This window comes from Dipteris shenzhenensis, chromosome 28, assembly GCF_047967505.1.
Source record: "Dipteris shenzhenensis isolate YYH24624 ecotype China chromosome 28, Dip_SZ_1.0, whole genome shotgun sequence".
In the NCBI taxonomy this organism is placed as follows: Eukaryota; Viridiplantae; Streptophyta; class Polypodiopsida; order Gleicheniales; family Dipteridaceae; genus Dipteris; species Dipteris shenzhenensis.
In genome coordinates, this window is record NC_141623.1 from 2,492,753 (window position 1) to 2,553,700 (window position 60,948).

Sequence of the window (60,948 nt, forward strand, 5' to 3'; positions counted from 1 at the left end):
CTAGGTTTGAGGAGTGGAGAGCTAGTCTCCTTTGTGACTTTGAGGGGGAACTTTGAAGGAATGTACTAGATTTTCAAGATAAATTATGCTTTTTCTACACTCCTAGTGTTTTGTGAGGTAGCTTTGAAGCTAGATTTTAAAGCCAAATTATGTTTTTTCTACATGATTTTCAAGTTTAAGATCATCCTTATTTTGAACATTTTCTTTTGATTAAACAAAAATCCCAGAGTAATACATTCCTTTTTTTAATTTTGATCTCTCTCTCTCTCTCTCTCTCTCTCTATCTATTATAGTATTAAAATTCCAAATATTAAAATAATCTTTAGAGGAAAACTCTCTCTCTCTCTCTCTCTCTCTCTCTCTCTCTCTCTCTCTCTCTCTCTCTCTCTCTCTCTCTCTCTCTCCCCCCATCCCTCCATCCCTCCCCCCCCTCTCTCTCTCTCTCTCTCTCTCTCTACAGACATATATTCTTGCTTGTACAATACAAATGTTACAAAACCGCTAACACATCACTTCCTATAGAAAACACACTCCCACAATTCCATATATCGATCAAAAAGAATGGTGCCAAAGTTGTGAAAATTTCCCAAAATTCCTAAAGTTCTCTTTGTATATTATACATACATGTATGTATGGGGATGAGCATTTTCCGAGCGAAATCTTCCGAGCATCCGAGCGAAGGAAAAAAAAAGTTTTCAACTATGTAAAAATATGCCAAAAATAGATCAGAACAAAACCTAGTTTCACTTAGAAATATGCAAAGTATTATAGCAATACCTATTTTATACACAAATAATTACATGAATCTTTGGGAATGGTGAGTAACATAATGGGATGGCTTTTTAAGAAACCCACATGTGGAGTAGACTTCTCTATGAAAATTCCCTTATGATCCTTCTTACAAATTTTACTTAATAGGGGGTGACATTGAAAATCCTCTCTCAACCTAGCCTATGAAAGGCTTTATCCAAAGAAACCTCATTGAAGTAAGCCATCGAGGTAGTTTCGCCAGCGAAACCCCTTTGAAGTAGGTCTTCCAAGGTAGTTTTGCTAGCGAAATTACCATGGACAACACTTTTCAAAGTGGCATAACTTTCACATCCAATGTCCAAATATAGTCATTCAGCCACTCAAATTGATCGAAAAACACCATTTAAGGACATCTATGGAGTTATATTTTGAAAATTCTTGCATCCATAGTATTAAATATTATATATTTTTTATCATAGTGATACATAAGCCCAAGTTAATACTTATTTATAGTAATGTAAAATTCTTTAGAAACATATCCATAAATATCTTGTTTTATCTATGCTATTAAAATACTAGAAAGCTCTTTTCATATTGACATAAATGTGTTTAATAAGTAATTATATGTGTATAATATTATTACATTGAGAGTGATTATTATTTTTCAACACTTTTTGAAGGTAATAACAGGGGTACAAAGGAAGTCTATGAAGAAGAAAATTTGTGTTATATAAAATTGAATGAGTGACAATTCTGTATGTTTTTATGATAAAGGGATCTAGTTCTAGTGAAAATAAAAGTGTAAAAACCATGTTTCCTAAAGAAATACAATTTCTTAAATCTCTTGAAAAACACGCTCAGATAAATCTGCTCATAGGTTTTTGCTCATAAAATTGACGCATCCTGTATGTATGTATGCACACACACACACGCACACTTATTTTTTTGATTAGATATGCACACACAATCTGGTACAAGAATGAGTGTTATACATTACTATTTTCCTTGACTCATGCCCAATGCTGGATTAAATCCTTTTGGGCATGCTTCCCTACTAGTTCACTATCTACATTTAAGCACCACTCAAGTACCACATACATTTGACTTCTTCTATGATTTATGATGTATAAAAGTGTGAACACCATGTCCTCATGGTAATTAGGCCCATTTCTCCTAGGAGGTTCCTCCTACTATATGTCTATGAGCCTTTTTTCCTTCCTAAAGGACAAGCCCTCTTCCCTAAATTTTGGAATCTAATGAGACTACCTTTAAGAAACGTGAATATTTATACATATATTATGTGATGTTAAGGTACACCCACATAGGAGATCTTTTGTGAAGGATTGGTTGTACATAGGGTAAGCAACACGAGGCCAAAAGCATATTAAGTGTTCGTCACCAAAAAGCCTTTAATTATTTGCCTCTCTAACAAGCCATTAGTACTTGCTTCTGGGTACGATAACCCCCCTTGGTACCCTAGAGGCACTATTAAGTGGGAAACTAAATTCCAAATGGTACCCCTGGAACGACTATCATGTGGGGTCCATAGGACCAACATCAGGAATAGCATAGTCCCAAAGGCATTTATAAAGAGGATTGTGTGCTCAAAGCCCCCTAAATCTTGTGTTGCCACCGAATTATGGAAGGCTTCTATTGTCACTGTCTCTCACAAGTCTAGGTTCTGAGGGTGTTGGTCACCTACAATCATGTCGTTGCTCATTGTAGCATAGGTATTCACAAGTGTAGCATTGGTCCTTGGGTTGTTCGCTCATTTGGTGGGCTTGTGTTCATGTAAGTAAATTCTATAGTGTTGCTTATTAGAAGCAAAGACAAGGGCAAGTATACCATCATTGTGCATTGATGTGTTGCACATTTAAGATTGCATTTCCTATTTTATCGGTGTGCTTGTTGGTAGGGGTGTTGGTTTGTAAAGCATTCTTCAATACCTCACTTGTGTTGTTGTCAACTCTTGTCATGTATGAGGTGCAGTATGTTGTGGCATTGCAAGGGTTAAAGATGAATTTGATGGCTGGGTTGAATATTTGTGTTCAAATTCTTGGGTGCCTTTTAAGGAGAAATGCATGCTACCCTAAATTGCACAAAGGGGGAGCAGTGAGGTCAAGGGTTATGTGAGTGGTGAGGAGATATGCTTCAAGTGTGAATGTAACCAGTGTTTGGTCCAAGTGGAGAAAAAGTGTGGTTTTCTCACATTGGGGAATGCCAAAATCCAAATCAATTTGTTTCTCTTTGTTTGGAGGTCCTTGTTGGGCAAGTGAGATGTTTGTAGTATATCGATCAACATATATTCTATATCTTTGATGGACGAGACATCATAGATCGATGTGTCTTATATCCAAAGAAACCCATGAGTGTGGTGGCTACCTCCATTTTGGAACTCAATGATGAACAAAAATTCAACAATCTTGTCTTATCAAAAGGCATTTGATTGATTGAGATCTATGGACATAATATCAAGTAGCCGACATAGGGTTGGACAACTGAGCTAGCACATGTGAAAGGAAAAGGAGCTCGCTCTATTGGGATAGGGTTGTTTTGTAGCTTTTGTAAGAATGTAACCAATGGTTGCCATATATTCTCAACTACTTAAATGATAAGAAAAATGATGAGGTCCTAGTTATCTCACCAAGCAAAATTTTTTTTTAAAAAATTTGTGCCTATAATTAGATGATGTTCATGGATAAGTGAAGTCACAGAAGCCAATAGGAGATTGTAGTAGCTTCCCCATGTTTGTGTCTTCCAAGGCATCTTTCACTTGCAATGTGTGCTTGCGCAATTGTCCTTTTTGCATACCTACCCATGTAGAAGACAGCACTAGGCAAACCAAGATTTTCATAGTTTTCAAACAATTATTTTCTATTTGACAATGCAAAGCATCTATCTTAATTAGTGGTCTCCCAACGTGCCATGCCTTGATAAGACGTGCATTTGGGTATGTTGTAGCTGTGAGCATGGCCATAAAATAGTGTGGGGAAGGTTAGCTCTTCACAGTGTATGTCTTTGAAGATGCTCAAAGGCAAGAATCCTTGCGAAGGAGCTATACTTATTGGCCCATCTTCAAATTATATGACTTGTTGGATTGTATGTATTCCATGGGCAAGAGTGTCTATTTCAAGCTCTTCTAGAGAATTGATTTGAAGGTATGTTGCTTCGAGGTGATGTTTCTCTCATGATGCTTGCAAGTTGAGCTTCCCCCAAATTGGATTAAGTTCCACTTCATTTCTTTGTATAAAGAACTAAGGAGAAGTTCATTTAATGCTCTCATTATCAAAGTGGATTGCACAAGACCACTTATGTAGTTGTGAGCATACTTAAGTTTTATTTTCAACGCAACCATGACTGTGGCACTATCATTCAAAACATGTGGCAGGGCACATTGTGCTCTATCTACATCTATGAAAATTTTCACTACACTCCCACGCAAACCACATTGGCCATCATAGCTCAATTCACGAATCTTGCATGATGAGATTTGGTTTAGAGTGTACGTGAACTAGGTTTTGGGTGCAAGCATCATGTTTTTGCAATATAGCATCAAGAGCTTGTTCTTGTGTGTTTGATTCAAACACTGTGAACATATGCATCTTTGCTTCAAGGGCATGTCATGAGATTCATCATCATGTTGCTTCCAGAAAGCACTTTGTTGTTTTTGATATTGCCATGAGTTTGGATTGGAAGGTCAAACATCCATAGCAAATTTTAGGAAATCATGGGGTATGTTCTATCCTCCTTGCACACAAGGCATGTGCATGGTTTGCAAACCTTTTTCATTTTCTTGGTCTTTTGCTTAAGTCCATTGGATGGGTGTTGGAAGTATAACATTAGAAGGTCTAGTTAACGTTTCACTAGAGAGAGCGTTGATGCATGTTTTTATTCTATTAAAGCCTATGATTCTTTATATTTTCTTCGTACTTGTGGAACTATTTTTCACAAGCAGAGGAGTGTCTGTGCACTTAGACACTATGGCAAGAGCAAAACAAGGTGACCTTCTTTAGTTGGGAACTACGAAAATTGAGTTGCAAAGAGTTTGAAGCAATGAGTTATACATAGTGGAAGGGACAAATTTTAATAGACATCATAGAAGACATGTTAAGCTTTCAATTGTGTCCATCTTCCGAAAATGCAAATATGCTTGCTTTGTGCAATTATGAAGTTAGTGTTAGGAAGGACACTCCTAAGAACTTAGTCATGAAACAAACATATTTTTTCAAAGGTTGCAAGAAGGTGATCTTATGGCAGGAATTCAACAACGATATAAATATCACATCATGCATCTGCATCGAATGCTATTACAACCCCTGGGCTACTAATAGTAAAGCTCCCACTAGTTTTACTGTCCCAAGTAACATGGAGTGGACTCACAAAACACTTTCACTATGCAATTGCAAAAAATGAGCTTCTAAGTAAATGGCATTATCTACATGGTCCCTCAAATTTTGGATTGTGACCTTGGACCCCTCATGAAGAAGAATGCGGTTTGTCATCAGCGAAGGCACCTGCTCAATGAGCTAGACATTGTTGCAAGTATAGAAAAAGGGGTGGGATGGGTAGTGCGTATTTTGTGCACCTCCAAAACCACCACATTGGTACTCATCTAATTGCTGGTTCAAATTCGTAAAGAGGAATATGCTAGAAACCTGCATCAAGCCATGGTAATAACCATTACTAGTAAAATCACGTGAGAGCACAAAAGTCTCTTTATTGCCCTCTCAAACGTCACTAAGAATTGTCAAATTGAACTCCCGTCAAGTGTTTTTCGCATGCATGTATGATACATTCTTAAGGACATACATCGCAATACCATCCTCATTATATTCTTGCACAGGGTGTGTCACAAACGATAACTTCCACAAGAGCACATGTAATTGCTTGAAAGAAAGTTCACATGGTACAAGCACTATGGGAAACACACTTATAGTTGCATGGTCCTCGGTCCATGTTCCTCTACAACGATGACTTGGTCAGTTGCACTACCATAAGTTTATATGACAAAGGCTATCATCCCCATAATTATAAAGATTGTACCCTTTCCCGACTTAACGAGGGACGTTGCCCATGGAACGTCAGAAGCAATTGTTGAATCTCAGAGAAAATTTCCTTTAAATGGATCATCTTTCACTATGATAGTGGCTACATCGACAATCAACGAGTAGATTGAAATCCCACCCTCATCGATCACCTTCTTGGAGATCGATTTCACCTTCAATCCTATAAAAAAGTTTGGCTATAATGCGTCCTTGAATTGCTACACATATGCTGTGGGACGACCAAATTGATCGTGTCATAATTGTTGGTGTTAGTGAAATTGACCTTGGTGTAAGTAGGATAGCTAGGATCCCTTGCATTGTAAGTTATGTATTTCACTAACAATTTTCCCTCAGAGGCAATCAATGCCATATGCAATTTGTGACTTGGCTATGTGAAGCAAAGGTAAGGAGTTTCATTCACCAATGAATTTGTTTGCTACAGGGATTAATGCTCCTAGGTCTCATCATGTTTTTCTAAGGGCAGTTCTTTTACATGTTCATTTGTCCCCACACAGAGGAGTTAATGTAATCATCAAGCTCTTTTTTGATTCATGATGCTTTGTTCATTGCAAGGTTACACTCATGTTGAATGAGTAAAGTGTTGCAAACTGCCCTAATTATTGCTTTTGAAAATAAGAGACAACCATTCAAGAAATCCCACCTTTGTAATGCATTATCTTCTTAAAGAGTAAGTCAATTTTTCTTTATACTTTCATATGAATCTAAAAGAGAATTTATCTATTTCTTAACAATGTTTTTGAGGTGTTGAAGGAGCATCGTAATAGGAGTCTAATGTATTCATTTAAGTAATGCATGTTTTTATCATAAAACAACATAAGCAATAATTTTTTTCTTTAGGCATTCAAATTATTGTTTTGACCTTGTGGGGGTGTAACTGTCTACATTTTGCTATAATTTGGTTAGACAAAGCCTGGTGTAGTGCATGAGTTTAAATAATTACAAAAGGTTTCATCTTGCATGACATTGAAATGTATGCTATTATTCACAAATGCTTTTGTCCATCTCAAGTACTCTTCATGCACTTGTTACAAGGCTACTGTGCACACAAGCTATAGAGTGCGACAGTACACTGACAACCTACTATAGGTAGTACAAGTAGTATGCTTACCATTTACAAATGTCAAAGTTGAGAACAAGAGAATTATATGTTCACAGCAAGGCCGTTAGATTATGTTCGCTCTATTCAATAAACTTTGTAAAAAACACAGTTAAAATAATATATGAAAACAGGGCAAACCTTTCGCATAAACTTATTCATAACGACTTCTTTGCACTTTTGTTTACATAGAATGCTTAACAATTGGCCCTCTTTCAGTTATGAGAACTAGTGACACCAGAGGTGTACTCAAACATAGAGTCTGCTTTGGAACGTCGATTGCCTTGGGTGGCGTTGGTGTTGTCCAAGTGCAACTCTATGCAAACAATACGACTTATTTGTGCAATTACAAAACCAATTGAATTCAATTGATTGAAAGCATGAAACATTCAACTATGCTTGTACAATTGTAACCAGAGTTTCCTTGATCATCATATCCTCTCACGTCCTTCACACATCTCTAGCCCAGATGTTCGGATTGTTTAAACGACGAATTCCAAAAAGAACCAAAATTCATGAAGCATCAAGGTGAAGTTGGAAGTTAACGTATGAATACTAACACACCTCGCCTAAAGCTATTGCTCCCCATAACTAGAGGGCTTAGGTGAGCCATCCCTTGACACGATGCAATTGATGTAGATTGGACAACGATGAACTTGCCCCTAAGGCATATCCTCCTTGCAAGAACGAATTGTAAGATTAGAATGTGCACCATGAATGCAAGCTGAGAGATTGGCGGCAAGAGCCAAACTACGCGTATTAATTGTTATGAAAGCCCACATCAACGTCACATGCAGCACCAATGGTGCCTTAAACACGTCTCCAAAGAACTTTTTCATGATCTTGAACTCTACGTGATGATATTGCTTCAGCGTAGCCACAAGAAGTATTGAGTCGAAGGGTGACTGTCACTATAAAGTCCATACTCCTACAAAGCCCCTACGTTCAAGTTGGAAGAGATACTTCCAGCGTGAAGGAAGGCCTATGTGGTGTTCCACGCACTGACGCACCTCTTTAACGACACTATCATGGTTTCCCCAAGTCTTAGGCAACCAAGAAAACCTTTCAAAACAATCACCATTACTAAGGGTGTCTACACACCAAAGCTCAGGCTGCCCAAGCTCCAAGATCTGGAACATGAACAGGTCCCTAAGTCATCATGCTTGATACAACGTAGGTCAACGATGCCTAAAGCAATTATCAAGATAAAGCAGTTAGTTAAGATCTTAGCGAAGAGGAATACAAAGCTTACTAGGACTAAGATCAAGCCTACTCTCTATGTCTTTGGCCTTCCATAGGTAGGTCTAAGTGAAGGCAATTGAAAAAGAAGTGAAATGGCCATTTTTTATTTTCAAAAAATATAGATTTTTAAAAATCCACTTGCCTCTAGAATTCCTCAGCCCTCTCTCTCTCTCTCTCTCTCTCTCTCTCCCTCTCTCTCTGTGCTTTCAATTCATCATCGCCGCCCTCTGTCTCTCTCTCTGTCTCTCTGTCTCCCTCATTGCTTTTAATGCATCATCTTCGCCCTCTTTTGCTATTTGGATATCGGGCAAGCCTTATGAATGATTTTTTCATTGGCCAATCTCCAAGTGATCTCCACCTCCACCTACTATTTCACTCCCTAAGTATTGCCAACTTTACCATTTAGGGCAGGTCATTTGAATGACAAAAGTCATTCAAATTTGATTTTTTTTGGGGGTGGCAGTTCCCGGCCATTTTGAAATGAATGAAGCTGCGAGCTGTATTGTTGGAGGAATGGCACCGGAAGACAGCGCTCCAGCACACCACGGAACCCTAGCCCTCTCTCTCATCAAGGCCTCTGAGCCCGCTGCGTGGCTTGCCCCTCCCCCCGAACTCGTTCACAGCGTTAAAACCGCCTCCGAGTTCCTTTTCGCTCTCTCCTCCGCTTATTCTGTAAATTGCCCACTCAAACAACTCCTCACTCAGCAATTTGATGCGGAGCAGATTTGGCAGCAGATCGATTTGCAAACCTCTCCTCTTGTTTCCTCCGTTAAAAGAAGGCTCAAACATATAGAGCGAAGCGCCCTGTCTGCTGTTCTTATCGAAGGTCATGCAATCGCAGACCCTAAGCGTCCTGATCCTACGGGCAATGGCGATGCAGTTGCGGTTCCAGGTACCTCCCAAGAGGCCGAGGAAAACGAAACTGAACCTGACGAGGACGCAGGCGATGAAAGTGCCGAGTTTTCTAGGGATGAGGAGGATCTGGGAATGCCCAGAAATGATAGCGGAGGCGAGGGCGAAAATCACGCCATTGAGGATAGGTTTCTAAGACTACGCGATATGGAAAGGTTTCTAGACGAAGGGGAGGCTTCACAAGACGGCAAAGCTGCACCTTTAGGAGCCGAGAGTGACTTTTCGGAGTCTGAACATGGCAATATGCAGGTGATTTCTTTGATTTATTTTTGTGTTCGAATTAGCTCTTTGAAATACAGCTTACTAGTTGCCGTGTTTGGCGAAGAGCAGAAGAAAATGTTATTTCAGAGAGGGTTCTGCAAGAGAATCACAGGACTTGAAATGAAGAATCACACGCAATAGGTTGAAGTAGTCATTGTACAGGACTGATGCGGTGTCCCTTAAGCTCCATACTGATAGCCTGTGCAAGAGAGTTGGCGAATTTATTATACGTTTGGTTTAAGCTTTAAAATTCTAATTTCAGAGGTTGAAAAGCAAATAGTCGTCCCATTTTTATTACGAAATATTGTGTGCATTAATCCAGCTGCTTTGATAATGCGTTAAAGATTTTGGTAGCTTTTTGCCCCATACCCCATAGACATCAGAGAACGGGAATATTTTTGGAAGGAGGTTAATTGAGCCGGAACGGGAGCGCGTCAGCTAACGCGTCATGATACAAGACATCATATGACATAATATACCAAAGTAAACAGAAATGTTAATCTAGAACCCATATTTGTAACATTGAAAAACATTGTAAAATGGAACGCCATGTTCCAAGATTCCCGGTCATTTTTAGAACGTGTCGCCTGGGATAACCTGGCATTCTAGCCCTTCCAAGGCATTCTAGTTTTGGATAAATGCTTCCACAAGAGGTTGCCAGGGTCTTGTAATTGAGTTTAGTCTCGGAAGTCTGGAAGTCTAGAGTCACCAAAAAGGTTTTGTCCCAAAATCTGTATCAAAGTTTTGATTGGATTAAGCAACAATACAATAAATAAAGCTGACTTGCCAGTTGGGGGGTGCACCTTATTCACACCCAATCGGTTGTTGCGCACTCTCTTACTTTATTTCTTGTTTATCGTGTGTGCACATGGATCTATGTAAGGTTGATGTTATAATTGAAATTGTAGAATTTGTTTAAATCTTTAGTCACTACGTTGTTCAACTGGAATCTGCACTTATGTATAAGCTTGACTCTTGACACCAAATTTTATTCTTATCATATGTTAAATTGTGGCCTTTAATTGAATATATTTTATGAGAGCATAATCAATGATAAAAAGTTCAAACCAATGACAAATCATATGACATAGAGAATACCCATGTGCATTGCTCTCATTCATTCATCAAGCGTGACAAGACAAGTGAAGTACAAGCCTTATGTAGGCTACTCACTCACACATTAGCACCTAGTGCATATGGGATAAGTCCCATGATGACATGTGGCACTCACACATGACACACACATAGACTAGTACTAGATCACTTAGTACTACACACCAACACTTCACACCAACACACTCTTTGACTATGATATCTCCAACACCCCCCTTTAGAGCAAAGAGGTGTGAGACCCCGTGTGATAGTGACTTCTCAGTTAGCTTCCGACCGACAAGGGCAAACCATCACTCATCATCCCCCCTTACTCTGAACTGGGTGGTCAATACCATCAACCAAAGTAAAACACAATACAATCATTTTTGGGGGATAACCCAGGGCAGAAGACTCTTATCGACTCCAAATACATTCAATTTAGAGGGACAACTCAAGGCTAAGAACCTTTATGTGACTCAACGTAGAAATAATTGCATTCATTTTATGCATAGCAAGGGCAGAGAACCCATGATCCCGAAGTAGCTATCACACAAGAGTGTGCACATCCTGATGCGAAGAGGTATGTCGGTGAAGAACCATGCCCTTGAATGATGTGTCGATGAAGGCCATAGGAGCAGCTACCAAGGGACATAATGCTATGACTCTCAATGTGCCGATCGGAGAGTCACCGAATGCGAAGAAGAGCCTCGGAGGCTTCAAAATGTAAACCCTGATCAAAACGCAGCAAGAGGGTGTCGGAAAGGCAAACCCTAATAAAAAAGCAACAAGATTACACCTTGAAATGACGCAAGACAGCTCCAAAGTGAAAAGCGGCTCCTTGGAACAGCTCAGAATGCTTCAGAGCTCTTGTAGATGTTTGTAGAAGATAGGCGGTGGCTGTAAATGCTCTAAAGTACACATAGTAGGGCCCAAAGTTCAAAGGTGGTTGCTGTAGGTGCTCCAAAGTGCACACAGCCCTTAAGAAAATGCTCCGAAATGCAGAGGCTGATGAATTCACAGCACTTTGAGGGACTGAAACTGCACGTAGGTAACGGCTATGGCGGAATTGCTTCGAGAAGGTCTGGTATGCAGCAGCAACTCAGGAGGATTTCGAAACAGCCCTCAAAGGTTCCCACGTGCAGGCGCAATGAGCCGACCAGCAAGTAATAGGCTGTCAAGGGTGCCTAAAGTTCCAAAAACTCCCGAATGGAGGCGGCAATGAAGGCAGGCTGTGGAGAGACTCTCGTCGGGTGCAAACAGCTAGAAAATGGAGGTAAAACAGGGCGAAATGGAGCAGGGCTAAGGTGACCGCAGCTTTCAGGAAGAAGTGCTGAAGCAAAATTAGGGTTAGGGCAAGGGTGACATGGCAGCAGCTATGGAAGGTGGCTCTGATACCATGTTGAAAACATGGTGAAGGGGGAGAGAGAGAGAGTTAGGGTGTGAGGAAATAATGCTCCAATGAAGACATAATGAAAGGCTCTCATTCATTCATCAAGTGTGACAAGACAAGTGAAGTACAAGCCTTATGTAGGCTCCTCACTCACACATTAGCACCTAGTGCATATGGGATAAGTCCCATGATGACACGTGGCACTCACATATGACTCACACACAGAGACTAGTACTAGATCACTTAGTACTACACACTAACACTTCACACCAACACACTCTTTGACTATGATATCTCCAACACCTCTGGCAAGATCATGGAAGAGATTGGCCATGATCAAAACTTCTTGCCTGTAACTGAAGCAAAGACACATATCCTGTTAGAAAAACATTCAATTACCCATAGACAATGATGAGGCCAATTAGAGATCAAAATAAAGATCCTAAGACCTCACTTTTTAAACCATTTTATGTAGAAAAATGGAACTGAAAATAGAGCAGCTATGGACTGAATCAAGATAGACCTTGGCTAGATCTATCACCTAGCACTCGGGTTTGTGGTTTTGAAGGTCACATTCACCTTGTTGTGTCCTATTTAATCTTAATCTGTCCTTTCTAACTAAGCATCATCATTTCTAACATACCAAGGGCCACTGACGGTGCTAGAAACGCCGTCATCATTCTCGTATGGCATGATGTGAAATATGGTGGTGATCCGGTAAGAAATCATGCACTAGCTGCAGACACCCTATCACTGGGTGTGACTATTATGGACATTGAAGGTCCAACACCATGTTGAAGATGGTAGAGTAAATGAGTCATCCTGAAGATGACTAATCACATTGAAGGTGATACGTGGCCACTGTGTAGGTGATAAGGAGACACTGAATGTGCCAATAAATAATAGTCACATTGAAGGTGACATGAACACGTTGAAGGTGTCAATGTATAATGGATACATTGAAGGTGCCGTAGCTATACTGAAGATAGCCTCATGGTGATTAGCCATGGAAAGGAAGAGTAATCTGTAATGCATATGAACATGTGCACATGGTAGAAGAGAATGCATGTCCGGCCGGAATATGGAGTCCTGCAAATGGAACTCACACACGTGTGATTAGTAGAATAAAATTAAGAATAATATGCCAGTGATGTAGCAAAAAGAATCAGTGTTACATTCCATCTGTTGCTAAAACAGTTGTCCTCAACTAACAACAACCTAGGCAGGAGTATTGAGTTGTAAAGCGTCCTCATATAGCTGGATGAGATGAGGATAATCAGTGAGGTATTGTTGATCAACCCACTTTGCATCAGTAGTGGGGTAATGTAAAAACTTGAGGAGGTACTTGCTGTTAGAAATCGATCAACAGAGGGTACGCATAACGGAAGACTGATAGAATTGCCCAGGAGCTCACACGGTGTGGTGTGGGGTGTGGAATCACTAACTTCTTTAACTTATGTGCATGATATAGAAATCACTGAAATAATATATTTCCGTCCAAAGCTATGGACACAATAGAGAAGAGATAGATCCAGAGTCCCACCAATGGTGTGGTCCTTTGATCTTACCACAAGGTACTTCTCCTATCTGCCAGCTATCTCTAGACTCGAGCCCGCGTGCTCCACCTAGATCGTCTGTAGACTTTCTGTCCAGAATGATCCTCTCCACCTTGCTGTCTGGAAACCGGCCTAGGTGTGTAGCCTCTTGTGAGCTAGATCTACAGCACAAGGTACTTCTTTCTCCTCCTGAATGTAGGCCCATAGGTAGCCCTGCTGCTGCTCCTTTTGCTAGTGGACTGGCTGCTCCAGAAGATGCGAAATGAGGCCTGAGGCCTCTCCTTTTATAGCCCCCAAGGGCTGCTGACTAGAACCGACCAGCCTGCCAAATCTGGCCGACTAAACTGGCCGACCTGGTCTGTAAGAGCCCTATGGCAGGCCCTTTTGGGCTGCTGCCTTTGCCCCTTCCTGCGCCTCTTGCAGGCCCATGTGCTGTCCATGTCAGGTCCCCTCTGCAAGCACCTATTGGCCCTGCTCATGCTGCTACTTGTGTTCCTCTGCCAGCCCCATGTGCTGTTCTCTGAAGGCGCCTTTTCCAACACGTACATGCCTGCTTTGCTACGCCTCTGCCAGGCTGTTGTGCTGCCCATGTGGCAGCCCCTTTACCCTTCTTTTCTTTGTTGTGAGGTGTTGTCCATGTGGCAACCCCCTCTCCAGGCTTTTCCCTTTGGGCACATGCCCTAGGTCTCCCTCCCCCACGCTCTCCTCATATGGGGGATTACAGATGGGGAGGTGACCTTTCCAACACTTTCATGTATAGCGTCCACCTCTTGTACGCTTATCTTGGTGATAAATAACTTGCTCTGGAAGGATAATTTCATCTTCATCTTCGACTTCAGGCTGCGGCTCATCAGAGAGAGTACATGGAAGTGATCCCTCATAAGGCTTGAGCATGCATTATGAATCTTCCAATGCGGAGGAAGATGTAACCAAAGTGAAACATCATTGATTTGGCTTGCAATTTGAAATGGACAATAGTATTGCAAAGCAAGCTTAACATAAACTGGTTTGGGGCCAGCTTGAGACTTAAGCGGAGCTTTGTTGAATCAGAGCAACACTCAATCTCCCTCTTTGATGTAAGTGGCCCTCCGTCGCCGATTAGCGGAGTTCCTATGTCTTTCTTGAGCTTGGAGAATATGATTGCTCACGTACTTATAGGCTGATTTCTGATCTTCAATGAATTGATCTGCAGCAAAAACTTCATCTTTGGTGTGCGGTACAGGCAATGGTAAAGGTTTCCCATAGATTATTTTAGTAGGAGCCTTCCCGGTGGAAGAATGAATAGTGTTGTTGTAGGCAAATTCCACCATAGGAAGATACTTTTCCCAGAGATGCAGATTATCATGGACATAACATCGTAAAAATTCTGGCAACACCTTGTTGGCTGCCTCACTTTGCCCATCTGTTTCTGGATGATATGAGGAAGAGAAATCCAGCTTTGTACCAAGATTGACGAAGAGGGCTTTTCAGAAACTGGTGATTATGTTGTTTCGGTCGGGCACAATAGACTTGGGAATGTCATGATGTGGAAAGATGCGTTTAACAAATAGTGTAGCAGCTTTGGTTGCCTTAAGAGTCTTCTTGCAAGGAATGAAATGAGCGTGCTTAATGAATCTGTCAATCCCCGTCCATATCATGTCATGTCCCTGGGGAGTTCCCATGGACCCTAAGACACGGGTAGAGGTTGAAGTAGTCCTTGTGGCTTTCGTTTGTCATATTTGGACTTTTGACAAATTATACAGGAAGTGACATATTGATATACATCTTTATGCATTTGAGGCCAATAGAAATACCTCTCAAGCTGTCCCAAAGTCGGTAAAGGCCTCTGTGTCCAGCTAAGGCAGGACTGTGACATTCTTCGATTACTTTGGACCTCACATTTCTCTTCTCACACACACGATATTGATTCCATAGATATGTATCGCGGAGATAAGAATCCTTATGGCCGCCTCCTTGATCCAATTCAGCCCATATCTTGGAGAAGTTTGGATCATCCTTGTATTGTTCCTTCATGGTTGAAAGTGCATCATGATGGGCTGTAGTAATGGAATTTACCTAAGGTCTCCGTGAAAGTGCATCGGCAACCACATTTTCTTTCCCAGGTGTATGCTGAATTTGAAAGTTGAAGGCAGCTAGAAAGTTTGCCCAGCGTATATGCTTTCCTCGCACCGTGGGTTGGGTGAGGAAGTACCTGACACTCTTAATTCAGCATCTGGAAGTCTCCGACTCTCGTAGGCAATGGCATGACCTTCTTGTAGTAGATTGGCTTCAATACATCCCCCTCTAGCATCTGCGTGGACCACAAAAGACTTTTGCAAATTTTGCATGTGTGTGTGTGCGTGTGTGTTACGGGGGCTGTCGTAAGAGCTACTTTTAGCAACTGGAAGGTTGACTTCTCCTTGTCACCCCAAGTGAGTATGATGCCTTCCTTTGTCAAATCATGTAAGGAAGAAGCTTTATGAGCGAAGTGATGGATGAACCTTCTATAGTAGGAGCACAACCCAAGGAAGGATCGCACCTCGTGGACCGACTTCAAGTTAGGCCACTCCTGAATGACTTTTAATTTGTTTGGATCCATCGTGATCTCCCCTTTAGTGACAATGTGTCCTAAAAATCTGATTTCTGGAAGAAAGAACTCGCTCTTTTTGGCATTGATAAACATTTGATGTTCTTTGAGGAGGCTGAAGACAATTTTTAGATGTTCACGATGCTCTTTCTTGTCCTTGTTGAAAGCGAAGATGTCGTGGAAGAAGGTAACCAGCAAGTGACTTATGTTTTTGGATTAAAAATAGCCGTAGAGGCCTTGAGCCAGTTCTGAATGCAGTCTTATGGACTCCTGAGAAGCAATTCGCACTTATGGTAACCACTCTTAAGATCAATCTTGTTGAAAATTTTCCCCTCTCAAATTATCCAGGATGTCATCTATCTTTGGAATGGGGAAGCGAATTTTGATAGTTATCTTGTTCAATGCTCTGTTGTCAACACACATCCTCCAAGACCCATGGAGAGCAGAAAGGTGAGTTACTGGGTCTAATCAAGCCATGATCAAGAAGCTCCTGTACTTGTCTTTGGATTTCCTCTTGCTGTGTCTTGCTCACCCTAAACGGCGATCTATTTGGCGGCGAACTACCCGGAATCAAACCTATGTGGAGGTCTTCTAGTCTCTCTGGTGGAAGAGTCTTTGGTAGGTCTTGAAGGAAGCTGTCCTTGAATTCTTCTAGGAATTTTCTTCGCTCAACAGTTAAGTCATCTTCATTCCTAGGCTTATACAACTCACGAGCAAAGATCAAATAAGAATGGATAGAATTTGTAAATACCTTCCAAGCTTGTATGTGGTTGACTAGTGGAATTAGGTGACCCGAAACTCTAGCAGAGATGATGATCTTGTGCTCTTTATGCTGAATTGTGACGTTTTGTCGTCAATAACTGGCTGCATCTTAAAATGCCATGTGAAACCTTTATTGAAACCAACATTATAAACAACTCTCTCTCTCACCCTCTTTCTCACGGCACACTAGGGCCCATGACAAATTGTTGGGCTGGATCCCTCGAAGGTCTTTATTACTTGAAAAATTTTGAGTACAGAGAGTTCAGCGTAGAGGAGATTTTACAAAAATTCCAAACATGAATGCTTTTACAAAGAGCTCAAGGCTCATTCATTTGGCAATTTGCCAAGTGTCAAATTTTTAATCTACTTTCCTAATTACATGCCACTAGGGGCAACTCTGGAGTCTTCGAAGCACTTGGTCACGCGAGTGATCTCCGAAGCGCTCGCCTAGCTCCATATTGCTTGGTTCTTCTATCCTTCTTAGTACTTGCAACTATTAACTAAAGCGCACAACCATGGCACTCATTAATGGTCAGCGCATTGCATGCAAATAATAATCCGTAGACTAATCCTAGTCATTGTGGGTGTCTCCACCAAGCAAACATGTGAACAAAACATAGAACACAATTCTTGGTTGACCGAGGTCAACCCTCTTAGTCGTAATTAAGGGGTGTGACCATCAGTCAAAGCGCCTTAATTATGGCCAAGTCTCTCCTACCGAAGTTGGCGCACCTTGGTTAATGAGGTTAACCCTCTTGGCGTAAGCCAAGTCATGTTGACCGAAGTCAACACTCTTTGATTGAAGTCAGCGGCTTGGTTCTTTGGCTAACCGTAGTTAACCATCTTGGTCGAAGCCAGATCTTTCTAATCGAGGTTAGACTTACTTAACCAAGGGTAAGTATCTTTGACCGAAGTCAAGACTTTGAACAAATGAAAAAATAACTCTTTGAACATAATTAAATAAATGAAGAACTCATTAATTATGATCGATAAATGGTCAACTTATGCTTTGACTTCGGAATATTTACAGCTTGGTGACATCCCCTCCGCTTCTATTCAGTTGACCTCAACTGAAAAGCATCCTGGTAAACATCCAAAAGCTGTGGATGATCAGACAACATGTTTTCATCCATCCACTTGGCATCCAATGCTGAGTAATTCTTGAACGTTACAAGATATCTTTAAAATTCCTTGCCTTGAGGGCCTTTGCGTACAGTATGGCACACAATCTGAAGACTCACATGAAAGGCATTGTGAATCCTCCAATGCTCTGGCAATGCCAACCTGTATGCAACCTCATTAATCTCTTCTGTAACCCTGAAATGGCCATAGTATATGGGAGATAACTTTGCATACACCTTTTGCTTGCCCTTTAGCTTGGAGCCTAGCACTCTGGAACTTCAAAAGCACCCAATCCCCTTCCTTGAGATCTAACTGTCTCCTATGCTTATTTGCTGCCCTTTTTATGCTTTTCTTGAGACCTTTCAATTGCTGTCCGGATATGATCTCAAAGGGGGCTTTCCGTGTGGTGCTTTGAACTATATTATTGTAAGCAAATTGCACCAATGGTAGGTACTTTTCGCGGTCACCCATGTAGCATTTCAGCATATCCAACACTATAGAATATGCTACCTCACAGTGTCCATCTGTCTGGGGATGGAAAGAAGAAGAAAAATTCGTCCCCATATTATCGAATAAAGCTCTCCAGAATAGATTGGTCATTCTGGGATCTCGATCACTGACAATAGCCGGACTTAGGCATACCATGGTGATTAAAGATCTGTGCCATGAAAAGCTTAGCCATATGATTTGCCTTTATGGTTTTGCGAACTGGAATGAAATGAGCTTGCTTGCTGAATCTATCAATGATAGTCCATCATTCCCTGACTTTGATCATGGCAAATAAAAAATGAAGTCCATTGCAATACTTTCCCATGGTGCCTCAGGCACAGGAAGAGTCATAAGTAGGCTAGGTGCCTTCTTTCTATCCTATTTCACTTTTTGACAGGTTAGGCATTGTGTGACAAATTGATGTGTATCTTTTCGCATCCCTGGCCAAAAGAAATACCACTCTAGTGCTTGAGTTGTTGCTGTAGTTCCTCTATGCCCAGCATAGGGAGGTGCATGGCATTCCTCCAAAATCTTTTTTCTCATCTCTTGGGTGATGCATAGGCAATCATCTTTCATTAGATACCCATCTTTCAAGGAATAGTGACTGGTAGACTGCCCTCTTGCACTTGCTGTAAAATCTCACCAAAATCTGCATTATTAGCATATTGCTCCCTCATGTCTTCCAAATGTTGATGATAAGCGATAGTCACATTGTTCACTTGGGGTCTTCGAGACAAGGCATCTGCCACTCTGTGCCATAACTCCCGGAGTATGGACAATCTGAAAATGATACATTGACAGCATGTCTGCCCATTTCATATGCTTCTTGGACAGTTTTGTCTGATTCAAAAAGTATCTCAGACTTTGGTGATCTATTTTTATCTGCACCCAAAAGATAATGCTTTGAGCCAACAACTTTTTCTCATAGATTCCAAGAGATCTCTCTTTATCTCGGAGTCTCCTTCCCTCATAGGCCACTACATGACCATTCTAATGCAATGCAGCCCCAACACATTCTGCACAATCAAATGGTTGATACAAATCTAAAACTATCAAGATTGGCTCTGTGGTCAGCCTCTCTTTTAGTGTGGTGAATGCTGTCTGTTGTGGAATTCCCATATGAAAGCTGCATTTTTCTTAGTAAGGTCATGAAGTGGAGTGGCTATGTCCACAAAATGCTTGATAAATCTTCTGTAGTAAGAACACAAGCCTAGGAAACTACGGACTTCATGCACAGTCTTCAACTCTGGCCATTTTTGTGGCTTGGAGCTTTGCCGGATCCATCCGTATCCCATCTTTGGATATTATATGTCCCAAGTAAGGGATCTCCCAGGAAGAATTCACTCTTCTTGCTGTTTGCATAGAGCTGGTGATTTAGCAGCTCTTGACATACTTAGCAAGATGTTCCTTGTGCTCTTCTTCAGACTTAGAAAGCTGTGAGGTGCTGCCAATGTGGCAGCCCCATCTTTCTCTCTCCTCTCTGTGCAGATCTTGCCCTAGGTCTCCCTCCCCAGTGCTCTCCTCATTTGGGGCTTACAGATGGGGAGGTGACCTTTCCAATTCACAGCAAGCTAGTGAGCAAGGAAGATTGGGGTGTACCAAGATGCAGCAGCAGCAGCAGCCAGCAGTAGGAGAGGAATAGGCGCACCAGGGTGGAGGAGTAGCAGATCAAGAGGAAGAGGATAGGTGGGCGCCTACAGCTTCTGTGTGTGGGAGAGTGAGGCTAGTCCCTTGAATTTATAGGCGTAGGTTGGACGAAAAGCTAGAGCCAGAATAGGAAAAGCAAGCTCTAGAAAGCTTTTCTAGAACCTTCTAGTAGGTCGGAAGCAATTATAGCTGAAAAGCAGGGTCATTAATTTAGATTCCTAAAAGTAGGGCAAAAAGCTCAAATTCAAAATTTTAATTCTAATTAAAGCGTTTCTTTAAAGATTTTTATTCTAAGATCACTTTGCCCCTACACTTTTATTTATTTATTAATTGCCCATGCACATTTGTTCATATTTGGTCTTAGACTACTCGGATTTCATTCAAAGTGAAACCAACGGATAGCTTGGCTAGACCTATCACCTAGCACTCGGGTTTGTGGTTTTGAAGATCACGTCCACCTCGCAGGGTCCGTTGAGAAACTTATGCCCTTGTAACCCTTGGTGGTGGTGTAGAATGTGTTTAAGATGTAGTGTAGATGAACGTGGAAATTGAAGCTATGTTCCATGTTCAAACAAAACATGCATGTTGATGTCTTTACCGTATTTGGCTAGATGTTAGTGGTGTACTCCATATCTATCTCTTGTGGTGCTCCTAGGTGTGTATCATTGTAGCCTAGTAGCTATTGAGGTGCATGATATTTTTGTTTCTTCCTTCGAAACCTAGCTTTGCATGGTCTTAGTGATTTATGTAAGAGGGGATAGCATGGCTTCCAGTCTACACATGTTGGGCAACATTTTTATTTGAAGGTTGTGGTTGAACTTTTATGAAGTAAAGGCGGCATGCTACACTTGCTTTTTCTGTATTTATGGTGCTAAGTTTGTGTATGAAACCGGGCTTTCCATTTGTCTTCATTTCAATATCCAGGTGTTGTTTTTCATACGTTTGTGAGGTACGATTTTGGACCTGATGATGGAATGATTGTGTGATAGGAGGATGGTAAGCCAGCAGACCTGGGGAATGGCTTGGAGAGCGAGGATGAAGACATAAAGTGTGTTTCTATCTTGTAATTTGTGATTTAGTTCATGGGAATGGAAAATTGTTATGATCTATTTGTGGTCTGAGTATTGCTTTATACCTTCCCTATTTTTTGGAAGTCAGCTAACATGGATGGTTTTGTCAGATATGATGATTTCTTCGGCGTAAGTGGGAAGGGACAATCAGGGAAAGTTTCTGCTGACAATGCAAATGGACTTAGGAACTTGCATTCTGATGATGGTGAAGTACGTATGCTTCAGCACAGTTATTGCCTTTTATGATTTCGTAGTATGTGATTCTGTAGTGGGGTCTACTTGTATGGAACATATCTTAATGTAATGGAGAACTGTGCGTTGTAAAATTATTCTTAAAACGTTGGCTGCTTTTTGTCAGATGGAGTCCATGACAACACATGAAAAGCAACGTACAAAAATGCAGAAACGCATTGAGCAATTGCAGAAGGCGAATCTTGACCCGAAGTCATGGACATTGCAAGGAGAGGTATTCTCATCCGTATTTTGTAGCTATCATTAATGAATGCGGAATCTGTATATAGCCTGTTTGGTGCCTTTACATGTAATTCAAATCTGGCACACTTCTCTGTGATTTAAAATTTAATTTGCATATTTGTAAAGCCATGAATGCTGCTGGTGATATGACAAAGGAAAAGCTTGTAAATAGGGGTGCTATGTGCTGCCACACCTAAGTTCATAAGAAGGTCCAGAAACTCTCTTTGAAGGCTAGCCGGTGGTGAATTCTAACTCCCCGCCAACTTAGCAGCTCTCCATGTAGCGCAGTTCTTTGTTTTGAATATTACCATTCTTTGTCAAAAACGAAACTTCCCTTCACCCTGATAAACAATTTCAGTTGAAGACACTGGCCAACGATTTCTTCTACAGAAACTTGCCTTGGTTTCAGAATCTCATTTTGGTACTGCTATTAGATTATTGAGCATGTTGCAAACAAGCTCTTAATGTATCCTGTGGGCATACTATACATCACAGCTCTTGTGAAATTGATATCATGGGTTACTTTTTTTTGCTTTGGATGGAATATATTACTTGAAGGAATGATAGAATTTAAAGTAGTTTTATTTGTTATTGTAGTTTTTGTGTGCTGTACAACCTACATTCTGTTGAACAACAAACTGAATCAAAAGTTAGTCAGTCTGATGGGCTTGAAGGAACTCAAGGAAATTCGCTCATTGGGGGGGGGGGGGGGGGGAGTAGGATGAAAACCCACACAAAACCGATGGGAAATGAATTCTGACAAATGCTTTCACAAGTACTTTTGTTTCATGTAGATTTGTATGGGTAACAAGTTCATGGTTTTCAAAATAAATTCCTTTTGGCATTTTTTAGCAGTTTCCTGATTTAACTGGTTGAGACAAATGCTGGCTGGGAATTCCTGTAAACTGCTGCTTGAGGATGTGGTCACTGGAGTGAAAAGGTGGAATGTTTGGCCATATAACTCCTGTAGGTCTAATTAATGAGTGGGACATGCTGATTCAAAAGTGAGTAGGCAACAGGGCAGTATGGAATTTATGAATGGAACAGAGTAGATCTGTGTGCTATCTTAGTTGGCTGATGAATCGGCATATATCCTCGAGCAACTAACAGCGTTTCCTTCTGTATTTTCCGAACCCTGTTCCCATCCCCATGCTGATTTTTCGTGGGCCCGGAAACCTGTTTTCAACCTCTTTCTTCTTTGAGTTAACTTTGTTCTTCTAGAATATATGTGTGTGTGTGTGTGTGTGATAGTTATGCTGCGAGGGACTTGGATGCTACTAGCCTTGAAGTGTTTTCTCACTGTTTTTGAGTTCTTTCATTAGGCTCTCCTTTAGAGTCTAATGTCATGTACATTGATTTCATGCTAATTTTATAGTTACTGGTTTCACCAAAAAAAAAAAAAGAGTGTGTGTGTGTGAGGGAGCTGGTTGAGCTGCTGGTATGGCCTTTTCTTGCTGTCGCAGGCCCCGTTTAGGGTTTTGCGCACCCTCTAGAGCCCCGTCCCAGGTCTCGCGCCTTTTCTGAAGCCTTGACTCAGGTCTTTGGATGCCCGTCTAGGATCGTGCGCCATGTCCGCAGATCCCGTGCCATCTCTGAAGCTCCGTTTCAGATCCCTTGATCTCCTTGGTAGCCCGTCTTGAGTCCCGTGACCTTTCTGCAAGTTCATCTTCCCCAGCAGCTCCTTGTTTTTCTGCTCTCTGTTTCTGTACGTGTTCTCCATCGTTTTTTGGAGTGCTCTCCAATTTTCGCCTTTGCCTTTTGTTCATATACTGTTCTTGGGTTTGCCCCCTTTCCTGCTCACCTTTTTCTTTGTTCCAGCCTTGTTCCAGCCTTTCTTTTCCTTCAGTACCTGTTGTGTATACCGTTCTCCTCTTTGGGATTTGCCTTTGCTATATCCTTTTCCTTTTATATAGTTATTGCAGTCCCTCCTTGTGCATAGAATTCTTCTGGTTCTCCACTTCTCTCAGGTACAATGTGGTTGACTATGCTTTTGACAAGACTTTCACTAAAAAAAAGAAGCAGGTTGTGGGTCAGGATGACCTTGTTTACACCTCTCATGAGGCACAGCTTGTTTTTGATGTTGTGCATGAAGGTTTTGAAGATACACGCCAAGTATGCTCTCATTATTTTTTTTCCTAGTCGTATGCCTATTGCAGAAGATGTAATTGGTTGACAAGATCCTTGGGAGGTTGCTTTGTCCGTAAAGTGCATCATGCAACAAAAGGCTTCTTTGAATTATCATGGCAGATGAGCAACATAAACAGATGCCTCCTGAGCATTCACCTTTATTTTATGGACAACAAATGATACATGTCTTGCCCTGGTCGTTGACTCGGGATTACCAGGCATTGATTCGACATCGTTGCCCGGTTTGGGTTGAAGTGGTTGATTTCCCTCAAAGTTTGGCTTCTCTTTTGCCCGAAATTGATGCATCTTTGGGAAAAGTGCCCGAAAGGAAATTCCAACAGGTTTTGCATTCCGATAGAGTTTTTCTATGCTTTGAAGCATACTTTGCTGAATATCATTAATGCTGCATGGCAAAATCAGCAAGTGCTAGATGCTTAAAAGAAAGTGTTGGTTAAGCTAATTCCCAAGAAGCATCTTTGTGAATCATTTGCTGATTGGAGGCCTTTCACACTCATGCCGGTAATCTATAAGATCATTGCCAAAATAGTGGTTGACAGAATAAAAGGCTACTGCATGATGGCTTGCATCCTAATCAATATGGCTTTATTCCTTGCCGGCACATCCTTGACAATATTGCTAATGTTTATGTTGGCATTGGACGCGTCATTTTTACGAGCAAAAACCTATGAGCCGGTTTATTCGAGCGTGTTTTTCAAGAGATTTAAAAAATGGTATTTCTTTTGGAAACGTGGTTTTAACACTTTTATTTTCACTAGAACTACATAAAAATGTATAGAATAGTCACTCATTCATTTTTATATAACATAAATTTTCTTATTCATAGCCATCCTTTGTTCCCATGTTATACCTAAAACAAGTGTTAAATAAATTTTTTAAGAAACATCCCTCATAATCACTCTCAATGTATTAATATTATACATATATAATTACCTATTAAACATATTTATATCAATATGACGAGCTTTCTAGTGTTTTAATAGCATGAATAACAAGATATTTGTGGATATGTTTCTAAATAAGTTTAAAACTGCACTATGTTGTGTTTTTAGAGAATGAGTTTGGGAATGCTCCTGGATTCATCTAGGTATATGCTTCTGCCGTAGTAGCGGACATGCAAATTTCACCTTGTGAAGTTTTCGTCCAAGTTGCGGGCTGCGGCCTGCTGGTATTGTGATAATTCTTTCTATGGTGCGTTGCCCTATCAACTAGATTTAGATTTAGATGCTTGTTGGGGAGAGACTAAAATGAAAACGTTTAGACTTCGCAAGTAGTTGTAGCTTGAATGAAGAGATTTTGGACTATCTTTTGATTATCCTTCTCCTTTAGTGCTAGCCTTCATCATGGTTGAGTCTGCCCTTCACCTCCGGAGTGCCAATGGGGTTGGATTTTGAAAAATCTTGCATATATAGTATTAAATATTACATGTGCTTTATGAGAGTAATATATACGCCCAAGATAATACTTATTTATAGTTATTTAGAAACATCTGTACCTAGATGAATCCAGGAACATTCCCAAACTCATCCTCTAAAAACACAACATAGTGCAGTTTCAATCTCATGATAGTCACTCACAAGGTTGAAAACCATAAACTCCATCATGCATAGCAAGGACTAGCTACTATGACATCCCCACTGATGTCATCAGCGCCCAACAATGGGTGTAGACCATAGTATAAAAACATGCATTCACACACACAAATCCACACACACACACACACACATACTTGAGCATCCATTTATACAAAGTCTTCGTACTGAGTTTCTATATGTGCTCAAATGGTGTTTTTCGGTCAATTTGAGTGGTTGAATGACTATATTTGGACATTGGATGTGAAAGTTATGTCACTTTTAAAAGTGTTATCTACCTTGGAAGACCTTTTCAAAGGGGTTTCGCTGGCGAAACTATCTTGATGGCTTGCTTCAATGAGAGAAACCCGTTCATGAAGATAGGTTGAGAGAGGGTTTCCAATGTCACCCCCTATTAAGTAAAAGTTGTAAGAAGGATCATAAGGGAATTTTCATAGAGAAGTCTACTCTACATGAAAAAGCCATCTCATTATGTTATTCACCATTCCCAAAGATCCATGTGTAAAATAGACATTGCTATAATAGTTTGCATATTCCTAAGTGAAACTAGGTTTTCTTTTGATCCATTTTTGCCATATTTTTACATAGTTGGAAGCTTTTTTTTCCCCTTCGCTCGGACGCTTGGAAGATTTCGCTCGAAAAATGGTCATCCTCGTTGGCATTAAATATGCCAAGTATACTCAGCAAGATGTCCTTTTGCTCCAAGTGGACATTGCCAAAGCTTTTGATACAATGCAGTGGGATTTCATTTCCCAGAGTATTGAAGCTCTTGGATTTGGGCATCGAATGCAGAATATTATTTATTGGCTCTACCGTGATAGCAAAGCGACATGCATCTTATTGGGGGATCTCTCTTTGGGAACGGGCGTGATTCTTTGCAAGGTAATTCTCTGAGGGCTGAGAACTTGCACTTGTCGAAAGCGCCACTTGCTCTACAAGAACCCATGCGTTCTTATTTCCTCTCTTTTAAAGGTATTTCACTTGTTGGTGATGTTCTTCGGGATGACAGTACTTAATTGCCTTTTCCATTGACAGCTAGATAGTATGGATTGGGAATGCCATATTCCCTCTCTCGGATGCTTTCTCCTTTCTTACCGGTTCCTAGATTAGAGCTCAGAGATTGGCTTACTTATTGCTCTTTGCATCGATAGGGTTCTCCTTTGCGGCCTTTACGCTTGGCTGATATTTCAGTGGTTGGTTTATATAGGGTTTTGCTACCGTCTCCTTGGATTTCACAGCATGCCAACCGACTGTGGTCTTTTAATCTTAATGCCAAATGGTGGTGTAAAAGATTGCATTAAATCTGGTCATGTAAATTGCCACTTCGACAATAGGTTTTTTAATGGCGAGTGCTACTTGGTGTTGTTCCCTTTGGCACACTCCTGGCTTGTCGACACATTGTTCATGCATTATGCCACATATGTTTTTTTTTTTTTTTTTTTGGTTGGGGACAGAAAAGTGCTTTATATCATGTCATACATCAAAAAAGATAGTACCAGAATTGACTGTTGTGGCTAAAAGAGCCCTTACATCCTGAAGATCAACAAAAGTATAAACTCCTAAAGAAGACATCTCAAGGATGAAATGAAAAGCTGGAGGTATCTTCCTTGAAATCTGAGGCAGCAACAACAGAGGTGTTTGAGGAGTGTCCCTGGGCAACAATAATGTCAATAGAATGTCCATGAGCGACAGAAAGGCTCTGGAGAGGGTCAATAGACATGGATGACAGTTGGGTAAGATCAGCAGGGATAGGAGTAATCTGAGCAGAAGGGCCAGAGCCATGGATCTTGGTTTTGACTCCTGGAGAGGCAGCTTGAGGCTGTTCGGATGAGTCAACAGCCATAGAAGGGGAGTTGATGGAGAGGCTCCCAAAAGTAGAAGTAACCTGTTTGGGACCAGCAACAGCAAAAGTAGAGGGAGCTTTGTTTGTAGAGGCATGAGGTGTTGATCCTGGGGAAGAGGGAAGGGGTTCACCAGTTGTGGCAGATCTTCTTTGAAGAAAAGGGGGAAGCTTTGGATGATTATCTAAAATAAAACAAGAGAGCTTGTGTGTGGCAATATCTACACTTAACCTTTGATGTTCAAGGTTGTGTGCACTAATAATGAAGTCAATTCTCCTTTTTTCCTATTCCACCATGCAGCAAACATAGCATAAGTAGAAAGATCTTTATGATTAAATTGGAAGTTATTCCTAGATATCCAAATGAATGAGACTGCATGGGCCCTAATGATAAATTCAGGCTCATGCCTTATCCTGCAAGCATCTCTTAATAGAATAGCTTTCCAGTTAACAGGTTCACCACATTCCATCTGAATAAATTTTCATACTTTCCTGGCATGAGGGCAAGCAACAAAAAGGTGGAAGACATCTTCAACAGGGTTTATACATCTCATACACTTGCCATCCCCTTTGCCAATGCTGAGTCCTCTTGAATTAGACCAAACAGATTTATGAAGTATTAGCGAGGTAAGACAGGATATTTTCTCAAGCACATTCCTAGTCCAAATTCTGTGAAATCTGTAGTACCATTTGGTTCTATCATCATCTAACTTCCACCTTCTGTTAAGGGTTCTGAAAAAATCCTCCATATCAGCAATAGGAGTTGGGATGGGTAATAAGGAGGAGCACCTCACCCAGCTAAACTCCTTGTGCATGCACAATATTGACCCTTCCTTCCAAGTCACATCTCCTTGTCATAATTCCAATCTTTCCATAATCAGTCTTTGCTGTTGGTTGGTTAAAGAGAACTCTCTTCTAATTACAAGCTAGGATTTCTTAGAGAAAACTGTCTGTTCAAGAGGTTTTGGGAAATATAAAATCTGTCAAGTCTAGCCTCCCTTCTCTGCTCCCCTATCTGATTGTTGAACCAAGTGAACTCTCTGTTATTACTAACATCAACCATGTGCCAATGCTCTTGACAATCTTCCAAAGTAAGTAATTTAGATCCTCTGATGCATGTGTTCATCCCCTTCCATCTATCTGCTTTGCTCTCTACCATATTGAAGTCCCCCATTGTTATGCCATTGCCATCTGGGTATTGTAGAGATTTCCATAACTCCCTCCTTTCTGAAGTTGAATTAGGAGCATAAACAGAAATGACAAAGATATCAATTTCTTTCACACAACACTGCAGCATTAACCATCTGTTGTGAGCATCGTAATGACTTGAGAAATACAATCCTTATAGTGAGACAAAATACCTAGAGCTGTGCCCCCTTTGCCATCCTCATGAGAAGTGAAAAACCAAATCCTTCTTCTATCTATTACTTTTAGCCTATCTTCAAGAGTAGACCTACTTGCCTTGACTTCTTGCAATTTCAAAATGAGAGGTGAGAGTGAGTTAGCTCTTAGCCAAAAAGCTAATTCTTCACTCTTACCAAGATCCATTAATTCTTTGATATTGAGAGTCAAGAAAGTCAATGATTTATCTAACATTCTTCTTCTACCCCTTTTTAGCCCTGGGGTTAGGGTTGTTCACTAGCACTATGGCTACTTTGGATTGTCTTCTCTTATGCTGAACTACTGTGAATGTCTTGCCTTGACTAGTGTCTTCATAAGAAGGTATAATATCTTGAGTTGCCTTTCCTGGATCACATCCTCTGAGTCTTCTTCACTAGCTTCTGCCTCTTCCATTGCATCTTCTCTGTTAACATCCTCCTCAAATTATTTGGACCAACCAGCCTCTATAACCATGTTATCATCTTGGTTGACATTGACCACGTTCTCCAAACTCTCCTCTTGTTCCTTGAGAGGATCAAATAAATTTTTATTGACTGTTTTTGTCTCTTTGTTGTCTTTTTCACTCCTTTTATTAGAAATTTGGCGAGAAAAGGAGGGTTCTGGGTATTGGGGACCCACTTTTCAGTAGGGGGGTGCTGTTTTGTAGCATTGGCTTTTGGCTCCTTAGCTTTGGGTCTCTTTAGAGGACAGTTCTCGACCACATGTGTGGACAGACCACACAAAAAGCAAGAATGAGGGAGATTTTTATAAGAAAGGGGTTGTTCCCTAAATACACTACCATTTTTTTAAGGATGGTGAGAATTCTAGGCATCTCTTCTGCTATGTCCATTTGATGCAAATCTGGGGATTTCTTCAGGGGTTGATAAATTTTTCTTGCTCTACTCCAAGGAATTCTCCCAGCCCACTACATAAGGAGGGAAGCTGGTTACATAAATACAGAGGTAGGTCTGGGAGTTCCACCCACACATGAATCTTGGTTGATCTAGGAGAATTAGGAGAAAATTCTTTGGACCACCACTCAAGATATAAGGGCTGATTCCTATTAGTCCAAAGACCATTTTGCATGCCTCTAGAAGCCATTTCTAGCTTCTCAAACAGAAAGACAAAAAAGCCTTTCTTGAGAAATCTTACATTCAAAACATTCATACCTTTCCTAATCCAGTTCATCCTGATCCAGGACTCAATGAAAGTGAGAGGAGGCCTTACTCCAGGCAGAAAACCTACTAAAGCATGAGTCCTAAGCTAGACTAGAGAGTCTTCAAGTAAATTGTCATCCAAGAAAGCCTTTACTGACTTACCTTCTCCATCTGTTGGATTCTCTCCATTAGCATGTTGTGCTCCGTCCTCATCTGGTTGTGTATCATGCCAAGGTTCTGAGATGCTCGATGGTGGGAGGTCTTCAGTTTCTTCCTCGCCGATTGAGGGTGACCTCTTGTCTGCCTAAGATCGACTCTATCCTCTTGAGTCTTTGCTAGAGGAGCCTCCACTGGTTGAGGGAACTCTCTCGCCTGTTGCACTTGGTTGACCTCCATTGTCTCTTGCTTTATCGTTTCGCACGGTTCCACCTTCACGTGGATGTTTGGAGGCAAAGCTAGCATTGGTGCCTGCAGCTCCTCCTTCACTGTTGCCGCCTGCTTCTCCTCGCTAGAGAGATTTCATGATGTGTGCTTTGTGTAAGTCTTTGGCCACCAAGGTCCCGTCTGCACTGGGAGAGCTAGCAGTAGAACACGTTTCTAGGGGGAGGCTGAAGAAGCCACCCCGTGGCTTGTGAGCTGCATGCGCATAAGAGGGGCGCACACCAACTCCTCGTCCTCCTCTTCCATCGCGGGAAACCGAGCGAGCTCCATACCTCAAGGGTGGTGCTTCACGTTCCGAGACAAGAAGCCAGGTTCAAAGAGGCGCTGAGGTAAGTCGAAGGAGATATCAACTGGATTGATGGGACTGGAGGTGTATGGATGGAGGGATCTAGCGTCACCTTCAAGGCCTCTGTTGATGTCACCATCGTCTTCAGTCTTCATCACTCCGTTCTCCGCTTCAAAGATTTTTTTGGACACTGATGTTTGGCTCCCAGGGAATCTTTGCTTCATCTTTACTGGAGTTGTCCCGTCACTTGGGATTTCTTTTTGTTGATTTAACAACGTCTCTGTGCACGCTTTCCTTCTGCTACATTTGGAAATCTTTTTTGTCTCTTTGGGATCCACCCGCAACGACTAGAGTTTGACTTTTTCTTTATATGGATTAGATATTGGGCACTCTGGACCATATGAAAAGACAAGAATTAACCAGTCTTTCATGAGCCCACCTCTTCCATGTTCTTTTACTTACGCATGTCCCTCAAGCAATCACTCTATGATTGCTTGTCTGTTTAGCAGATAGACTATGCTGTCTACTTGTCTTATACTGAGATTTTCTGATTTTGTATTGGTTGATCTCTGCTTTGGAGACAGTCTTTTTGTAATCTAAAGCTACATGGATTTCACCCAAAAAAAAAGGGTGTGTGTGTAAAACATGCATGCCACCAAGTGTCTTTGTAGAAAAACTAAATCTATCTATGTGCTGGTTAAGTGTAAACTTTGGAAAGTTAACATAGATATTTGTGCCCTTGTCTTTGAATTGGGAGTTTGATGTTGAAATTGCAAAAATGTTATAAGTAGTGCTTGGGATTAAAATTTGCACTCGTGGTTGTACATAAAATGCCTAGAAAATTGTGATTATCATCTTTTCATTGCAAGTTTGATGCCAAAATGTTGAATTAGTGCTTGGGAAAAAACGGCACAGGTTTCAGCACTTAAAAGGCCCAAAAACAGTGCTTTGGAAGTGGAACTTGATTTTGAGCACAATGTTCGCCCTGCACCTGTTATTACGGAGGAAGTCACTGCATCTTTGGAGGATATCATTCAAAACCGCATTGCTGAGGTAACTGTTATTGTGAGCCTTTTCTCTGCATGGAAGTTTGCTGCTCTTTTGGCTTTTGTCTGGAAGGGATGAAGTTCATTTCGCAGGTTTTGTTATGGTAATATGCAATTTATCTTCTTATTTTGGTGCTACTTTGAGCTTCAAGTACTATCTATTGAAAGCAATTTAATACCTTTAGCTCTTTTTTCTAGAATAACTTTGATGACGTCCAGCGGAAACCTACATCGATATCTTCTGCACCTAAAGAACGAATAGAGCTGGTATTTCTATGTTGAAAAGCTGGTGATAAGTTTGCAACTTGTTTTACGTTCCTTTCTTTTGAGTTATCCTGATGAGTTTGATAGCATGAGATGACATTTGGATGTATGGCTTCCAGGATGAAAATAAAAGTAAAAAAGGACTTGGGGAGCTATATGAGGTAAGCAAGCCTAAATTTTTACAGTTTTTGTATGACTGCAGCTTTGTATTGTCTAGTAAATGCTGGTAAAAAATTGTCCCATATTTGGAGGCTTCCTGGTCATTAGGATAGAAAAGGGAAATAAATCACAGTAGCTTTGTTTTTAAAGTTGTGTTAATGGCTGTTTCATCCATATCCTCCCCCCTGCAAGGTTATTTTGTCAGGGATTTAGCCTTTGTTTGAGGTTGAATTCAAGTTGAGGCAGGTGTGGATTTTGTTCCACACACTGGTCAAATTTTTCTTTAGGCATATGGGGAAACTAGAGCAAGCCAATTCATTAAGGAGTCCAGCCAAAGTGGGAGTCAAGATGCGCGAGGTATAGCTTCAAAGGTCGAGGTTGTGTCGGTTGTAGGTATCATGCAGAGATTCGGGGCTGGCTGGTTGGGATTACTTTATGGGATGAGGACCCTTTCTCTAAAGAGATCCCCCCCCCCCCCCCCCAAAAAAAAAAAAAAAAAAAAAAGGATAAAAAAAATAAAAATAGAAATGAAATGAAATAAATGAAATAAATTCATTAGTTCAGCTTCGAAGAGAAGCTCAATCTTTCCTCTTCATTCTTGACAAAGAAAGATGAACCCAAGGTCATTGGTGTTATGAGTGGTTGTTATTTCTTTCTTATCTTGTGGAAATAGGATTGGGTTCATTGGTGTTACGAGTGGCTGTTATTTCTTTCTTATCTTGTGGAAATAGGGTCTTGAAGTGTTTGTGCTCTAGCTAGAGAAGTATGAGAAAATATACTCCCTGAGTTTTCTTGATCTCATGTTGCCAAAAAAGGAAGAGATCTATGTGATTTCTATTGCAATGATAGACATAACAAGACTCCTTTTGATAAGCTACCACAAGAAAAGGTAGTTATTTTGTTTGAACACGTTAAATGAGATCTTTAGCTGAAGATTGTCGAAATTAGAAGAACTGGGATGCTTGATGGCCTTTGATGCTCACAAAAAGTAGGTCCCACAGAAGAAAAGCAAATATTGAGTGCCCGATTTTGAAAAGAAAGCATGTGTTTTTTATGGCCATATGGATGAGGAAACAGGGAGACTCCCGTGCAGCCTCAGCTAGGAGGGCTTCTTTCTTCAGGGAATGGAAGGACTCTCCTTTCTTCTCTGAGACTCTTACAGGGTTGAGGTGGCACTTTCAGCCTCAGCCTTGGTTTGTTTTCCACCTCACTTTGAGGGGGTTTTATTTATCCTCATGATTTCATGATGTTGTATTTTTGCTCAGAGCTTGCTCTAGCGAGTTTCTTTCTTACTCAATAGAAGTCTCTTTTGTGAAAAAAAAAAAGAAGAAAGCATGTGGCAAGGGGGTGAGCAGCTTAAAAGAGGGCCCGCATGGCTGAAATCAAGGAAATCGTCTACTTCGAGAAGAAAGCTATTGCTTTCTAGAGAAAAACATCTATTTTTGGCAAGAAAAGCAAGCCCAGCTTTTAGAAAGCACATGCTTTCTAGTTCGTTGGCCTAGTATAAGTAAGGGCCTCTAGGCTCCCAGTTGTATGAAGAATCAGCCAATTGTAAAGAATTTTCTATTGCAATAAAGTCCCTCGGAGGGGTCTAGTCCTTATTTTCGGGCCAGTCTTGTTCAAGTATAGCGTCGGGGCTCCCTTTATCCCCCTCACATATCACAAGGTGAACCAGGTCATCCGAGAGGACCACGTACAGCTACACACATTCAGGACTTGGTTGGCATCTTGTGAGCCTCCTCGGAGGCTCAGCTCCTACAGAGACCACTGCTTATGAATTTTAGCGGAGGACGTCACCACTCCATGAGGATATCGATAGAGCAGGTTTGGGTCTTGTCACATCACCTCCGGATTGAGAGTGGTCGAGCAGAGGGCTTATCCACAGAGGGTCGCATTTGTACCTTGTGCGACTCTCGAGAGATCGAGTCAGAGGAGCATTGCGCTTTTAGATGCCCTATGTACGATGTCAAAGGTCGGTACTTCTACCTTTTCAGAGACGGTTTTAGATTCCTACCTAGCTTCTTGTTCTACCCAGACCAGAGATGCGTGACAACCTTCATCCATGATGTTGTATGACATAGGGAGGAGGTCCTTAGGGCACGTAAGGGAGATCATGATACACCACCAGAATCTACTTAGAGCATGATCATTGAGTTCTTCTAGCTAGACAACACCGACAAGCAATGACTCACGGAGACGGAGGTTGCGGAGGTTTTAGCCAGAGTCAGAGACATTCCATCTCCAAATTACAGCTCAAGATGCCCATGCTGTTGAAGAGCCTTGGGATTGGGATCTTAGAGAAGAGCGGGAACATATTTCCCAAACAGTGATAGAGACCCTGATTGGGCAGATAGAATCAGAACTAGAGGCTTTGGAAGTGAACAAAGAATGAGATCACGTATTACTCCCAAGACTTAAACTTTATCGATGGCAAATGCAATTCGAGAGTCAATTAAGGTATTTTTCTTGGGCAACTCAATATTCAAACGTGCCAAACCTTTGATTCTTATCGCATTGCTTCACCACATTGAAAGTTACTTCTCATGGTCGTTGTCGAGAAAAACCAGAAGTGTATTCTTGCTTCAATGCATTTTTCAGGTGAAGTGAGGTGTTCTTGATGGACATTAGAACCCACTTTCTTTAACCGCAGTACTTGGACCATTTTGAGATTGAGTTCTTTGTGTCCAAGGGTTCAAGTGAGTCAGCAACCCATGCCGTCATGATCAAGACTATGGATTTTATATTTGTTCTGGGTGTTGATGCCCGCTTCTCAGCTCATTGTATTCGCTTCTTTTAGTCTCAAAGACCCTTTTTGGTTTTCTAAATATTTCTAATAATTTTTTTTCCTATTCTTTCTCTCCCTCTATTGCGAATCATATTCTTGCTCCATTGTTGAGTTTTGATTGCTGAATTGAGTCCCTAGCGAGTCTTGCAATTCGGTTTAGAAGTGCTAAGTTCTCATATTTCCTTATGATTGAATAGTGAAGCTGTGTTTTTTATAGGTTTCACGTTATATGCCGGCCGTCACATCACAAGAGAGTGGATATGGGGCTATACTGAGCCATTAGGGAGGTTGGTGAGGTACATGTCATCATCGACAATGGCTCGAATTGCAAGAGGATAGGAAGTCACCTTGAGGACAAGTATCCCATGATTGTGTAGATCCCTTGTACTTCACGCTCTCTTGATTTGATGGTGGAGGACAATAAGAAGTTACCGTCGTTGTCTGGTGTGGTCTGAGCAAGCAATGAAATTAATAATTAAGATTATCCATATGCCACATGTGCTAGTCCTATTTAGAAGGTACTGCAAGCTTGCGAGACCTGCAAAGACATGGTATCGCTACATGTTCTTGGTGCTTGCATATGTAATCATAAATTATAATTTATGATTCATGAAATTATTAAGTATCTGCAATTTAAAATAGACTCTAGAATTCAAATTTCAAATTATGCTTTATTGTTGTCTTACAAAGGGCTCAATTTTATTAGGTTCGTTAAAACGAAAGAAAGCCTTCGTCGCATGATGACTAGTCCAGATAGATTGGATTGGAATAACTCAAGATTAGTTGTTGGATAGAATGTCGAGAAAATTATTTCGACAATCATTTTTGGCAGGTAATCTTGTGCATTTAGGTCTCCATAGAGCTTTTGTACTTCATGCGTTGCCTCTTCGACTATGACCAAGGTAAGTATACATAAAAGTTCACTAACTTGTAACTTGTAAGTACTAACTTCTAACTTTGCTTAGCTGTAGTAGTTAAAAGTTTGTTCTTTAATTGTGATTCCTATTTTTAAATTCTCAGTAAGGATGACATCTTAGGGATTGATAGAAATAGATGGAATTGCTTCATAAGCCAATCCACATTGTTGCACAATGCTCCTTACATTCCTTGTGGCAGGAGCCTAATAACTAGAATGATCGGTTGCTTGTGAGCGGATGGATTACATACTTGGAGAAAGTATGCACCGCCATTGGTTTAGAACAGATGAGGGTGATAGGTGAACACTAACCGTGATGGATATTTTGATTTATCGGCCATGCGGCATGCATTGACCACATGTATGATGTGATAGGGTGGTAATTTTATTATTTGTATTGTCTAAGAAAAAAGAGGTAAGGTACAAGTTTTGGACTTTAGAACAACAAAAAATTGAATTGGTACAATTGGATATATTCTAGTCTTACAAAGGTATATAATATACATGTTAGAATTATTGATAAATTCTAGGCAGTGACCAATGTAAAGTCAATAAGTGGATTAGGGGCACTTTTCCCTCTTTTAGAGGTTTTCCCCCCTAACCACAGTTAATTCATTAACTACGGTTAGTGAAGGATAAGGTTTGTCACTTAGACAAAACCTTATCCCCCCTTTTGTATTGCTACACTTTATTCTACTGCACATTTGCCGTTCTGCACTCTCTCTCTTGCTTTTTGCCACATTTCTATCATTTGGTATTAGAGCAAGATCAACTTCTAGACCTGCTTCCTCAGCTCCCACTACATGTGAACAACTTCTACTCCAGCTCTTGCTGTGCGTTGTTCTTTCGATCCTGTTGCTACTGCTCGTTGGTATGGCCATCCGTACTGTACTTTCGTAGGTGCACATTGTTGCCTGCAAGCCTCTCCCGTACGTTGTCCGTACTCACACGTGCGTCGCCAGCAAGAGCTTGCCGGACACTGCTCAAATTTGTCCGTACAGCGTACGGACTATCTGTCTGTACAATCGTGCGGTCGATCGTATGTGTCTCGCTAGCCGTTCGTACACAAGTGGTACACATGCGTGGGAATCCGTACATAGCTCCTGCTGTACTGCCGTATGTGTGCACAGCTTCATCGCAGCGATCGTACAACTCTATGGCATTGCTAGCACCTATAGCTTCCGTACATACCTGTTCCGTGTTTTGGTACCAGTACTTGTCACATGTGCAAGGTGTGTACCAGCACTTACGTTCTGTGTACCTGCAGCAGCTCGGTCACGTGCACAAGTTCTTGTGCTCTTTGTACCTGCGCAGGACATTCCAAATAGAAGTACAATTTGCTTCATTTGCAAATCCTCCATACAGGTTTTGCTTGCAGGATCATTTTGTAGGCGCTTTCCTTTGTAGGAGGTTCTTTTTGTAGAGAATTTGGGGTTTCTGAATTCTTTTGCAGACATTGCAATCAGTTGCAAAATCTGCTCTAGAATTTGGGGCTTTTTGGTTTTGCTTGCAATTTTTGTAGAGAATTTGGGGCTTTTGCAATTGAGTGGAAGAGCAATTTGGGAACTTTGCAGGTTTTTGGACTCAGTTTGAGTCACATTTGAGCATTTGGGAAATTTTTTGCAGATATTTTACTCTAGTGCATTTTGAGCCATTGTTTGGCTGAGGAATCAAGCAGGTGCATTTTGAGATTGTGGGTGTGCTCATTTGGACACATTGGCAGTAGAATTTAGTTCTTTTGTAGATAAATTGCAAATTGGGGCTTTCAGACAATCTGTCCCTTTTTGAGTTGCAATTTGTTGCAAAAATTGGGGCTTTTTGCTTTACACTGCAATTTCTTGCATTTTTGGGGCTTTCAGGCAATTTTCCCTCTTTTGGATGCAATTTCCGTGAAGAAGTTGGGGCTTTTGGCATTTTGATGCAATTTGGCAATGTACAAGCATTTTGGGACTGTTGTCGGCAATTTTGAGTGACATTGGAGAGAATTTGCAGGATAATTGAAGTGCATTCTGAGCCTTTGATAGGCTGTGACAGTATTTGTCATTGTAGGCAGATTTTTCTTTGCAGATTTTACTTGTGCATTTTACATCCCAGGAAGGGATTTTACTTGGTCAGTTTGCTGTATTTTTTGAGATTATCTGGTGAAAATGGCTCAGAATAACCCTAATGAGGTGTTCGGAGTTCTCACACAGGAGGATAAGTTGGATTGCACCAACTACTCCTTGTGGAGTTTCATGGTTTGCAATATCTTGGTTGGCAGACATTTTTGGGATTATGTTAGTGGAGATGAAGCAAGACCAGATACAACGACCACACTTGTCACTCCTACAGCTGGAGGCAGGGATAGAGGTGCAAATGCAGCACAAGTAGTTGGAGCAGGTGCTCCAGGAGCTCCCACATCAGAGCAGGAAAGATGGGACTCTAGAGATGCACAAGCTCTTTCAGTAATTTCTCTTTCTGTCAAGAGGTTTATGCAAGACATCTATGGCAGCTTGGGAGATACCTCATATTTGGTTATGCAAGACATCTATGGCAGCTTGGGAGATACTAGAGAGTATGTTTGCAGCAAGAAATGATGCCAGGGTTTCCTTTCTGAAGCGAGAACTTTCCCATATGCATATGGAGGAGGGAGATTCCATGAATTCTGACCTCACAAAGCTTCAGGACTTGAGGGAACAATTGCTGAATATTGATTAAGTCATTTCGGATTCAGAGATGATCACCACCACTCTGAACTCTCTTCTTGAGTCCTATCCCGGTTTCCAGACCTCGCTGAATTTGTCATTGAGGGGGGGCAGCAATCCTCTCTCTTTTCACGAGTTGGTAGGACTTCTGTTGCAGGAGGAACAAACTCGCAGAAATATGGCAACCTTGGCTGGCGAGCATGCTATGCTCTCCAAGTTCAAGCCCAAGGGTAAAGGGCAGCAAAAGCCACATGCCAATCAGCCGCCCACACATCAGCATAAAGTTGATTCTATACAGCCTTCTTATAAGGCAAAGGGTGATATAAAGAAGCAGAAAAAGAAGGGCATTTGTCATTATTGCAAGAAGCCAGGTCATTATATTGGAGAATGCAAGAAGCTCATAGCCAAAGAGAAGAAAAGGGATTCCGGTATGGCTGTGCCAGATGCATGAGCTCCACATTCTCATGACGGGGGAGATGTTGCAACCAACTTTGTGGAAGAGCACTATGCCTTTCTATCTTGCACTTAAGATTTTTTAGTGGGTAGTTCAGATGCTACAGCTACTAATGATGATGACCCATATGCTTTCTTGACTTGCAGCTACGATCCTTCAAAGGATGCATGCTCTCTTAGTGTCGATGAGACACTTCATACTTGGTATTTTGACAGTGGTGCTTCAAAGTACATCACTTCCAAGAAGAGTCTGTTTGTATCTCTGCATCCTCCACCCACAAAAAAGAAGGTGACTTGTGCGAATAATTCTTCTTATTCCGTGTGTGGAGTGGGAGACATTATTCTCACATCCACTAATGGCACAGATGTCAGAATTTCAGGTGTTCTCTATTTGCTAGGGATAAAGAAGAATTTGTTTCAGTGCATAGTTACGCTGAAACGCCGAAACGGCGCATCAAAGACCTGAAACGCCGTTTCGGCTGTTACAGACCTTCCGAAACGTGAAACGGTCCCGAAACGCAAAACGCAGTCTGAAACGGCGAACAGAAACGCCGAAACGGCGAACAGAAACGCCAAAACGGCATCTGAAATGCCGTTTCGGACCTGAAATGCGCCGTTTCGGGTGCCGTTTCGAGTCTGACCTAAAAAGAGGGCAAAATCAAGAAAAAACGCCGCTCGCCGTCGCATGTTTTCGCCCTTCTGCCTGCTGCTCTCCCCCTCGATTTCTCGCCCACCTGGTTCTCTCCCGAGTCTCGAGTCCCAGCCCTACGAGTGGCTGCTCTTTTGGACACCCGGCTTTGGTCACTGGTGAGCACATTTCCTTTCTCTATGCTTCTCTTGCCTCAAACATCTTGCTGTTTTTTGGCTGCAACCATTGATTCTTGGCTTGTATGTGGTAAGTTTGGTTGCAGATGGATGGAGTGATGTGCGAAGTCACTCACTAGAGGGTATCCTTGCATATTGTAGGGGATCTGCACTCTACATACACTCCATAGAGTGGGAGTGCAACAAAAAACAGCACATGTGTTGATGCAAATGTGGGCAGATGCAGTGGAATATGTGGGGCCGTCTAATGTTTTGCAACTTGTTTTAGATGGGGAAAATACCAATAAGGCAGCAGGTGCATTATTGGAGCAAAAGTATCCTCATATCCAGTGGAGTGCTTGTGTAGCACATTGCTTGAATAATTTATTGAAAGACATTGGCAAATTGGATTGGGTCAAGAATGTTATTGACAATGGAAAAGAGGTGGTTAACTTCATCACACGAAATAATTTTTCTCTCGCTTTGTATCGTAAATTTGCGAACAAGGAGCTTTTGAAGTATGCAAAGACAAGATTTGCATACAACTTTTTGATGCTTCGCAGGCTCCTTGAAAAGAGACCTGCACTGAAACAAGTTGTGGCAAGCCCAAAGTGGGATGCATGGCCCACTTCTAGGCAGGCTCTTGGAATTTATTGTTATGACTTGTGCATAGGCAGTGATGAATTTTGGGCTGATGCATCTCACATTGTTGATCTATGTGTGCCTATTGTGAAGCTGCTTAACCGAGTTGATGGAGATATGCCTTTTCTTGGTAAGGTGTATGAGGGGATGGATCGGATGATTGAGAATATCAGAGAAATAGAAAAGGATCCCCAAAAGTTGAGAGAATTGGAAGAGTTGGCTGTGAGCAGATGGAATCAATATTACTCTCCCATGCATGCAGCTGCCTTTGTGTTGGACCCGGAGTTTCAACACAAGGCAAGTGCACAACAGAGTGATGTAGAAGTTGTTCGTGGTTGGAACCTCACTCTTCAAAAGATGGTGCCAACTCCTGATGGACGGCGGAGGATAAAAGACCAGCTTGCCAATTATTGCAATAAGGAAGGCATGTATGGATGGCCAGATGCACAGCATGATAGGTAATATTAACTCATTTTAATTTTCAGATTTTAGGAACTTGTAATTTGTTATTTAATACAAAATTAGAAATCTGAAATTTATGAGTTTTGGAATTTCAGATTTCGAGTTGGGGCTGTTACATGGTGGGAGGATTATGGAGCTGATTCCTCTGAGCTACAAAAGCTTGCCATCCGCATTCTAAGCCAAGCTTGCACCTCCTCTTCTTGTGAGCGTTTGTGGAGTAGCTTTGCCCATATCCACACAAAGAAGAGAAATTGTCTGCGAACGCAACGGGCCAATGATCTTGTCTTTGTTAATGCAAACTTGCATTTGCTTAACAAGATGAGACACGAGTATACGCATGACAAATATATTGGATTTCATAGCCCAGATGATGCCCACTCACCTGATGATGATGATTTGTTAGTAGAGGAGAATGATGATGAGGAGGAGGAGGAGGCAGAGGTTGAGTCTCAGGATGAGGATGAGGATGAGCTTATTATTTGATCATATATGATATGATCCTCGATGTAGTCTTTTTTGGGTTTCAGCTTTCTTTTTGTTACTATGACATTTGGGCTTTGAAAGCTGAATTACAATTTATGAATCATGATTGGTCTCTTAAATATCATGAATCATGAATCATTTTTTCATTTTGTAACTTATTATAGGATTTATAAATTACCCCACCTTGCGTAATTGAAATTTGCATTGTGTGATTGGTAACTAGTTGAACAATGAAACTTGAATCTCCAAAGTTCAAAGTTACAATCAATATTAATGGTCCTAGGTAGAGCTATAGCTTATTGTGCACTTTTTTTGAAGGTAGAGCACTCTAAATGTGTGTATGCATTACTCTAAACCCCCTTTTGTAAACCCCCTTGATGACGTGGCGTTTCCCTGTTTCACCCCCTCTCAAAAATCCCGAAACGTTTTCGTTTCCGTTTTCGTTTTCCCGTTTCCCGTAACTCTGTTTGAGTGTCCTCACTCAATAGAGGAGGATTTCAGGTTGTTTTTGATGATGACAAGTGTGCAGTCAGAGACAAAGAGAATGACTATGCTTTGATGTTGTCTGGCACTTTGTATCGGGGTCTTTTACAGCTTAATCTATATGAAAAAAGATCCGATCTTGCATTATCAGTTAGCACTCCCACTGCTGCGATGCAGAATGCGGAGTTATGGCATGCCAGGGATGGGCACATGAGTTGTGGCAGCTTAATGACACTTCGGAGGCATGATATGGTTGATGCATTGCCTCCTTTGGAGTTGCCTCCTCCTCATGCATCCTTGGCAAGATGCATAGACTTCTCTTCAAGAAGTATGGTGCAAAGAAAGCTACGCGGAAATTACAGCTTATTCACAGTGATGTCTAAAATGAATTTGAAGGGGAGAGTATGGCATAATGCTCTATCATAGCTGTACAAGAGTGCAGTTGTGAGGCATCGGAAGTCATTCTTAGCATGGAATGTAGTGAATGTTGTCCCTGAATCTGACGGCGTCTCCCTCTTTGATTCTCCTTCATCATGGACAGGTTCTTACAAAGTTTGGCTTTGGGCCCCTTATTTCTTTTCTTCACCATCCTTATTTGCTGGAACAGGTTTTAACAGCAACAACTTAGCTCAAAACCCAAGTGTGGGTTTTGTTCCTGATGTTTATCAGTTTCTCGGGTTGTGGCCGGAGGGTTCCGGTTGGGCTGAGGTTTTCGAATTTCACAAGAATTCCGCCATAAAAAAGATCATGCAAGAAGGCAGTATCTTCCAAACAAATTCCATAATCTGCCTGCCAAAGATAAAGAGGAGAGAATTTGATTAGACAAATCAAGTCAGCAGACACTATGTAAATCCAATGCTACCGAGCCATGGTAAAGTACAAATTAATAGCACCATAATAAAAAGTAAGCTAGGTGACCACCCTAAAATGACAGCAATCTAGGCGACCACCAACAAGGTCATGCAATTGAATTGCCTTTGCCCATGATTCAAGTTCAACATTAGACAGAAGTTCAATCTGCAATTCAAGTTGGGACATCTATTTAACAGTATTCAAGTCAAAATATAGTAATGTAAGAGCTATGAACCTTTTCAAAAATCTCCACTGCCTTCCGATACAATGGTTATCAGGTTCCTGCAAAAAGGAGGAAAAAAGCGTGCAAGAACTGCATTAGCAAACACAAGATAGAGTGAGACATTTAAAATGTATGAACTATAAGCTTATGGGTGCCCATCCATTTATGCATGCACGGACATGCAAACACAGAGGTCCAAAGGTTGTTTAAAACTACAGAAATCCAAAATTTTCTACATCAATTGAAAGATTCTATAGACACTAAATGTATTACAAAGTGTCCATTATAGCATCTATACATGGATGCATTTTGTGTCCATTATGTATCTATTACAAAGTGCCCATCACATTATCCATAGATGGACATATTTTGTGTAATTATTAGGATGATGGCCTCACAAGGCCAAAAGTCGGCACACAAATTGCCCAGTCATGTAATGTTTCAGTCCTCCTCTTAGGTTTTAATCTTCCCTTTAACACGTGTATTCAGAATTTTAATCTAGTAAGCCTCAGTTAAGGAGTTTATATACTAGTCAATGTTGAAAAAGGTTTCCTTATGTGATAGTCACATGAGGGGCCAAGCACGAAGAAAATGATGTGGCATAGTCCTGGCTCTGAGTAGCAACAGAAGACTTGTCTATGAAAGTTAAAGTGAGCTATGAGGTCAGACATTAAAATTAAAAGATTCGTCAGTCAATTGTTGTGATGTCTTGTCATGCGTTTGCATTGTCAACTCTTTCTTTGAAAAGCGTGGTCAAGCCACCTCTAGAGTGGTATCCCTAAGAATAATTTTGTTTGTCAATGGTCTATGTTTTCCTTTTTTCAGAGGTTGTGTTATATCCATTAAAGCAACGAAGAAGAAAGGTTCCGGAGTTTTCTAGCAGATTCCCGGAACAATGGCTTTTGAGTCTCATGATTTTGTACTTGGAGCTTGCAGGCTGATTACGTGCAGCATACTGGACTTGCTCCAATTTCCATTTCTCCAGCAGATGGAGTAAGGAAAGAGGTGTGTCAAGTGATGTTTCTTGTGTTGCTTAACAGAGGGGTTTTAATGGTGCATTAGTAAGACCCATTTTACTTTTGCAGGCCACACATTTGTTCAAAGCCTTATGTGTAAAGCTGGATGCACTTTCTCACTTTCATTTCACTCCTAAGCCGGTACATGACCATGGCCAGCTGATTGAAATTTCAAGTCATCTGTGCTGCACTGCTTTCTTTTGCTGTAGGAAGCTCTCACATATGTCTCATATCTTGTTTGCTATGGATAAAGGTCATAGAGGATATGGCCATCCGATCGGATGTTCCTGCGCTTGTTATGGAGGAGGTAAGGATGTAAAATGCAATGTTTGCTATCCATCTGGATGTTGAAATAACACTACATTGTTCTCATCAAGGTTTGTGAGTGCAGGTGGCTCCTTTAATGACGTCCGATGCTCGAATGCTTGCTCCAGAAGAAGTTTTTACAGGTGAAGGAGTTGTAAAGGCTGAAGCAGAGTTAAGTCGTGAAGAAAGGAAGAGGCGTAGAGCCAGACAAAAACAAAAATCAAAAGGTAATTTTTTTCACAAGTTTAAATTCATTAAGTAGACTACCAGTTGGTTGGATGCTGGGGAATACTCTGCACACCATATCAAATTAGGACTCCACAGTGAAAGAGACTCCAGCTGGTAAGCTGAAAGATATTATTCATGTTTTGTCAACCTGGATATGTTGATAGAGACCTTGTTCGTATGATTTGGAGAGTGCTATTTATTGTTTGGCTGTTTTTGCTTTGTGTGCAGTTGAGAAGAAAAGAAAGGAGTCTGAGAAGAAATCAGGCATGAACATTGATCAAGTAGGGAAGTCTATAAAGCCGGCCTTGCAAGGGAAGCAAAAGAATCAGCAGTCACACTTTGGAAAGTCTAAAAAGGTGAATATGCAGAGCTTTCAAGGCAACTTTCAATTATGTTTCTATGGCTTTTCTCATTGTTTCTCATGCTAGAGGATTGCCTGCTATGGGAATTACTAGAGGATTGCCTGCTATGGGAATTAAAGTGGCAGTCTTGTGTACTGTTTGGAAAAAGCTAGAATGAGAGACACAATTTTAGAGGGAAGAGGAGGAACACTCAGCATTTCACCTACAAACATGAAACATATGGACATGTGACAATTTTCTTCCCAAAACAGGGCTTAGAGGAATTGTAGCTAGGTAGAGAGAATTAGGGATCGGGTCAAGAAGATTCATGAATTGAGGCCAGTGGTGGGCATACAATGGCTTCATGAAACTGTACTTCATTCATTGTAGGGAGAGAAAGGGGAAAACAATAAGAGTTGAAGATGTAGAATTGAGTAGAGGCTGAAATAGTGGATCACAAATCTAATGGTTACACTAAGCTCTACTTCAGTCGTTGAAGGGAGAGAAAAGGTGAAATATTAAAAGTTAAAGATGTAGAATTGAGTAGAGGCTGAAAATAGTGGATCAAAAGTTAGGTAGAGAATTAGCAAGCTGGGCAAGAAGAAGATCAATTCAATGAGTTATTGATGAGTGGCTGGTGTATATCATCGAATTTGGACATGTGATACTTGTTGTATTAATAAAAATGTGCACACATGTGTCTAGGTCCTAGGGGCAATAGGAAGGGAAGGGTGCATTAAGGTGCATTGAATGGTAGATGCATGGGTCATACGCTAAGGGTAGGTGTAAATGGGAAGATGGAACTTGGAGTGATCTCAAAGGACATTAATGAAAGGGTATCACCTTTTCATTGTGAATCTCACATTGCATTCTCTATTCACCTTGCATTCATCCGCCATCTCTCTCCCACCTTGCATGTAGGTCGAAAATAGAAACAAGTACTCCCATGAGGGCGCTCTTCCCCATTGGAGGGCCAATTAGCATTCGAATTTTGCATGCATTGCACACATTTGCATTCTCGAAAAGACTAGTTCTTGACACCCACTATCTTGACTTGTTGCCATTCCAAACCCTGGAAGGACGCCACATCCTTGCTGCCCCTCTCTAGCTCAGCTTGTAAGAAGCCTTCTGGCTGCCCCACCTTGTAAAAGATGCAGTGAGAGGATCCAAGGGACTCCCAAAAGAACCGAATCCTGAGGGCCATAGTTACCACGGAACGACGTTTCAACATCCGCAATGTCTGAAACGCCGTTCTGGACGTAGGAGGAGTAGGGAACGCTTGGAACGTTCCTTGGTAGGCACTTACGCGTTTCGGACGTAGACTTGGCGTCAAGGGTTTACAATTTCATTGGCTGGGGTAAAACTCCCGAACATCACCTTTTCCTTGCATTGTTGGTGTCGCGGTTTGCTGCTCCTTTGTCCTCCAACTCCTACACTACCTCAGCCCCCTTCCAGGCCTCCTTGGGCCCTCTCCTCTCAGCCTCTCCTTCTCTTCACCCTTTCTCTCCATCCTCTCCCCCTTGTCTCAAGCTTGAGGCTTCCGTCCACTTCTCTCCACTCTGTCCCTATCATAGTAGGCAAGGAGTTTCGAAACACGTTTCGGGGTAAACCCGAAATGTCTGTAAAAACGTTTCATGCATAATAGGGTATTTAAATATATATTTTCCCCCAAAAATATTAAAACAGTTTATATTATTACTACCAGAAGTCCAATACTTGAAAAAAACTCATGAAACATAGTTCACAGGCATTTGATATGTCACTTAGAACTTGAAATTGGATATTTGAAACATGTTACTAATTCTAAATTAGAAAATTATTAACACATCATTGTAGATTCAAGCATCAATGGTCATATTTCAGAATTGAATAGATATATGGAATCATGAATCATCATTCATGTCTGTGTTGCACTTGGACGGGCTTAAGGCAAATGTACGGGCTGAAGGTCAATTTGAGCATACGGGTCGCGATTTGAGACGTACGGGTGGCTAAAATACAACGCGACCCTAGAATTCCCAAAATCGAGGCAAGTTGGGGTTTTTGGAACACTGGGTGTTTTTTTGGGGCCCCGAAACACAAGTTTCAAATTCGAAACGCTTCTAAAACGTTTTGTATGTTTCGAGGTGTCCCAAAACACGCTTCGGACCTACTATGCTCCCTATTCTCTCAGCCCAGTCTATCAGCGACCCCTTCTCACTCTTCTCTCAGCCCACACTCTCCCGCTTCCAAGTTCTTCAGCCCACTCTATCAGACCCCCTTTCTAAGTCTTCTAAGAGTGTCTTTAAAAGTCTAAAGCTGAAATGGAAAGTTTAGAGATGCTAAAAGTGGTTTCTTTTCATAATTTGGTATATCTCCATATGAATTGATGATGTGCCATATGATGTGGCGTTTTGGTTCCTGTTCCCCCTTCCCGAAATGTTCCCGTTGTAGCACGTGACTTGTGAGGCTCCAAAATGTTCGCGTTCATTGGTAACTTTTTTTGAGAGGCACCCCTATCTGCAAGAATTGCCTCCACCAGTAGGGGGGTCCAAGGATTGCGTAACGTCTCCCACCAGCAAGCAGGGATCACTGCATCTATCCTCGCCACCCATATGCCTCAGATGAGAGAGCGCTTGCGCCCTGGCCTCTGCATCCCTAGGGAGATGCCTCCAAACCACGAAGGACTCGGCTTGGCCACTTTTCCAGGATGACCATCCGAGGTGCATCTGCTTACCTAGCATACACTCCTTCGTGTTTTGAACCTCTAGGTGCCCAATGAGCGGCTGTCTCTCGAACTCCTCTCTGCAAGAAGGGGTGGCTCGAATACCATGTAAATGACCATATCATTTGCAAACTCTGAGTCTAGTAGTTCCTCTTGTTGTTGTATCCCGAGGCTCATCCTTGTGAGGCCTAACGCTTGAGAGCACAAAAAGTAGCCTCGCGCCACCACTACGAAAAAGAAGAGAAAAGGGGCGAGGGGGTAATGTTACTGGTTTATATTTTGTTAGGATGTCATGACCTGGCAAACTGAAGGGGGTTTCCTTGTGTTCTGTTGCAGCTATTGCTTGATGAGTTGTTGGAGATCCGAAGGGTTCAGATGATTACTAGTGCGAAAATCGAGACACAGCAAATGGATCTTGGTGAGCGGTTGGATGCCCATTGTTATTGGAGCCCTGAGGTTCATTGATCTAGGGGGCAGTGTACCAGTTTGGACATGCGAGGGGGCTGTATAGTTCTAAGATACAATTGCCCATGCATGAAAGCGGACCTTGCACCGATGGCTGTGTCAGTTGGATTAATGTACCAAATGGATTTTGTACCAATACTTGACCAAAGGAGAAGGCCTAGCATCTATGGCTTGGGAGCATCTCAAATCCAGGTTTTCAGTGATCGTGCTAAAACGGTTCGTGCTAGGACGGGGCTTCATCGATGGAGCATTACAAAATTGATCCCTTTAGTTGTTCCAGCGACACACCTAGCTCCTTGGACATCATGTTCCATTTAGGAGCTGAGAGAGGGTGTTGGAGGTCAACGTCTCCTGACGTCACATGGTTAGGTTAGATAGAGAGTGAGGGCCTTGCTTGTGGTTGTGGGTGTGTCCGCTCCCCGTGAGGGTAGAGTAGGGTAGGGATGAGGGCAGATCTGCCCATTGTGGATGCCCCATTTGGGGTCCATCTGGGCTTGCTGGTATCCGCGTGGCAGCCTCAGTTGAGGTGCATTGTGTTGGCCAAGAATGGGGGCTTGCGTGGCCACCCATAAAATAGGAGACCCCCCCTTTGAGGCCTCACATAGGATGAGGTGGACGGAGGTGTTGGTTGGCCCATAGGTAGGGGGGTCAGCCCCCTATTTGATTGTGTGGCATCCTTTTATAGGGCAAAGGCTGAGGCGGCCTAGTCGGCCCTATGGATCCCTCAGCCGTGTTGTTTGATAGGTCTGTGTGCCAACCCTTATGATCAGCTCATGTTCTTGCTGCAGCTCCTCCGTCGCTCTAGCTGTTGTCCCCCTCCCAAGGGCAGGTTCTTACGCGTTACCCACCCGTCCGCCACTACACCACGGATGATGCTTCCCGTCCGACTTGCATGTGTTAGGCATGCCGCCAACGTTCATCCTGAGCCAGGATCAAACTCTCCATGAGATTCATAGTTGCGTTACTTATAGCTTCAAGGTACCCAGCTCTACAGCTTCTCTTTCCTCACAAAGCACGTGGAGCTGACGGCCTCTCAGTTCATGGAGCTCACAGACTTCCGTCAAGGTTCACACACTACGATAGCTTCCTGCTCATGGAGCACGCATGTCGCCATGGTTCTCTAGCTTTCCTGCAGAGACCCCCTCTCATCTGGTCGTCCAGCCCTCCCTTCAAGGAACTCCCTAGTGCAACGAAGAACCTTTCAGTGTCAACCCGCACAGCTCCCGTCCGCCATCCCACGTATCAGCCTCCCCCTCTACTAGAGCATCCCAATTCTTGATCACGTAGCCACCTTGCATGCACACGTTCCCTTCCAGATTTTCCAGCCACGTCATCACGTATAATTTACCACTCTCCCATTAAAAATTGCAAATATCCCCCCAAGGCACATTAAATGCATATTTTGGACCTATAGTCACACAATTCCCACACACGTTAGCATGCACATTAAGGCTTGCATGCACCTCCGTACACCCACATGAAAAGCCCCTTGACATGGGCACCAAAACATATCAAATTCCTGTAACATGCAAGACTACATTGACTCAGGAAAATAAAAAAAATCCCTTCATGACTTGATTTTACATGACCCCAAAAACATTTTCACTTGACCACACACTGGATGCCCTTGCTCTGGAGATCTGGTACAACCACATTGCATTTCATCATTTCCCATGAAGTCCCTGCAAAACATACTTTATTGTCTTTAAAAACTATACATCAGTTCATCATGCTTGTGAAAGAAAAAATCCACAAATACCAAAAGCCCACACCTACCCTAGATGTGTACATCTATGTGCCTACCCACAGCTATATACAGTGCTCAAAAACTTGATATAGTTTTTGTCCTATCAACGTGCTTGAGTTTTCATACTTTTTTGAATTTGTCCATGAGGGGCGAGTACAATTCCACTCACCTTTTAGGAGCTTATGGGGTTGTCGTTGCAAGAATAGAAAAGGAAAATGTGTCTCGTACGATGCATGATGATGACCAAGCCCTTTTGGCAAAATGCAGGTCAGCCTAAGAAAAACAGTAAATGTCATTATTACAAGAAGCATGGACACCACAAAAATGAATGCAAGATAATGAATCAGCTAACCTTGCTACTAAAGATATGTCTTCTTTGTTTTGCAGTTATGATGCCAGGTGTGATGCTAACCATAATGATGACTGAGATGCTATATAGTTAGTACTTTGAGAGTGGTGCTTTGTACAAAAGGAGGTAGGGGCAGATTAGAGAAAGGGGCTAGAAGAGTGGAAGGGAGAGGGACGAAGGGAGAGAGGCAAGGAGAAGGCATAGGGGGGAGAGAGAGAGAGAGAGAGAGAGAGAGAGAGAGAGATTATTAAAGTCTTTGGAAGACCCATGGGTCTATGAGGTTGTGAAAATCCTGGTACAAACGAGCTGTGAGGGTGGAGCTACTGAACGAGCATCCACACCAATGCATAATGTGACATGCAAAATGATAGTACTAAGTACAAAATAGTCATGTCAGTGGTCGACTACATATCAATCTCATCATCATCATCATCATCATCATCATCAGGACGTCAGGGTGGATGAGGCAATGGAGGCATGAAATCGGCGATAGAGTGTTGTCGGTTGCTCACGGGTGTGGCGTTGTGACGTCTCCTGGTCATAGCTCTGCACCTAACAAGGGCTACAATAACCCCCCTCGGTCGGGCTCCGACTCTAAAGAGAGAGGGGATATCCCCAAGTGTAATCTATGTCAACCCTGTGTCTGAGCTGTTGAGTCTTTGACTTTGGGTCACGATTATGTCGAGGTCTCGTATCGTGGGGGTTCGTGTGATTTGGCAAGAAGAACTCCGTGATAGAGCTCTGAGAGGGATCTACAAAGAAAGAAGTCTGCTCCTGTCTCCGTGATCGAAGTAGCCTCTCGCGGTGCCTAACTGCCTCATGAATGAAGGCCGCGAAGCATCTCTGGTCTAGATAGGAGAGGAATCGGGATAAAACCCCAGAGCTATCTCTGAAGAGGCAGTAGAAACGGCCTCATATCTCATAGTAAACAATCATGGTGGCTCAATGAAACCCTCCTCTCTGATATGCAAGCAATGATCTCTGTAGAAGCTCAGCTTCAAGGATGTTCGCTCGGTCCCGGCCAGGTTTGGAATGTGTGTAGCTGTAAGAGATCCTCACGGATGACCTGGTTGACCTTGTGTGATTGGAGGGGAGAAAATGGAGCGTCCATATTGTACTGGAAGAGAGGGATCTATCCATTTGGAGCCCTAGTCGCTCAAACCATCTCTCTGTGCGTGCATACCAGCATCTTTGGTCACCTCCTGCTGAAAGTACCATAGAGGACAATGCTAGCCATGGTAGTCTGCTACACCCAGAAGTGTAATCCTCGTACTCCTTGACTCGGTACAAATACGTGATGACCTGAAATTTCGCATCTAGCTGTAATGGGTATGACCCAAACGCATCCTGAATGATGTGGTGAAGAACGGATGGCTTACCGCGAATCATCTGCGATAGCATGAGAACCTGTAGCCGCTCCACACGAGCCCACTCTATATTCGACAAGTCTGCCCCCATCAAGGGCAGCCATACATCCCTGCTAGACTGACCAAGGAGTCAAAAAGCAGCCCCTTGGTCCGTGGATCGTGTAAGTGTGAGCGGAAGCATTGCCTCCCTAGTCCGGCCAATGAAGTGTATCCCCTACTTAGGCTGGCTTGTATCGCGAGTCTCATAGTGAAGATGGGTCTGGAGAAGACAACCCCAAGATACGTGTATGACTAAACTATCTCAACAGGTGACCGATCAAATGTGAACTGCTCCTTGTGCATGAAGGCTCGAGATATATCGAAGTTCATAACCTTGGTTTTACTAAGGTTGACCTTCAAATCATGAGACTAAAAAAAAAACTCTAGTATATCAAGGTGTCTCTGGAGCTCCTCTACCGAGGAAGATAAAAGTGCCACGTCACATGAATACATCAATATCTTGATCAAAGTGCCAGCAAGAGAGCATCCATCTCCCCCCGTATGATGAAACTACCTCAATAGGGGACCCATCAAATGCGAATTGTTCCTCGCGCATGACGGCTCAAGATGTATTTAAGATCATAACCTTGGTTTTATCCAAGTTGACCTTCAAATCATGAGACTCACAAAAGGATTGTAGTGCGTCAAGGTGCTCTGGAGCTCCTCTGCTGAGGAAGACAAGAGAGCCACGTCATTTGCGTAAAGCAATATCCGGATCAGCGTGCCTACGAGAGAGCAACCTACCCCCCTGTGTCTGCATCACAGTCTCGAGCTCATCTATGTAGAGACCAAATAAGGTAGGTGATAATGGACACCCTTGTTTGACCCCGATAGTGCTCATGATCTCGTCTGTTCATCTCGATCCTATCAGGACTCTGCCCTAATCTCGCTCATAAAGTGCCATGATAGCCCAACTGATCTTCTGGTCGTAACCTAAATCTTGTAGGCACCGTATGAGGCGGGCCGTCAGAACGTGTCAAATGCCTTGCGGAAATCCACAAAGCAACAATAAACCCTCTGCTTCCGTGCCGTCATCTCCTCCATGATACATCTGAGCGGTCCAGGCGCGTGGAAACTCCAAGCAAACAGCTTCATTAAATAGCTTGGCTAAGATCGGGGCTAGGAGGTTAATCTCATATGCAATGAACTTAGTGTATAGTCCCTCATGATCCTTCGCTTGACCATTATGAAGTTTCATTACAACATCCTTTCCCCCCCCCCCCCCCCCCCCCCCCCCCTAGTGAAGAGGGTGCAGGATGTGGGGCGTGGCATATGTCATAGGTTAGGGGCTGGCTGATTTGGGATATCATAGAGCGTGCGTGCATAATCAGACCACGCCTGAGTGTCAGTGAGTGGTGAGAGGGACCGTCCCTCTAGAAATCTCCACCAAAAGTCCTTAGAGTTGTTACTTAACAGAATGTTCAGTAGCTCCTCCTCGTTCCGGTGCACAAAGTCAAGTTTCTTCTTGCGTACCAGTCGATGGTACTCACGTAGCGTCTCTAGCTCCCTCGGAAGGCTGTTTTTTGTTTCGAATCTGAGCTAACGGCGTAGAGCCTTACACTTATCATCGTACCAACTATTACAAGGTCGGTGCCAGGTGGTGGTGGGCGGGTGGAGCAAGTGGTGTGGGGAAAGGCGTGAAGAGCAGCCTCGTGTAGTGAGCGAGTGACTAGGGCAGCACGATCCTCTAATAGGGGTATAAAGCCTATGTATGCGAGAAGTATGTACAGACGGCCAGAGTAACTAGGTGAGTGATCGTGATCAAAGTGTATATCATGGTAGGTCAACGGGGTAGAAAGTGTTGTGCGGCGGGGGGTAGAAATGCTAAAGAAACGATAGGTATGATCAGGCCTTGGAGGGAGAGGTTCTACGGTAAAGTCAGTGATGCGAGATGTGAAGGCAGGGGATCCCATGATGTAGTCCACAACATTGAAGCCTCCCCCATGTGGAAAGCTTCTTGTGTTTGGGCCTGGCAATCACTAGATGCACGCTATCATACAATTGTTGCTTTTTCTCAATGAGCTGAGCTACATCTTGGCCCTATTGAAGAGGATGGATCTCAGATAGTTATACTAACTAGTATCTTTATTCTTGTGTTTGGGCCTGGCAATCACCAGATGCACGCATCATACAACTGTTGATTTTTCTCAATGATCTGAGCTCCATCTTGGCCCCATTGAAGAGGCTCGATCTTCAGACCTGAGGCTATGTTGCGCTAATCGTTGCTGGGACTGTGGGGAGCTTGTCCATGAACGGACCCCATATGACGGAGCTATGAAAGCGGTGGGCTGCTGCAGAAAAGGTTGCTGTGGGAACTCTGAAAGGCTGAGACACGCAGTAGTAACTTCTGGGTCTGTTCCAGTTCAGCCTTGCCACACACATCCCTCAGCCCGTGGCCATCTGTCTGCAGCAGACAACAGCAGAGATGCGGCAGCCAGTCTGGGCCTTTTCGGCCCAGAGCAGGTCCGGGTAGGGCAGCAGAAGGCAGCTAGTAGTCGTCAAAGCCACAGACCCAAACAGGTCCCCACAGAGTTCACCATGAGCTCCAGCAGTAGCAGCAACAGTTCCATAGCAGTAAGCAGCAGTACTTCAGCTGCCATGGCAACCCTTCAGCCTTAAGCTCCAGCAGCAACTGCCCATCATGCTGATGTGGCAGTCCGTGACTGCATCTGCCACAGCCAATGTGGCATTCTATCACCTCTATGCTGCTGCCTGCAACAGTGGCGTTTATGCAGCGTGCTGTTGCTTATGTGGACTGCCCGCATGTCCTATGCTGACGTAGATAGCCTTGCATGGCTGCTGGGGGTGTGCTTGTGGCCCTGACTGAGTTCCATCAGCCATGGACAGCAGCATGCCCACTGCCCAGAACAACACCCCCACCAACTTGGAAAGGTGAAGCCACCTGATGCGGGCCATTTGTCAAGACCATTATAGGTAATGAAATCATGCATTCTGCTGAGGTCTAATAGGGCCTGCCCATAAGATGTGAACGGTCCTTGTCTTTCAGCCGAAACTCGTACAATACCTGCCTCCTCAAGGTCAATGTTTGGCAGTAGAGTGGAATCATCCCTGAAGCTGAGGAGTGGTGCCTGAGGAGCACCTGTCCTCGCGTTGAAGTCCCCAACTAGGAGGACTTCTCAGCGGCTAGAGAAGTCAACAATGGACGGATAAAGAGCAGCAAATGGAGACGTCTCATCCTCCCCTCGAATATCTCTGGCAAAGCGGGAGGTCTCGGGGTAGCAAACTGCAATAAATAGATCTTGGCTATCCATGTGTCGAATCCGGATCCAGGGAAACCTAGAGTGTGGATCTGTAAAGGACTGTGACTCCTCCTGACCCTCGAATCCCTCTTGTATCCCTCGTCTCTCTCATCTCTGTAGGTAGACTCCCATGTATACCCGCTGAACTACTGGTAGTGGGCGCTTTGGACTTTTATGTGTCTCTGTATAAAAGACTGTGTCGTGACCTGTATAGGACCTCGAGAAGTTCATTGTTTCTGACCATAAGGTACCGTTACAGTTCCAGATGGTACGAGATAGGGTCTCGGATGTCTGAGTCTCATAGACCCCGCCTCCCTATGTGGAAGGAGAGGTGGGTGCCCACCAAGGGGCCTGTAAGGAGTCGTCCATCTCGTACTACTGTCCACTTCTCCTCCTTGCGGGCCTGATCCCGCTGCTACTACAGAAAATGCATCTCCTTAACTTGTAGTGGAGTGAGGTCCTCATCCATGGAGATCGCTGGCTGGTCTCGTAAGGTTGACCTACGACGTAAAGCTAAAAGTCGTGCCTAGGCGTCATGGAACCGTATGATAAGGGGCTGCTCTCGGTTGGGGTCCCTCCCTACCCGCCATGCTCTCTCAATGTTGTGCTCAGTCGCCCCTAGGGTAGTGGTCATGAAGGCCGTCGCATCTGCCATCGGTGTAGCCTTAGTGTGGGGAATCCCACGTACTCTTATGTTGAGAGCCTTGCTAGCTCTCTCTGCTGCTCCAGCAGGGTAGCCGAAACGGGTACCCTTGTAGGTTCCCATTTGGCTACGTCGATCCATCTAGATGTCTCCTCGATGGCAGATTGCATGCTCGCAATCTATGCGCCCACAATTGGGGTGCTCCCTGAGATTGTAGGTATAGCAGCGACCTCCTGTCGGAGCTGCGAGAGCTCTTGTCGGAGTCCCTGAATAAGATCAGCCTGGTCTCGAATAGCCTGAGACTGCTCTGGAAAATGGGCAGTCTACCGAGATGGATTAGCACTAATTAGAGATTTCAAATCTAAACTCAAAGACCCTCAGTCTTTAACTGATGTAATGAAGGCCATTTTATGATAGGACTATAATTTAGACGTGTGCTGTAATAACTTCGATAGCTCTCCATGCGATCTTTCTCCAATTGTTCCAATATATCAAACCGGAATTCTATGGATTCTTGTGGGAGTATCCAGTCCTCCACCGCCATGCAGAAACTAGGCACAACATATTCCAGTGGAGTGATTGCCTCCATTCCAAATGCGAGTTTCAATGGTATCAGGCCCGTGGCTACCTTAAAGAACGTGCGGTATGGCCACAATGTGGATAGCAATTTCTCATCCCAATCGGTCTGATGATTGTTGACCAGCAAGGTGATCCGCTTGAGCTGCTTATTGGAAGATTCAGCTTGTCCGTTGGCTTGCGGGTGGTAGGAGGAGGATTTCTTGTGAATCACCATATCAAAAAAGGTCATCTCCTTGATCACCTTGGCCACAACATGTTTGCCGCAATCACTCACCAACTCAATGGGACAGCAAAACCGACAGAAAATATCCTTGTGCAAGCACTTGGCTGTTGATCTTGCTGTATTATCCCGTGAGGCCTCTTGTGGACATTAATATGACTCTCTCTCTCTCGCTCTCTCTCTCTCTCTCTCTTTCTCTCTCTCTCTTGAGACTGCTCTTCTATGAGCAGGCGCGTCTCAGTTGGAGTAAGCTCTTCAAATATCTATACCCGTATACCCTTCAGCTTGTTGGTCTGGTGAAGAATCTTTACTCTTCCTATCCTCGCATTGAAATAAACTTGTAGCTGTTTGCCTTTTGTAGTGATACAACCAATGCCATCTTCATTTCATTCACATTGTGCTATCTCATTTCTTAGGCATGTGATTCTCTCCTCTTCATTGTATTCAAGAGCTGCAACCATAAGCGTGAGCTCTCTTACTTCCTATTGTAGAAATTATATCTCCTCTTGTGGGTCAGATCCAATCTTCCGCTTCATGGGGGCTAGGTGTGCATGTCAAGGCTACAACGTCAGAGTAAGAGGGCTTTCTATTCGGTGTAGTGACAAAAGTCTTCATCTTCGGGAGTTCCGTGGTGGTGGCTTGTGCAGACTTTGATAAGCCCTTTTGCTGATGCTAACACCCCAAGCTGAGCCAAGGGATCAGCTCAGCTTGGGGTGAAGTAGAACTTTGCTGCATTGGTTCAGTGTACTGCTAGAGTAGCTGCAAGTAGGAGATAGGAGGAGGGAGTGTTGATAGGATCAGATGTCACATCGAAAGTCTACAATGAGTGGTGGATGGGGACTTTTATAGTCTCTTAACATTTCCCACTAACTCTAGCTAAGGGGCCACTAAAGTAGCCCTTTCCCCCCCTTCCTTACTGGCATCCCTTCCCATAGAATTTTGCCCTCAAAATTACATGTACCGGCTGCTACGCAAGGGTGCTGAGACAGCAAAGTAATGCTGATCAGCCTGGTAAAAGATAGGGGTACTCCTCGACAATGCTTTCGGGCTGCCATGATTGTTCATCCTTTGGAAGTTGTTTCCATCTAATGAGGTACTCAATGTAAAACCTGTTGCGGAGTACTCGATCTTCGAAATCCACAATGTGCTCAAGAACATACAGGATATGACCCGCCTCATCCATAGGTGAAAGGTACGGAAGGCACTAGGGTGAATTGTGACACATGTTGAGCTCCAAGATTTTTTGTCTTATACGGTGACCCCTTTGTGAACCCTGGTGCTCAGATGAGTCAAGCACGAGCTACGTGGGTCCAATCCCAATACCCACAGTTACAGGACATGGTGGAGTAGTTTGGGTCGCGAGGGCAAACCATTGCAGGGTATCCACCTAGCAACAAGTTCAGTAGAAGGGAATATCATGTGCACTAGTGCCGCGGGCACAGGCAGCCAAGGTGGACTACCTCAGGGTGTTTGGTTGTGTAGCCTATGCACATATGCTTAGTCAGTTGAGAAGCAATCTAGATGACAAGGCAATTCAACGTGTTTTGTTGGCTATAACAGTGAGAGCAAGGCTTACAAGCTCTTCAATTCTCAAACAAGAAGGATTTTTGTGAGTAGAGATGTGATTTTTGCAGGAAACTCGGATCAGTCCATGATTGAGTTTCATGGCAGTATACGGGCACTCAAGATGTGTTTAGAGCAGCCAGTAGAAACTCAGAATATTCGGCCTATACATGCTGATGCACAGCAGCCTTTGGATGGTCTAGATCAGGTCCAGGATCAGGCAGGAGGTTGTCAAAGGAGGGCTACTCCGTAGGAATCTAGAACAGCGCCCAGATGAATCAGCAGACTCTCGGCTCCTCTCTGCAGTAGGACAAGGGCTGGTTCAAGATGGACAGGTGGGGCAGACTTTGTCGATTCAGCTTGGAGGATGAGTTCATTGTACGATACAAAAGAACCAAGCAGTTTTGAGGATGCTCAGGATAATGAGCATTAGATGAGAGCCATGCCAGTAGAATTGGGTTCTATCTGAAGAACAATACATGGGAATTTCCAAGGGCTATTCTCAGCAGAAGGGGATAGAATATGACAAAACCTTTGCCCCCACTTCTATGATGACCATCAGCTGTGTTGTTCTTTGGCTGCGCATTTTGGTTGGAAGGTACATCAGTTGGATATTAAAACAGCCTTTCTCATTGGGGACTTGCAAGAAGAAGTGTATGTAAGTCAGCCTGTTGCTTTTCAGATGCATTATCAAGAACATAAAGTATGGAGACACCAGGAGGCACTTTATGGGTTGAAACAATCTCCATGAGCTTGGTATGATAAAAGTCATACATTTTTTACCAATCAAGCTCTACAAAATAGTAAATAGAGAGTATCGTTTATGTCAAGAAAGACAAAAATGATGTACTGATTATAATTGTATATGTAGATGATATGTTGCTCACAGGCACAAATGAAGGGACTTCAAGAAGGATCTTGAAGGGACATTGTCACTACAAGGAGGTGTTGGAAATATTTGAAGGCAATTGCCAATATTTTAGTTAATTAGGAGGGATAGGGGCACTTTTTCATTCAAAAGCTTCCCCCGCTAACCACAGTTAGTGTAGTACAGTCAGTTTAGATTCACCCTAGGGTTTTAGGGTTTTGTCGTGTTGACCTCTTGTAGTTTTTTCTTGCAATCTCATTTCAGCGGAGCTCCTTTTTAGCTATGTCTATCTCACACATTTAGGTCCTGGCTAGTTCAGTTATGGACATAACAAAGAACCCATATCACCTTAGATATAGTGCCTCATATGTTGAAATGCAAGCAGCATTGTACTATGTCTTAGTTGAGATCAAAGAGCAACTGTTGGTGCATACATAAATAGTGTATGTAGGCCTACTTTGTTATTTTGTTGCTAGCTTAAACAGTGTCAAAAGAACACTTCTGATGACAACTCAATTTTTTAATTGTGTATTGATCTAGTAAGTTACGGCATGGTATGGGTGGCGTTGGAATGGTTTAAACGAATTTTAGATGCATGAACCTGCTATTAAATACGGTTCATACTACAGAGAGGATGGTGAGGGTTTAAATTTTTGGTGTGGTGTTTCAGGTTTTTCAGCAACTTGATCAATCAAAACACAAGGTAAAGGAACCAACCCAACCTAAAGAGTCTCATGTACTTCCATTCCTGAAACTGTAGCTATAAGCATATGGTAGATTTGTGGTAGTAGTACTGATGTCTCTCTTGGAAGAAGCGGGAAGTATGTTAGAGCAAGTGGTGAACTTAATTTTGACATGTATTGCCAATAATATTCCACTTTAGCTATAGCATTAAAGATTCTCATGTACTTCCCGAACCTCTAGCTAAAAGCATATTGTAGTCTGATGTCGCTGTTGGAAGAAATGGGCATGAATGTTGGAACAAATGGTGAGCACGATTTTGACATGTATTCTTACATTGTCAATAATTGTAGTTTTGTGGGTTTGTCAAGGTGTTGATACCAGTCCACTGGTTTTCCTAATGGAAAGGGTAATACTGAAATTTCTCATTGCATTTGATCCACACAGTTGTAGGCATCCATATTTTTCTTAAGAGGAGAGGGTCATGGTGGGTGTATGCGAGTGCAAGGTTGCTTTCCATATACAGATTTGCTTTTACAGTTTTTTGTTTTCTTCAGCAAAGTGCTCATGTATAGTTTAACCAAATGAATTATAATCTCTGTTTTCTTTTGGGAGAAGTGAGTGAAGCAAAAGTTGTTTTATATAAGGAGGGATCATTTTATGGCAAGCCACAACCTTTAAATATAATTTTGTTTTATTGAGAATACTGAAGCTAAGGCTTTTCTTTTCATGTAAAGAGCTTACAAATTTCTTTTGAATGGTGTGTAAGATCTGAAGAAATTTTCCTTAAATTGGAAATGTATCTTTCAAGTTGATTGGATCTTTCAAGTCAATTGGGTTCAATGAGAAATAGACTGAATGAATGCTTTATCAAAGTAAAATTTTAAATGGCTATCCTATCAAAATAAAAATTTTAATGTTTCTTGTCGATTATGTGAGGATATCCTAGCAAATAAATTATCATTAGCAAACAAAGAGAATCTATGTCTCAAAAAAGAGAGAAAGGTAGTACTATACTAGATTGAAATTAAAATAATAATAATATGCCTTTTATCAAAAGGTTTGTATAGTTGAACTGGTGTCTCCAATTGTTGTGTGCATGAATAGCTGTTTATCCCTTGTAAAATGTGTCCCTTTATGAAGGTATAGCTGTAAATAGTAGTGTCTCTTTCATAGAAATGCTCTCTTTTTGAGGGGTTACGGTCGTAGGAAACCTTAGGTGAAAGGAGAACTTTCCATCCATCGAACTATTCATAGGTCAAAACCTAGAAAGGGGTTAATCTTACATTGTGACACCCCCTCCCGCAAAAGGGAGACTAGTAGAAATGTTGAGCATCGTATAGTAGATCCTTGCAGATGATTAAAAGTGTAGTAAATTAGGTTTGTTGCATGTTTTCTCCTTTTGTCATGTGATGTTAAGAGTTCTCCAAATCGTGCAAATGCATGAGAAAATGTGTCATGTCACCGATAAGTCCCTTGCTAGTGATCGTCTACATTGCAAGCCGGGGATGGGCATGATACAATCATATTTGATCATTCGAATATAAGCATTGGGTGTTAGAATAGTGTCCTTTCTTGGGGGGGGAAAATACTTTCAAATTATTGTCAAGATGGGATTTGTGTATCACATATCAAGGATAAGCATGTGACTTGTTTACAATTAATCCTAATACCTCTCGCCTTTCATGCCAATAGATGGAGAACTAATGTACCTCACATGGAACAAAGAAGACAAAAAATGCAATGTTATTTTAAAGGCTATGCAGAAGTTATAATCATATTTGATCGTTTAATAGAAATAGCGAGATGAATGCAACATATTGCTCAAATTGAAGTCATTATTTGATTACTCACCCTTGACCAAAGTGCCTTGTGTCACATTAGAGATCCCACGTTTTTTGGATGGATTTTTTTCTCTTTGTATTGATTTTTTTAGAAAGCTCAATGTATCAACCAAAAATTGCAGATGAGATGGGTAAA

General features: G+C 42.3%; 1 protein-coding gene across 1 annotated transcript; it reads left to right on the forward strand.

The window, feature by feature from the left end:
• The first annotated feature begins 8,595 nt into the window (after positions 1–8,595).
• On the forward strand, positions 8,596–59,376 carry LOC147883040 (U3 small nucleolar ribonucleoprotein). The gene is made up of 13 exons (XM_087400011.1): positions 8,596–9,315; positions 20,941–20,999; positions 21,132–21,231; positions 21,380–21,487; positions 31,252–31,389; positions 31,581–31,649; positions 31,766–31,807; positions 43,529–43,597; positions 43,678–43,749; positions 43,862–43,915; positions 44,000–44,141; positions 44,371–44,498; positions 58,958–59,376. The coding sequence occupies exons 1-13, from the start codon at positions 8,635–8,637 to the stop codon at positions 59,045–59,047; spliced, it is 1,752 nt and encodes a 583-aa protein (XP_087256137.1). The 5' UTR covers positions 8,596–8,634; the 3' UTR covers positions 59,048–59,376.
• Positions 59,377–60,948: the final 1,572 nt, after the last annotated feature.

What these genes read in the sequence shown, in the direction of transcription:
- LOC147883040 (XM_087400011.1), top strand. Translation starts at nt 8,635, where the DNA reads ATGAATGAAGCTGCGAGCTGTATTGTTGGAGGAATGGCACCGGAAGAC. An exon ending in CTAAAGAACGAATAGAGCTG is followed by an intron (nt 31,650 to 31,765) that starts GTATTTCTATGT and finishes TATGGCTTCCAG; the next exon opens with GATGAAAATAAAAGTAAAAA. An exon ending in ACTTTGGAAAGTCTAAAAAG is followed by an intron (nt 44,499 to 58,957) that starts GTGAATATGCAG and finishes GTGGTGTTTCAG; the next exon opens with GTTTTTCAGCAACTTGATCA.